General features: G+C 39.4%; 1 long non-coding RNA gene across 1 annotated transcript; it reads right to left on the minus strand.

Annotated features, from left to right (window-relative positions):
* Window positions 1-34107: 34107 nt before the first annotated feature.
* On the minus strand, window positions 34108-55876 carry LOC122123250. Its single transcript, XR_006150361.1, has 3 exons — window positions 55842-55876; window positions 54599-54643; window positions 34108-34130 (listed from the first exon to the last, which is right to left on the minus strand). It is a non-coding gene; the product is annotated as an uncharacterized LOC122123250 (long non-coding RNA).
* Between the last annotated feature and the right edge of the window lie 16213 nt (window positions 55877-72089).

Here is a 72089-nt window from a genome sequence, read left to right on the forward strand (position 1 = left end):
GGTTTGGCGTACAAATACACACTTTCAACTACTGATTTCCACATCATAATCAGTAGTAATGTATATTCTATCTAGACTGCAGATCCACCTCAATAATCATTCCAAGTCTGAGAAGTCAGTCTTTTATTAGTGGAACATAGTTTAGGATTTTTTTTCCAACTACTGATTTGCTTTCTTAAAGAGTGAGAATAAAATTAGCTCTTGAGTTACATATAATCAAGTTGAAGTTTCCCTTAGAAAGAAATGAAACTTCCAATGGACTGGAATCTTATCCCTAAATAACCTAAACAGTCTAATGTCTAATAAAATAAAAACACTTGATCTTCCAAGTAAAAATGACCTTTGCTCACCCAAGGACATGAGGTTGCTATAGGTCTCCAGCATCACATCTCTATGAAGGGTCCTCTGACCAGTATCCAGATCCTGCCACTCCTTCCAGGTGAAGTCCACAGCCACATCCTCAAATGATATCAAATTCTGTAATGGCACATGTCCATCAAGAAATCAGACCTGGGTTATGAGAACTCCAATCTGGAATTTCATTATGCTGCAGGTATGCTTTTGTCTTACATAAAATTTTTGTAGCTTGCTGTGTTATCTATTCACTGGGAGAATTAAATAGCAAATTAGAAATATTTGACAATATATAAACCTGGTCATTAAAATACACAGATTTGTAGGGCGATGGTGGCTTATGCGTGTAATCCATGCTACTCAGAAGCCTGAGTTCTGAGGATCATGGTTCAAGGCCAGTCCAGGCAGGAAAGTCTATGAGACACATCTCCAATAAAACACCAGAAAACTGAAAGTAGCACTGTGACTCAAGGGGTAGAGCACTCACCTTGACCCGAAGGGCTGATTGACAACAGCCAGGCCCAGAATTGAAGCCCAAGACCAATAAAAAATTACAGTTTCCCTAATGCATGCAAACACATTTCTGCTGCTAGCAATAGAGACAAGGTAAAAATTCTACAGATGGCTGGGAAGGTGGCTCAGTGGTAGAGCACTTCCCTTGCATGCATGAGGCCCTGGGTTCTACTCCTCAGCACCACATAAGCAAAAAGAAAAGAGCCAGAAGTGGCGCTATGGCACAGGTGGTAGAGCAATAGCCTTGAGCTGAAGAGTTGAGGGAGAGCGCCCAGGCCCAGAGTTCAGCCCCAGGACCAGACCCCCCACCAAAAAAAAAAAAAAATTCTAAGGAGACAATAATCTGCCATGACAACAATAAGTCTAAGGGGGTATCTTAAAAATTATATTATCAATTTTGATAAAATTTTAGTACATATCAGGGTAACAATGAATTACACAAATATTTTTCCTGCATTTACATGTACGACATCACCATACATCCTATTTAGATCTTCTATTAACAAGTACTATAATAAGCAAACAGAACATATTCAGAATATCACATGGAATACAGAACATAGAACATGACCAGATCTATGAAAAGCAGTGTCCACATGAATGTTAAAAAAAAGTAGCATGGGGCTGGGAAGGTGGCTCAGTGGTAGAGCGCTTGCCTTGCATGCCTGAGGCCCTGGGTTCGATTCCTCAGCACCACATAAGCAAAAAAAAAAAAAGCCAGAAGTGGCGCTGTGGCTCAAGTGGTAGAGCGCTAGCCTTGAGCTGAAGAGTGTAGGAACAGCGCTCAGGCCCAGAGCTCAGGCCCCACGACCGGACCCAAAAAAAAAAAAAAAAGTAGCAGTACTGCAGAAAGAAGCTAATGATTTTTTGGGCCCTTATAAGATTTGATTTAGTTCCCATATAAAAATATCCTAGGTTGGGCTGGAAAGGTGGCTCAGTGGTAGAGCGCTTGCCTTGCATGCATTAGGTCCTGGGTTTGATTCCTCAGCACCACATAAGCAAAAAGAAAAAGCCCGAAGTGGCACTGTGACTCAAGTGGTAGAGCGCTAGCCTTGAGCTGAAGAGCTGAGGGACAGTGCCCAGGCCTAGAGTTCAGGCCCCACGACTGGACCCCCCTCCCCCCAAAAAAGAAAAAAAATATCCTAGGTTAACCATGTTTGGTTTAAATACTAAATATTGAAATGTGGTCATAGATACCCTGATATTTCCTTCCTACATAAAAAGGAACTGCTACCATGAAGTTTTGTAAAGTTTGCCTACATTCTACAATACAAAATATAGGTAGGAGGGGAATAAAATGTTCCTTGACACGATTTTTATTTTAATATGCCTTCATGGAAGGTGGAGGCAAATTTATGCAGGCTCAAGGAACACTCAAGATGACAAAAATGATAAATATGACCAAATGCTCAAATGTGGCACATATTCCTGAGTCATTTCAACAGTAGATCGCTAAGGATATATTTCCACTTTTGTTAGTTAATAGTGAAATTCCTCAGAGATCAAAATAAATTCCTGAGCAAACATCTGTGAGATTTTGCAACAAGTGATATTTCTAATAGAGAAGACCTCAGCACTGTATTGTTTTTTTTTTTATCAAAAGTAGTTCAAATCTTAAACTGGCAGTGAATGAAAATATTCAAAAGTAGTGGGAAGGAAAAACAAAACTGAATACCACATCAAATGAAGTTAGACCAAAGATAACAGAAGCAGGAGAAATCCGATTTTCTTGTAGAGTATCAATTGGGGGAAGGAACTACTTTTCTGTATGGAACTCTGAAGTTGAGCTGAGGGGGAAAAAGGATGGAGAGGTTGGAATTCCAGCCTAACAGCATTGAGAGCACTGAGAGCTGGCTGCAGAAGGCTTAAAAGAGAGTTCTGGAGAGGGTTCAGAAACTGGAGTGCAGGCCTTTTCCTTAGTTTTGGAAAGATAGCAGCTGAAACTGAGGTGCTGTTGACCTTGAAGGCTAGGTAAGGTGAACCCCATGTCTGCATTTTCTCTGGGTACCAGTCTTCTGTCTCAGGAGAATAAGGAAATATGTTTCCCCCACAACCTGTTGTGGCTCTCATTGTAATATTAATATAGATACTTCATTTTTACATGTTATCAATAGTAATCTTCCCTATGTGCACTCAAGGAAATATTCTTGCTTGCTGGCACCCAGGGACCAAGTGCCAGAGAGCCTTCAAAACCCTAATTTCCCCTAAGTCTATCTGTTTATGTTTTTGTGTTTCTCTAATTGTCTTTGGTTATGGAATCCTGTAGAACTCTCTAGGAAACAATTTTCCTATACAATGAGTAAGAAAAATGCTAATCATAAGAGCCATGTCAACAAAGGAAAACTGATCACTAAGAAAAACTAGCTCCCAGATAAATCATTTGAAGAAAAGAAACAACTGAGACATATATGAAGGAAAGATGGAATGCAAAAAGTAAAAAAAAATGATTCAAAGATAGATACAAAGAGTGAGGAAGAGAAAAATAACCAACACTAGTGAGTAGAAAATCAAGAATGGAGGGAGAATATAGAGGAAAAGAATCTTGTGAGGATACTTTAGAAAACAAACAGGGTTTTGTAGAAAGACCATAAAGTTTAGCAACAAATATAGTTTCAAGTAAGACCAAGACCATGAAGTAGCTCAAAAAGTAGATATGGAGATTAATTTAAGGACATATAGGTTAATCATTCCTTAAGAACACATGAATTTGTGTGTGACCAGACTATTTCAGCAATTCTAGGAAAGTTTCATTGAGATAGTTTAATGTTACTCATGAGGATGTGATCTGGTTGCAATCTATCCTTCACCTTTCATGAGATATAACCTCATATAACCTCATATAACCTTGGTGTCATTACATCACATAACAAGTGTGAATCAACTTTATGACAACACAAAACATAGACATTCTGAAGCAAATCTGCATTCAACTTAGAAAGAATATAACCATTTAATCTGCTAAATCTACAAGCCATCTTTATCTGATTTAAGAATATGTTCCTGAGGCTGAATCTGTGTGGCTGGTATTGTTTTCAATTCTTTTTTTTTTTTTTTTTGGGTCCAATCAAAGGGCCTCAACCCTGGGTCTGGGCGCTGTCCCCCAGCTCTTCAGCTCAAGGCTAGCATTCTACCACTTGAGCCACAACTTCCGGCTTTTTTCTTTTTCCTTATGTGGTGCTGAGGAATGGAACCCAGGTTCTCATGCATGCAAGGCAAGCGCTCTACCACTGAGCCACCTTCCCACCCCCTTGTTTTTTAATTCTTGAACATCTTTAGGTTTATATAATGGAATGGAAAACAAATGAGAAATAAAAATTGAAAAAAAAAAACTCACCAGAGATCCTTTCATTCTTTCTTGCTGCTGACAATGAACAGAAGATTCTGGAAGAATGGCTGAGATATAAGGCAAATGACATATTCACAAAAGAATCTGTGAGTATTTTGTCCTAAAATTTCCTCTTGCAAACATGATACATGGTCTGGAAAAGCATAAAGCTTTCTAATAAGTGAAGAATCTTTAATGTCTCAAGAACATTAATGTCTCCTATAAACACAAATCCAGCCCATTTCCTGGTACATAGATATCATTAAAGCACTAATTTCCATGTTTATGTACTCACTAAATTTGTAAAAATGAAAGTTTCCCCCCCCCAAAAAATGAATAATTGAAAGCAAAAACATAACAGATTTCCACTAAAAGTAGTTATTACTGAATGTATTTCAAATGTATGAACTGCTTTCTTTTAATGCAAAGGTATCCTAGGAATCCATTGGAATTTATGTTCTACCTCATTGATGTACATATTTAAAGTCCATGGAATGCATGTCTGATGAAACTCAGCAGTTTTTTATCAAATGTTATAAAGGAAAATATATACAGAACATATTTCTGGTGTGATATTATTTCAATAATGATTGTCAAATGGCAAATTTCACTGTACCCACTGCACACCTATGCAATGACTTGTAATTTGACATTTAGCATGCTTTGGCCACAGAACATGAGTAAAGATGATGTAAACCCTGGTTTGAGAAGTTCCTACTGGTCACTTTCCTAAACAGTCATGGGAAGAACCTTGGCCATCCTACTGGAGATACAGGGCTAAAAAAATATACAACATAAAATACACAATATAGGAGTGACGCACCGGATGATAGGCAACATTTACAAAGCATACAACCTTGAGAAGACATATTACATCAAGGTTTCTTCGGTGATTTTTCTTATAAGACCAAAGGTCCCTGACCAACACTTTCTGAACTACCAGGCACAACCAAACTGATTAGAGCTAGCATTAGCAAATCCACAGATGGCACATTTAAGATAAGTTTCAATGATTACATACTAAAAGTCTTAGTGGAAAAAGGCTGCATAAATTAGCAAGAAGATTAGGGATTAGTACATAAATAAATACTTTCAGTCAAAATAATTGCCCCACCATCCCAAACCACTGCGTCAGCTACCCTGTGATAACTAAGCTCTGGTTTATTCCTCAATCCAGCACATCACAACTCCCAGAAATTAGTTTAAATGTTGCAACAGCAAAAAGTGATTGAGAGTGGTGTAGGAAAGAGTGCCACCTAAATCTGGTGCTCAAGGAAGTGGCAACAATTTTTGCATAAGGCAAAGGAAGCTAGCAACATCTTCCCCTTCCTGTGCTTTTCTGCTTCTGCTCTATATGGCTTCCCAGAACTGACAAGGTCTGTTCATTTAGGATGGAGATTCCTATTCATAGGGTGCTCTGCTTCAAACATTGCTAGGCTTCATTGCTAAATATACAGGCCCAGTACTCACTACTCCAATATCCCATGTAAAACTGTCTCTAGAAACAGGATCGTGTACAAACGCTTGGGAACTCAAGCCAGGAAAATAAAAACTCAAGCCAAACAGATTAAAACATCTCTAAGAGAAACAAAATAGAAGCCCCAAATACAACTGCAGTGTAAGAGGACTCAGTCAGGCACACACTTCACAATTTCACTAGAATTCTTCCTGTATTCCTCTTACACCTGGGCAAAGCAAATAAAGTCACATGAGTTAAGAGAAGAATCCCTTGGTCTTGGAGTCCAAATGCACAGCTCTCGGGCTCTCCTCATCTGGCCAATCACCCAGCTTCCTCTCCGACATTTGGGAATCAGGTTCTTGCATGTGAAGGCCCAGAGGCTAAAAGCAGCACAAACTCCTGACCTCAAGCAAATTATCAACCCCAGACTGGAGAAAAGCGTGGAGAGGGAAGTAGGCACTTTGGCTCAAGTATAAAGCTCTCCCTCTGAGCTGAGGAGCTCAGGAATGCTGCTTGCAGGCCCAGAGTTAAAACCCCAACAAACTGATATGAACAGAAAAAGAAACAGAAACCCATGGAGGATAGACTCCCCCAGCAATTACACAGTTACTACCTGACATAAGTTCCAAAGCCTGAAATTCCTTCTAGTTACAGCTCCCAAGCTCCAATGCACAGAGCTGGGCGCCGGCCTCCTGGCTTCCTAAGGCCAAACTGTACTTCAGGGCACTTCCAGCAGCAAGGCAAAGAAAAGAATCCGGAAGAGGCAGACCTAAAACGACCATGGTGGCGGGGAGACGCTTGCGCAAAAGCATCTTCTGCCCCACCTCCACCTTCCAGAAAACAAAAACAACCCAGGTCTTTCAAAGAAAATATCCTCCATGGAGACTACAATTCCCACAATGCTCGGTGCCACCCGGCTACATACCTGGGAACAAGTGTGCTTGTGTGAATTGGGACTTTTCTCTCCCTGCTGTGGGAGTTAAGCTCAGTTTCTTCTTGAAAACCCCTGTTTCCTCTTGAAATAATAAGACCACCCAGAAAAGGGATATATATGGGGAGAATTGGATACATTGGCTTTTTGATTCTTAGTTCTAAAAATGAAATTGAGGTTATGAGACTGCGTTGCTTATACCTTTCTGTTTATTCAATGCCTGCCTTCTGCTGAATGTAAATTATATCTCTGTTTTGTCTTAAAATTTTTAATACATCCCCTCTTACTTTACAAAGGTACTCGCAGCCACTAAACTTATACCTGGGTCATTTGCCATTGCTGTAATGTATACACTGGCATAAAATAGTGAGATTGTTATGTAAATATGCAGCATAATACTTCTGGTGATTTGGATTTCACAAAATCTAACAATTAATTTTCCAGAAACTTTCCAATTCTATCTATTTAATCAAATGAGTTTTTGTTTATTTCTGAATTTTGCATTTCATTTAAGGATTTTATGTTTTGTTTTGTTGTTGGTCCAATGGCTTGAACTCAGAGCTTGGGCACTATCTGTGAGCATTTGCTGTGCTCTATTTGCATTCCCTTTAATACTTTCTTCAGGTAACTAGTGAAAAGTTCCCACACAGGGATTCTTATGAACATGGCACATCACCTCCATTTCCCTTCAAAGAGATAGTGGTTAGGGGGGAAGGGATGAATGCAGGAGAGATAGAAGAGTGAAGTTTAGGCTAGGCTATGTTGATGTGAAGCTTAATCACTTGCAAACCAGTCTGCTTTTGTCTTTTCATTTTGCATGTGAAAATCTCTTTAGACTTCTTACCTCTTCTCTGATCCTAACAGTTCCTCTCAGTAGCTTTAGGCTACATATGTAAGGGCCCTCAGACTTGTCTTCTCAGACCTTATCCATTAAAGTGTGCAATAAATCTTTTTTCTCCTACCACAATCCCATCAGAGCACATGCAAGGCTCTGAGAGCCAATGGGATGATAATTAAGGAGACAGAGAGATGGCTGATGGCACAATTCTGCTATATTTCTCAAATACCTGTGTAATATTGGTCTAGACCCAGTTGGCCCAAAAGTGCAAATAGCACACACCTTTCCTCATTGTATTTCAATACATCTTTTCCACCCAAGCCTTTTGTCAGTTAAACCCCAGGCCAAAAAGCTAGAACACACACTTCCTCAAACCAAGAAAGGGCAAGGACTTGTAGTCCTGAGGGTGGGAGACAATGGCCCTGAAGCCTTTGCTCACATTTTGTCTGCTCCTGGCAGGCACCCCAGGGTCTACAACAGTCTCCCTTCTCTTATCAGAGAACCTACACTTGTCTCTGAGATGATTATTGTGATTTTTTGTAATCCCTTCCATAAAAAATAATTGGGAAAGATTGGATTGGAAACTTTCACGTTTGATTTTAGTTCTCCAATGTATGGGTTCTCCATGTCTCTTTTGTGGACCATGAAAATGGGAATCAAAGAGCATATTTGAATGTATAGACTTCAACTTAAAAGCACCTCTAACATTAGAAAGAAAAAATATTTCATTCTTTAAAACTAAATTCCAGGGAAGTGGCACTGCTCAAGTGGTAGATCGCTCTCCTTGAGCTGAAGAGCTGAGGGAAAAGTGCTCAGGCACAGAGTTCAAGCCCCAAGGCCAAAAAAAAAAAAAAAAATCCTCCCTAAAACTAAATTCCTGAGACACAAAGAGTTAAGGATCAGGTAAAAACTGGGGTGCCACCAAGAGTACCTGTGAAATGTAGTTTTCTTTTCTTTTTCTTTTTTTTGGGGGGAGGGGGTCCAGTCGTTGGGCCTCAATTGACCTTGGCGCTATCCCTCAGCTCTTCAGCTCAAGGCTGGCGCTCCACCACTTGAACCACAGCACCACTTCTGGCTTTTTTCTTTTTGTTTATGTGGAGCTGAGGAATCAAACCCAGGGCCCCATGCATGCAAGGAAAGTGCTCTACCACTGAGCCACATTCCCAGCCCTCTTTTTTTTTTTTTGTTAGTCATTGGGCCTGAATTCTGGGACTAGGTACTGGTCCTTGGCTCTTCAGCTCAAGGCTAGTGCTCTACCACTTGAGCCACAGTGCCACTTCTGGCTTATTCTGCTTATGTAGTGCTGAGGAATCGAACCCAGGGACTCATGTATGCAAGGCAAGCACTCTACCACTGAACCACCTTCCCATCCCTGAAATATAGTTTTCATTGTTCAAGCCTACATTTGTGATGAATTTCTTTATTCTTTTATCCTTTTGTTTTGTTTGTTTTTGTTTTTGGTCATGCCACTTGAACTGTGAGCCTAGGAACCATCCCTTAGTCCTTCAGCTCAAGCCAAGTGCTCTACATTGTGAGCTAAAGCACCAATTCTGGTTTTCTGGTTTTTATTGGAGATAAGTGTCTCACAGACATTGCTGCCCAGGCTGACTTTGGACTGCGATCCTCAGGTTTCAGCCTTTTGAATAGCTAGGATTAAAGACATGAGGTACCAGCACCCAGCTTGCATTTCTTTTCTTTTATGTCCCAGCCTTGGGGCTTGAACTCAGTGCATGGACACTGTCCCTAAATTTTTGCTCAAAACTAGCACCCTACTCCTGGAGCCACAATTCCACGTTTGACTTTTTCTATGTATGTGGTACTGAGGACTTGAACCAGAGCTTCATGCATGTTAGGTAAGCACTCTACCACTGTTGTGGGACAGCCACAACACCAACAGTGCTCTGGAAGGGCAATGGGATGATAATGGAACAGACTGAGAGAAGGCCAATGTTGAATCTCTCTTTATTCCAGCAATAACCTTAGCTATAGACACTTTCTAGATCGGTACAGTGCTTGCATCACATTGGTCTAGTACTCACTGAGTCAACAAGTGCAGACCATATGCATCTTTCCTCATTCGTGTTCAACCTTTGTCCAACAAACACCTAGAGGTAAGCCCCGAGGCCCAGAAGCTAAAAGGAACACACCATCCTACAAAAAGGGCAAGTAGTTATAGCCCTGAAGGTTGGAGTCCGTGGTTGTGGGGCTTTTGCTCACACCTTGCCAGCTCCTGGCACCTCAGGGTCTGCACCACTTCCCCCTTTTTCATTTTGTAAATTGAGCAAGTGTCTATCAGCCTGAACCTGGAAAATCAGCAGATCATCCATCTCAGGAAGAATGGAAGAAAAAAGAAATACCAAAACAAAAAAAAAGGAAAATGCCTAAGAAATAGCAAAAAGAGTGCTAATACCCCAGGTGAATCCCTGAAGGTAATTGAGAAGTGATACAGCTAAGTCTACATGGTGGAGTAACCAATACCAGATATCAGACCCTGAAGCTGCATAATGTCTAAGCTTAAATGATCACAGGGCGACATTCGTCAAATATGTCACTGGATACTGGTACAAGTCATATTTCCATCATATTTAAGAGGGGTAACACAGATGTACTGACAATTAGCATGACATATCATTTTTAACTGGCTCTTTAGCAGGTCTATGTGATCATCAACATACATCATTGCTGTTTCCAAATCATAAAACATATCACAATCATTTTATCTACTCCCACCTGAATATCAAGGGTACTAGAAACATTTCAAACTAAAGTATTAGCATGTTGTGTTTACAAGGATCACAGGAGAAGCAGTAGCCCTAGCAAGAAGAGTTGGGGAAGCAATAATGAGGGCAACCAATATTCCCCAAAATCTGCAGCAATGGCTAAGAGTCCTCTGAACCTCAATAGCAAATGGAGACCCAAACTTATTATACCATGGTTCTATCAACTGATCATGTAATGTAAATTATGGGGATTGCATAGTAAACTAGGAATACTCATGCAGTTAGTGAGAACACAATTGTTCCTGCAAGAGGCATAAAACACCACCCCATCCTTGAAAACCATACCCAGCCCAACTACTAGCATATATGGATACATAACACAAGCTTGCACAGTAAATGATACAAAACCATGTAACAGGACAGGTCTCTGAAACAGAGGTATGGGATGGTGAGAGGCACAAGGTCAAATAGGCCTCATGGCAGCAGCCAGGCTCAAGATGTCAGGGTGAGCTTGTCCACACAAACTGACAAACATGAGAGCCAGCAAGGTACAACTGATCATGTCACTCCTCTGAGACCAGTCCTGCCTTTCATACTGGGGGACTCCTACCACCAGAACTGTGGACAAGGTGTGAAATTCACAGGCCCTCCAGGACGATGGATCATCACAACCATGGGAATCGCTGGGCATAGCGGAAGCCAAGAGGGATGCATCACATCTCCTGCCAAAGGAATTCTACAAGTGTTATGCTTAAGTTCCATCTTTTTCCATTGGTTCACCTTTTCCTCCAGAGGAAGTCAGACCCATAATCTATTCCAGAATAACTTACCATACTTGTACCTTCTACCTCAGGATCTGCAATAGTCAATAACTGTAATCAATGAAATAAGAGAATATAATATTTGTATAATAATGAGACTTACATCTGTGAGCAATGAACAATTCAAAAATAATGTAGGAAGTAAATTGTATTTATACTAGTACAATAAACATAATACATAGAAATGAATGTTTGAAAAATGTAACCAAGAACAAGGACAACTATGGGACACAGCTAGTCTAGGAAGCACCAATTTTTACCTGATCCTTATGTCCTTGCCTCTCAGGAACTTACTTTTAACTTTTACAGAAATAAAGAATTATTTTTCCTTCATATTTTATAGGTGCTCCAGTGTTGCCATCTATACATCCAAATGTGCCTCACGATCTCCATTTTCATGAGGAATAGCTAAGGTCCACTAAAAGAGGGATGGAAAACCCTTACCCCAGAGGACTGAATATCAGGCATGAAACTTTCCTACACAATCCTTCCCAATCATGATGTGGAGAAAGGATCATCAACAATCACACCAAACCCTTAGGAGACAAGCTTAGGATGTCTGATATGAGGGAGGGAGGCAAAAGATTTATTCCACAGTGTAATGGATACAGTCTGAGAAGACAAGTCTGAGGACCCCTAGATATGAGGGTTAGACTTGCTGACAGGAACTTTTAGGTTCAGAGAAGAGGTAGAAAATCAAAACAAAATAGGATATGCAAAACAGAAAAGTAAAATCAGACTGGTTTGGAGCAAGTAATGAAGCTTCACATGAACCTGGACCTGCCCTGAACTCTACCTCCTCCCACATTCATCCTGATCTACCTAGACAACCATTATTTTTTTGAACAGTCTTGGAGGAGGAGTACCATTTTCTAAGAAACCCCTGGGAGGATCCTTTTCACTAGTGCCTGAAGCAATTAATAAAAGAAAGGCAAGTACAGCACAGCAAATGCTCACAGAAAGTGCTCAAGCTCTGAGTTCAAGCCTCAGGACCAACCAAAAAATGAGGGAAAATCTTTATAAGGAAAGGCAAATTTCAGACAGAAATAAGCAAAAACTCCTTAAAATTTCATAGATGGAATTTGGGAGTTTTTGGGAAATAATGAGTAGAATTTGACAAATCAATTTAATTCAAAGATTATGAAGTATATGTCTTTAAATTCTGTTATTTTATTCCAGTATATATATTAGAGCAGGGGAAGATGATGCCAGAATCAATCAGTTTACTGTCTGCAAGTACTTTTTTTTTTTTTTGGTCGATCTTGTGGCTTGAACCCAGCCTGAGCACTGTCCCTGCGTTTTTCAGCTCAAAGTGAGCTCTCTACCACTTGAGCCACAAGGCCACTTCCATTTTTTTGGTAGTTGGTTGGAGATAAGACTTATGAACTTTCCTGCCCAGGCTGGCTTTGAACTGGGATCCTCATATCGCAGCTTCCTGAGTACCTAGGATTACAGGCATGAGCCATTGGCACCCAGCTGCAAATACCTTTGTAAAGTGAGAGGGGAGATATTCAAAACTTTAAGGAAAAACAGAGACATAATTTACATTCAGCAGAACGTACTTTTTGAACAAAAACAAATATAAAAACTACGTAGTTTCATAACCTCAATTATATTAAAAGAACTAAGAATTAAAAAGCCAAATTATGCAATGCTCCTAATACATTTGTGTTTTTAATTGGTCTCACAATATTTCTGTTGGTTAACTGAATTTTCAAGAAGAAACTCACCTGAGTTTCTGCACCTGGGAGAGAAAGGTCCCCATGCATCTTTGCACACTTAGGACCAAGTGCCTTGTGCCAGTCAAAAACCCTGTAACAAGCCCACTTCCTCTAGGTGAATTGTGCATTGCATTCTGGGAATTGTAGTTTCTATTGGGGCATAGATACTTTGAAAGTGTGTGTGTGGAGGGGGGAGAGGATGGGGTGTGGAGGGAGGAAGAGGCACCAGTCCCTCCTTGCCCACTGTTGGTGTTTTTATTTTGCAAATTCAGGTTACTTTGCTTTTCCCTTGCTGCTGGAAGTGCTCTGAAGTACAGCTCTGCACTCTATAGTTAGCCATGGTTCCAGAATCTTTATTCATTTTCATCAGCAAGAAAGAATGAGAGGATCTCTAGTGAGATTCTTTTATTTCTCACTTTGTTTGACATTGCATTTTGTGAACCAAAGGGCGCCAAGATTGAAGGAAAGAAAAAAAAAAAAAGATTCAGTTTCAGGAACATGTTTCTAAAAATGCTAATGATGTATCCAGGCGCCTGTGGCTGACACCTGTAATCCTAGCTACTCAGGAGGTGAGAGCTGAGGATCAGGGTTCAGAGCCAGCCTGGGCAGGAAAGTCTGTGAGACTCTTATATCCAATAATCCACTAGAAAATGGGAAGTGGCGCTGTGGCTCAAGTGGTAGAGCACTCACCTTGAGCTGAAGAGCACAGGGACAGCGCCAAGCCCAGAGTTCAAGCCCCACGACTGACCAAAAAAAAAAAAAGCTAAAGATGGCTTGGAGATTTAGCAGATTATAAAATCTGACATTCCAAGTTAAGTGCAGATATGCTTGTTTGTTTCTACATTTTATAGTGTGAGAGAAAGTTGTCCCACTAATTATGTGATTCAGTGACACCTAGGAGATGACTTCTCATGGAGGGTGAAGGATGGCTAGCAACTGCTCAGACATCACATCCTCATATGGAATAGTAAATTATCCTAATGAAATTTTACTAGATTTGCTGAAATAGTGTGGTCAAACATAACTTCAAATATTCTACAGGACTGAGTGAGCTTTAAGTACTTCAATTAATCTCTGTAAATACTCTTGGACTGTTTTGTGGTCTTTGTTTTACTTGAAACTTAGGCTGAGTTTGATGGTATTCATAGAAATCTCTGTTTTTCTCTATGGTGCTCTCATAGGAGTTCTCTTACCTATTTTCCCAATTCATTCTATTTTTCATGTTTATAAGCTTTCTTTCTTTCTTTTGCATTACATTTATTTATTGTGAAAATAGCATACAGAGAGGTTACAATTACATGGTCAAGATAGTGAGTCCATTTCTTATCACACATTGTTGCCTCCTCCTTTGTTTCCCTTTACCATCCCTTCTTTCTTTTTTTTTTTTTTCAGTCGTAGGTCTGGAACTCTGGGCCTAGGTGCCATACTTAAACTCTGCAGCTCAAGGCTAGTACCCTACCGCTGGTGCCACATCACCACTTCCAGTTTTCTAGTGGTTAATTGGAGATAAGAGTCTCACAGATGGTTCTGCCTGGGCTGTCTTTGAACTTCTCTGCTCAGATCTCCGCCACCTGAGTAGCTAGGATTACATGCATGAGCCACAACCATGTGGCTTCACTAGCTTTGTTTCTCTCTTTCTTCTCACATAGTCTATTTTTCTCTCTGTTTCTTTTTCTCTTTCATTCTCTCAGCTTCTCTTTCCTCCATTTTTCTCTTAATTTTACTTTCCTTCAAATGGTTTATCTGGGAAGTAGATTTTCTTACTGATCAGTTTTCTTTTGGTGACGTGGCTCTTAAAATTGACATTTTTCTCACTCTTTATACAGGAAAATTGTTGCTAAACATAAAATAATTTGAGTTTCCCAGATTCTATTATCTTTCTCTGGCTTAACCTCATTTGATGTGGTTCCTGCAGTTTTCCTTTTTCTTCTTGCTCTGCTTGCATATTTGCATTCACTGACATTATAAGATAGAAGCTGGTTGTGAAAATAAACAATACACTGACTATAATTTTCATATTTGAAATATCACTAATGGAAAAATCTGACATACATTTGCTAAGTAGTAAACTTTAATCTCAGGAACATCAATACTAAATAGCATGTGTGGCGATGTATCCTTTGGAATCTAGTGGAAGAAATAGTTCAGGAATATGTGACACATTTGAAACAGTCAGTGAAATCATCTGCAAAACCTACACAAATTATAATAATTTGTATTTTTGTCCATGTGTGTTTGTTATTAATGCTATTTGTAGTGTGTATTTCCAACTAAACACTGTTTGAGCATGTGTTCAAACACTTTCAGTGTGTTTGTTATTTTAGTAGGTAAAATAGATATGTTTGTCACCCATATGTCTTCACAGAATCCAAAATTGATTTTTCCATGTGCCCTTTGATGACAGGTCTTGCTATGTAGTGCAGCAAGCTCTTTTTTGTTAAATAAGTTTATTTATTGTGAAAATACTATACAGAGGGGTTACACTTACATGAGCAAGATAATGAGTACATTTCTTATTAAGCATTGTTGCCTCCTCCTTTTTATTTTTCCCTTACCATCCCAGCCCACTCATCTCCTCAACTATACTCCCCCACCCACCTTCAGCAATCTCTTCATCTTCTAGGCTCGCAACTAATCTTTCTTGAGTTTCCCAAGTCTAGGGAGAATAGTTGTGTTTCAGACTGTGTGTGGCTACATTAGCCATTCTTATGTGTACAGTTCATTGATAAAACACTGGGTCACACTGTTGTGAGGCCATTCCATCCATTCATCTACAACACTTTTCATCTTCCATCTGTGAACTATTTGATCATTTAATAGGCAGCTCCTGTTCCTCTCTATCCCAGTCTCTGGAATCATCCTACATTTGGGCTCCACAAGTTTGTTGATCCTTGGAAGCTCAGTAAAGGAGATTATACTATGGCTGTTCCTTTATGACTGGTCTGTTTTATTTAGCTTATTTTACTTAAAGTTCATCCCTGCCATAAAATGTAGTAAAGTTTTCTCCTTTGAATATATTTATGGTTTTCCATGCTTCAATGTTTTGCTTATTGTGAGTAGATGTTGAGAAGTGATTCTCCAAGCATTTGTTGTACTCCCTGCTTTATCTGCTGTTGCACACAAGAATAGAAATGCTGGACCATATTCCTATATAATTCTATGTTTAGTTCTTTTTAGGACTCTTGAGGTGAAGAGCTGAGAGACAGAGCCCAGGCCCAGAGATCAAGCCCCGTAAATGATGAAAAGAAAAAACATACCACAAATAACATAGTGCATATAATAATATTTAAAGGTGCTGGACACAAGTGTCTCATGGTAGTAAACCTGAGACCTGAGGATTGAGATTTCATCCAGCCCTTTCAGAAAAGTCAATGAAACTCTTATCTACAATTAATCACCTAAAACTCCAGGGGTAGAAATTGATAGATGGCTCCAGTGATAGAGCCTTAAGATAAAATGGTCAGGGACAGCACCCAGACAATGAGATCAATACCTAATATTGGTATATTATACTGGGTTATATGGAAATAAATGCTATTTTCAAAAGTGGTTGGAATTGTGCAAAAATGCATATTGTTCAATAAGTAATGAAATCAATGAAATCAATCGAGTAATCAATCAAGTAATGAATTCAATACATGGTTTATGTAACTTTGACATACATATATACATCTATGTATATATAGATATATACAAACATATGTATATATACATAGATGTGTATATGTATATATATGTATATAGATGTATATATATACACATATGTATATATGTATGTATATACATATGTATATGTACATGTGTATGTATATAGAAACATACATATGTATGTATGTACAGATGTATATGTGTATATATCACCTTTACAATATTTTTTTTGGGGGGTTGTCTGGTCAGAGGGCTTGAACTCTGGGCCTGGGCACTGTCCTTCAGGTCTTAAGATCAAGGCTAGCATTCTACCACTTGAGCCACAGCGCCATTTTCCACCTTTTATTTTCTTTTTGCTTATGTGGTGCAGAGAAATCGAACCCAGGGCCTTAGGCATGCAAGGCAAGTGCTCTACCACTGAACCACGTTCCCAGCCCCCACAATAATTTTTTTAAGAATGCAAATACAACAGAAACATAGAATAAGTTCTCCTATGAATGTAGGTAGCATTTGGAGCCCGGTGGGTGAGCACACACAGTAAAGGAGGTGAATATGGTTTAAAAAAAATGTGTGTGTGTGTGTGTGTGTGTGTGTGTTGTGTGTGTGTGTGTGTGTGTGTGTGTGTGTGTGTGTGTGTGTGTGTGGTGTTTATCAATGAAACTTGCTCACAATGGGTTTTTTGTTTTCATTTGCTCATATGTTGTTGTTATTGTTTGACATTCCTGGGGCTTGAACTCATGGTGTGGGAATTGTTCCTGAATTTCATTATTCTGAAGGCTACCACTCTACCACTTGAGCTACAGCACCAGTGCTTCTAGGAGTGTTTGGTAGTTTTTCTTGTTTGTTAGGTAATGAGATATCAAGCTTAGTGCTCCATGCATGGTAGGCAAGCACTTTATCACTAAGCCACATTGCCAGCCCCATCCACACTATTTTAAGAATGGAGACAGGGCTGGGAGTGTGGCTCAGTGGTAGAGTGCTTGCCTTGCAACATGAGGCACTGGGTTCCACTGCTCAGCACCACATCAGCAGAAAATTCATTGTGACTTATCACCAATTAAATGCCAGAAAACTAGAAGTGACATTCTGGCGGGAAGTGGTAGCATGCCAGCCTTTAGTGAAAAGCTTAGGGAATATGGCAGGCCCTCCTTGAGTTTAAACCACACAGGTAACAAAAGAAAAAAGAAACAATTATGAACAAACAAAAACCTAAATGCTTGCTCATTGCCTTTGTTCTTCTATTTTTCTTTGTTCTTGTATCTGTATACTTCATATCATTCCATTTTCTACTTTCTTCCTTTCACTTTGGGGGATTGAACCTTGGGACTTGCACATGGAAGGTGGATACTCCATACCAACCTATTCTTTCTTCTTTTAACCTAAAAAGTCGGCTTATAGGACAGGCAAGGTAGCAAAACAGTACAGTGCTTGCATTGCAAGAATGAGGAGCTGGGTTCTATTCCTCAGTTCCACATGCACAGAAAAACCTGGAAGTGGTGCTGTGGCTCTAGTGGTAGAATTCTACCCTTTAGCAAAAGCAGCTCAGGGACAGCACCTGGCCTCTGAGGTCAAGCCTAAGGACCAGCAAAACAAAATGTCTGCTCATTTGGTCAATGCTTCCTCTGCAATTTTAAAGACAAACTTACAAGTAACTTTTGTTCCCTTTCAATACTACTGTCCTCCTTTCCAGTGAGTGCAGGGGCCGCACACAGAAGAGACTCTATGCCTCTGCTGTCCCTTGTAAACTACTGTTGTACAACAGTAAGCATCAACACACACATATCTGTTCTTATTATTTTGAACACAATGGGCTTTGCCAAGGTAGGTAAAAAAAAGTGAGGGAAACTTTTCCTTTTCATTTATTGGTTGTGATTGTAATGGATCTATCTTGGTGAGGACTTAAGTCTGACACTCCTGTCATTTTAGTTCTCTCTGACTACTTTTCAATTTGTTTTCTTCTTAGGACACACACACACACACACACACACACACACACAAATATCCTGAAGAATTTTAACTAGTTCATCAGACAATAGTTTTACTACCAATTCTTCTTGTCCACAGCAATTGTATCATGTACATAAGACAAGACAATTACATTAGGCCACTGGCTTAACTTGACTAACAGGTCCCTGTGTCAACAGTCAGCCCTCCTGAAACCTGGGCACACCATGTCCCATGCTAGATTTGCCATGTGGTGCTGGTGGTGTACTGATGGGTAGCACAGGCCCTGATCTGGGCTCCTTACTCCTGTCCCAAGGGGCTTGCCAGGTTCGCATATTGCTTGAAGACTTTGGCACTGTGCTCCTCTCCTCGGCTGGCTCCTCACCAATCTTTTCTTTCCTGTACCTTCCATTTTGAGATCTGGCTTAGTCTATGAGCCCAGCCAATTTCCAACACACCTGATGAAGTCTCCACATCAAATTTTGGTAACAAACATTTAAGTTAGAATGCACATATAAAGATTTGGCTTGGTTTTGCTCAGACCCCATTGACAAGTGAAAAAAAGATGGTTAGCTGTTAGTACTTCTCAAAGTACTGACAACTCTATAACAGGGACTTCATACAAGGATATTTCTGATCAAGAAACCTGAACAAAAAAATATTTAAAAGATCTTCACAATTCATTGAGGAAAGAGAAAAGAGAGGTTAAGGTAAGATGTTTCTCAAAGGAGCAAGAAAAATGTACACCTAATACTATGCTAATTATGGGAGGAAAAATGGCCTAGAGGTGGACAACAATAAAGATATAAGTGCTCAAGGTAATGGAAGGAGGCCTTGGGTGGTCCCTGAGGTTCTAATGAAAATCCTATGATAGCCTTGTTCAGTACCCACTGTGTTCAGTATCCCAGCTTCTGTCCTTTCCAGTCATTCTGAAGTGCATCATTCCAGGTTAACCTCAAGAAGAAACAAGGATTCATCTAACATCCTGCTCTCTCATTGGGGTCACGATTGCTTGGGAACTGGAGGGTTTTGGTTAAATACTTAGATCTCTGGAGAGCAGACTCTTCAGGGTCATGAATTTGGCTCGTATGAACTGCCCCTGCTGATGATATCACAATGTTCTGTAACATAGATATGACTATGTTTGTATACTTTATCCAGTAACATTCAATGAATGGTTATTGAAAATAATCTAATTAGAGTTGAAATCTTTGAACAAAGGCAGAATTTTCTAAAGCCTAACTTTGGTATTGCTACAGGATGAACCTTGTGGTAGGACCGTTGACATTCTGAAAAATTATGTAACTTAACCCACTCTTAGTGATTAGGTCTAAGGTGGATATGTAGCCAAGTCATGGTTCACCACTTCTCTTCTCAGGACATAGGAGCTTTTAGAATGAGCTGAAACTAAATATCCTGTCATTCACTCCTGGGAGTGGCCTTGAAATAAATTGCAGTCCATAAGGGAAGAACAGCAAAAGTGCTTCTGCACATCTCGACAGAACAGACTGAAAAGAGTATTTCTCTTACATTTGTGTGCACACAGTAGAACACCATTGTCTTCTCATTCAAATATATTGGTATTCTGGGATCTTATATGATCACTACTTGACCCCTTTTCTTATGATCCTGTTTCAAGTATACTGAAATATTTGGCCACAGTTTAGATGTTGAGATCTCTCTTCGAATGTCTAATTCCACACCTTACAGATGTGGACCACATTGTCCTACATAGTAACTTGAACCTCTGCAAGGAACTATGAACTAGTCAGAAACATAAAGGTATGTGCATGTGCATTCACATGACAAAAGGTATCAAATTATTTGTGACAATTTATCATTACCCACGCTTATAAGACATTTCAATATCAACTTCAATTGAGGGACAATGACTATATCCTATGGAGTATTTTAGGTTTCTATAGGATTGGAAACTTTCCTGCATGAAGGCCAAAGAACCCATTTTTACAAAATATCTTCCCTGGCCTTGGAGTTCTTTCTACTCAGGGTCTGGGTACTGTCCTTCAGATTTTGTAATAAAGGAACAAATGTGATGACAACCTATCAGCATGATTCACAGCACTAATTGTGGGAAATTTCATGATAATTGGCAATAACAGTCTCACAGCCTTTACTACCTAGTTGGCCTTTCAATTGTGATTTTAAACCTCATATTCTTGAGCAACTAAGAATTCTGATGTGAAGCACCAGTGCCCCGTTAGATCAGGAGATCTTAACTACTTGATCCAAGCAGGACTCATGGTTTCCACAGAATAGGATATAAAATTCATAACATCATATAGACATATGCAAAGGTCCTTTTGTAATCTCAGTAAAGGACTGTTTACCTATCATTCTGTAAACCACATTCAAATTCTTCCACTAAATATTTGGAAGAATGCATTGTTTTCACAGATCATATTAGTGGTCCTCAGGTTGAATTCAGAGGCAAAAATTTGTGAGGCTTCCTTTACCTTCTATACCAGATGCCCTTTTGTATCACTCATTTTGCACATTAGGGTCTTGTTTCTTTGTCTGGGCTTTTCAACACACTAATTGTAATAATTACATATCACAAGTAGCAAACAAGATAGGCACATATGACCAGATCCATCCTTTTCTTGGCTAAGATACCATTTTCATGAAGCTTTTGCATGGGATGGCCTACAAATACTACCTTTGTACTTTCAGCTTCCTGAGTAGCTAAGATTCCACACGAGGGACTGTAATTGCTCATTTTTAATTTCTGATTTTAAACTAAAAGAAGGAAAAGATATTTTACCAATTCAGTGAGCAGCAAGTCCCTTAAATTTTGAGCTCAAGGAAAACTATTAGCCAAATGATAATAACAAAAGTGATAAAATCAAAAATAAAATGTTATCATCAGGGCTACTTTGAATGTGGTATGTTGGTTCATGAGTTTTAATGACAGCTATATGACAGGCCTAGGTAGAAGGGACTCTGGTCCATGAACCATCCTTTATCGGAAAGCATCCAGTTTGTAAAAATGGGAGAATGAACTATATCCAAATAGCTGTGTTTGTGTATGTGTGTGTGTATGGTACAAGTAGAAAGGCCAAGGGCTTCCTAATTCCCCTATTTTTTCTTCTTTACTAGGCCTCAGTAGATAAGCAGATGGGTGAACAGTGTGAGGGGAGGGGGTAAGCTAGCAACCTAGCTAAATCTGGCAATGTGAAGTCCACCGTCCTTATCTTGTAAATGGAATCCTGGCCAGGATTTAAGGATTCTCTTTGAACAATTAAAATTGTTGAAGGCACAGGAAGCCTGAGGTGAAGCACTAAATGAAACCTCTTATTCGCAGAGAGAGATTTCTTCAGAACAGCCCACAGGGCTCATGCTTTGATTCCTAGCTTTTTAGATTCCTAGGAGCTCTCGTTGGCTTCAACTCAGTTCCTGAGTTGAAGACCTCATATTGGCACAAAAACATTTCTTCATGAAAGTGTGAAAATAGAGCCCTTCATGTAACAAAACAGCTGTGGACATGAAAGACCCTAGTATATGTTCTGCCACTAGGTCCCCCAGAGAACTTGCTGACCAACCCCCCCTTCTGCGAAACTAAGCCTCCACCAAAGAGGGCGAGGCAGGATGTTGTGGTTAAACCGATAAACCGGGAATAGGGAACAAAAAGTCTCTGAGTTAACAATTAAAGGGCGAGTACAGACATGCTAACTCGACTCCCTGTGGAAAGCCCCACCGCTAACCCCTAAGTGGACCTTGCCTAACCCGTTCGCCTGACTCAACCCTACCAATCCCCACCCTAAACATGACTCAAAATTAGCCAATCAACACCCTGTAACCATGCATCTCGCTTCTGTAACCCTGCTTCCAGCTGCCCATAAAAGAGGGTGCTCTCATGTGCCCCGGCGCGCAAGTCTCCCGATAGACTTTGTCGCCCCGGGTACCCGTGTATCCAAACAGGCCCCCAGCCACCGACCCGAACCTTGTGGATCTCGAGGTCGTGTGCACTGGGGAGCCTAGGCATGCCCAAATAAACCTCTTGCTGTTTGCATCCGCTCAAGTGGTCTCGTTGTTCCTTGGGAAAGGGTCTCTCTAGATTGAAAGGCACCCCACCCGGTCTGGGGGTCTTTCATCTGGGGGCTCGTCCGGGATAGAGACCCCCCCCACACCCAGGGACCACCGACCCATTTCCGGGAGGTAATGGCCAGCGTCTGTGTGTTGTCTGCGTGTTGTCTGTAACTAAGTTGTGTGGTCAATTGCTGTGCGCTTGCGATTTTGTGAGTCGGCCGTGCTCGTTTGACTTTGGCGGACCCGAGGAGGAGCTGACGGGCTCGTACTCCCGACCGCAGCCCCCAGGAGACGTCCTGGAGGTGTTTGGGGTCTGAAAAAGTAGCCCATTTGTTTTCTGGAACCCGGTCCTTTTGGACGCGTGGTTCATTTGGGAGACGAGAGATCCGGACTCTCAACACAGTCTCCATTTGATTTCTACTTTCGGTTTGCTGCCGAAACCGCGCAGCGAAAAATAAGTGTAGTCTGTGTTTGTTTTATTCTGTTTGTGTCTGCTTTGAGATTCACTATGGGACAAACTGTCACAACCCCCCCTTAGCCTTACTTTACAGCACTGGAAGGATATTCAAGTTACAGCCCGAGCCTAGATTGTCAGGTTTTAGGAACTTGCTTGTTTGTCAATTATGAAATTGCCACGACCACCTGTGAGTGGCCCCAGTTAGATCTCAGCCTTGGGCCTTGGCTCAGGGGGTCTGAGCGTGGGGGAGAACCTGCCAGTCTGAGGGGACGGCCGCTAGGGATTTTTCTTTTCCCTTGCCCCAGATGACTGGGAATTCTCCTCCGCCTTGGAAGGCCCCTGGGTCAACGTCTGAAAAAAAAAAAAATCCTCCGGAGGTAAATAGGGGGTTTGAGTCCCCTGGTAAGTGAATGGTGGTGAGATGTCGCCCCATTCACTGAGACTTGATTTTGTCTTTGTGGCCACTTGGTTGTATTGTTAACTTCAGTGTGTGTGTTTTATGTTTTCTGGGGTAGGGAAGTTCTGGGTGAGTGTGGCCGGCTCAATCAGCAGACTCTGGATTCAGCTTGCTGAGTGAGAACAGCACAGAGTTCCAGTAGGGATAAACTGGGGCTCATTAGTCCCCAACTCAGCCTTCAGTTCTTGTCTAGTTCTGTTTTAGAATTGGTACCAGTTTTAAATGTGGATCCTTGGTTTTTGTGTTTATCTGTGTTTTTGTTATTTAGTTAAACATCTCTGGGGGAATAAAAGTTCCAGCTGGGCTGGGTCACAGACCTGCTACGCCCACCCTCCCTGTGAGGCATGGAAGGTTACTGGGCTAGTTTGGTTCCCTTCAAGCCTCAGGCTGCATTTTCTCCTTGTGCAGGCTGCCAGCAGGGAGGGTGTAAAAGGCTGTGTGCCTGGTTTGGACTTTTTCAGCTAGTCCTGACAATGTAACAATTTGTAAAGTGCTCTTGTCTAAAATTGGATTAAAAAAAAAAAATCTGGACAGTTTAGTTTTAGGTGATCCCCTCCCCCAGCCCTCCTCCTACAGAAGGGATTCAAAAGACTAATTAGTGAATTGCCTTGCTAGATAAGCAAGCTCTGGGAAAATAAAGCCCAACAAAGGTACCTAGTTAAAAAGAAATACTGTCTTAAATTTTTGTTTAAAAACTTTAAAAGGTGTATGTATGGCTGATTGTGATTTTTGCGCGCTTTAAGATCTGTGTGATTGCTTTGTGTGTGTCTGTGAACATGTTCAAAGATAAAAATTGTCAGCATGCTGTAACAATTGGGTGAGTTTAAGTTTACAAATTCAAAAGGTTATGAGGTTTGGACATTACCAAAAATTTAAAAAAAAAATGTTCACATTGTTTTAAATGGCTGTATTTTAAAAGACTGTTTTAAAATGCATAAGACTGTTTATACTGTAATCAAATTATCTGGCTTAACAAAATGCATTGGCAGTTTGGGATCTAATTCCCTTGGTTAAAATTTGGAGATAAATATTAAAAATTTAAATGTAAAGGTTAGTTTAACACTGTCAAAGATGTGACCTGTTCTGTCTGTCTAAAACTGTATTTCATTCGAGAACCAAGAGAAGAGATGGAAAAAAACTTAGAAACCAACAGAAGACCTATCTTTAGGGGTAAGGGGTAAACAAGCAGAAGTGCAGTTCAGCTGGCCATGCATGGTGGACAAGCCCTGGGAGGAGTCCACGCAGGGTGAAAGAGGGTAAGCTGGCACAAGCGCAGTTCATCTAACCCTAAAGAGTCAGATTGGGTGTGCCCATTCCATAGAAGGGGCCGAACGGCCCATCTTTGTTCTCTCTTTTCTCTGCAGTCAGACACTGAAAACATGATGGTTAAAATTGTCATTTAAGTTTAAAAGTTTTAATGTGTAAAAACAAGCAGCCAAGAGACAATGAGTGACACTTGGCCTCAAGATTTTAAGAGGTTTTTTTAAATGCAAATAAAAACTAAAGTATATTAAAAAAAACAAAAAAGATTAGTGGGAGATTTAAAAAAAAATGGATTTTGAGATATAAAGTTTAAATGTAAAATTGTTCTTAATATTGGCCTCAATGTGCACAAAGGAAAAAATTAAAATTACCAAAATAATTGCTATTCTAGCTTGCTCTTATAGGTTTTTTAAGTTTCCAGCAAGCCCAGAGCAAAGCACAGAGGATTCTTACAAGTTTGTCAGATGTAACTTTGACTCTTAATAAGTTTCAGGTAAGAGCATGCTTAAAAGCTACTTCTATGTTGACCACCTTGTTGCTTTTAATTGGAGTAAAGCGGCCTTTTATAAGACTCATTGATCTGCAAACTGGTTCGAAGCCAGCCCGGGCAGAAAAAGGTCCCTGTGAGACTGTCACCTCTATTCAGCCAGCAGAGTACTAGCCCTGGACTAAAGAGTCAGGGGACAGTACTCAAGCCCCAAGCTCGAGACTCATAGTGGCAGAGTACTAGCCCTGGACTGAAGAGTTAGGGGACAGCATTCAAGCCCCGAGTCTGGGACTCAAAGTGGCAGAGTGCTAGCCTTGAGCTGTAGAGCTGAGGGACAGTGCTCGGCCCTGAGTTCGAGTTCAGCAACCAGCTAAAGGGAAATGCCAATGAGGCATTTATCCCAATGTGGAGAAGACACTCCTGGGACAAAAGCAATGGAGGAGCATCCAGAGGCAGTAAGCCACTGCTTGGATGGCAGAAATGTCAGATCCTAGTGTCATTTGTGCGTGGCCCTTCAAAACTGGTCAGAGCCGGGAGGTCATAGGAAGATAGTTTGGAAGCATGCCTAATGTTCATGACTACCTTGTAAGGGACAGGAACTTGCCAGTCCTCTGTGATAGTAAAAAGCTAATGTTATAAAATGTGGGGGATAGTTTAAATCTCAACCCCTTCATGTGCCAAAAAGCTCTAATTGGCAGCTCTAATTGAGCTGACACTAGTTACATGAAGTTCATCTGCTCAGGAAAAAGTTTGCAAACCTGAGTGTGTTTCTATTGATATCTGTCTAAAGGCCTGCAAAGGTAACTTAGGCATCTTAGGCATTGTTGAGATCACATTCCTAAGCCATCTAGGAAGATGCTTTTGCAAACCAGAGTGCTAAACAAGCTACACTGCTGTAGCCGGAGAAAAGGTCTGTACAGTTGTCAAATGTTAAATATTGTTCTTAATGACATCTAACCCTGATGGCCTCTTTATAAAATAGGCTAAGGTTATAGGTTCCTGGCTAGGTAAGATCAACGTCCCTGAAGTCAGCTTGAAGAAGTTACAGAAGATTGACCTTCGCCCTTCTACCCCCATTTTAAAATCAAGGGTCCAGAGTCAGTTTTGGAAAAATGAGGCAAAATAGATAAAATAATTTTTTTTTAAAGGCATAAAAAAATAGTGCTAACAGTTGTTGATATGCAAGGTGTGGAGACTGCATCTGTCAGAGATGGTTACAAGACTAAGCCTTCTGAGCCTTCTGTGTCTACAAAAATCTGTGTAGGAATTCACAGCCCAGCATGAGGTGTGACAGTCCCTTGGAGCCACTGAGAGACCCGGCTGCTGCTGCTGCTGCTGCTGCATACCCTAATGGGCAAAGTTCAATGACAGCCTGACAGCCACCTGGAGAAACTCCTGCCTGATTCTATCACCTGAGTCTGCTTCCTGGTTGACTGCTGCTAAATCTAAAATCTTGTGGGACATTCTTTTGGGTGATATCCAGAAACCCTCTCTTCCCACAGTGGATATTGGGGACAAGGATATCACTGGCTTACTTGTCTTAGGCACTTCAGTGCATAGTGACTGGAAATCCACTCTATGGTCACAGCCTAGTTTGGCTCTGGTACGGTAATAACCTGAGTGTGTTATCAATGGAGGTAATACTCTTAGCCTTAAAATCTAGCAAGCTTCTGCATCACGGTGGTGCCTTAAGGCTGTTCTACGTACTCCTGCAAATTTGGCCCCGTATCACCTACCACCCTGATGACAGTGAGAATTGACATCCCAACAGAGCTGGTACGAAGGATTATGGAACAAGTCCCCATGGTTCACTACCCTGTTATCCTCCCTGATGGGACCACTAATACTGTTAGTACTAATTCTTACCTTAGGCCCTTGCATTGTAAGCCGCTTGATACAATTTATAAAAGACCGCCTATCAGTGGTACAGGCCCTGGTGCTAACCCAACAATACCATCAACATAAAACAACAGAGGAAGCCCCGGTTGAATGAAGGATTTCATTCAGGCAAAAAGAAAATGGGGGAATGAAAGACTCTAGTATATGTTCTGCCACTAGGTCCCCCAGAGAACTTGCTGACCAACCCCCCCTTCCGCGAAACTAAGCCTCCACCAAAGAGGGCGAGGCAGGATGTTGTGGTTAAACCATTAAACCAGGAATAGGGAACAAAAAGTCTCTGAGTTAACAATTAAAGGGCGAGTACAGACACGCTAACTCAACTGCCTGTGGAAAGCCCCACCGCTAACCCCTAAGTGGACCTTGCCTAACCCGTTCGCCTGACTCAACCCTACCAATCCCCACCCTAAACATGACTCAAAATTAGCCAATCAACACCCTGTAACCATGCATCTCGCTTCTGTAACCCTGCTTCCAGCTGCCCATAAAAGAGGGTGCTCTCATGTGCCCCGGCGCGCAAGTCTCCCGATAGACTTTGTCGCCCCGGGTACCCGTGTATCCAAACAGGCCCCCAGCCACCGACCCGAACCTTGTGGATCTCGAGGTCGTGTGCACTGGGGAGCCTAGGCATGCCCAAATAAACCTCTTGCTGTTTGCATCCGCTCAAGTGGTCTCGTTGTTCCTTGGGAAAGGGTCTCTCTAGATTGAAAGGCACCCCACCCGGTCTGGGGGTCTTTCAGACATATGTAGAATGACTGGCTTATATAGGATCTGGAGTCTTGGTCTTGGTTTACTAATTAAGCACTTTCTGATGTAACAGACATTTTTTCTGAATGCCTCATGGATATCTTTAATTACATAACTATACAGTGGCATCTATCTTGGCTCTAGAAATTCTAAATTTAGGTCAACCTGTGTGTTTCTGTAAAAGAAGACAGTACATTTGTTGGAAGCCACATTATGGAAGATGGAATACTGCAGTGTTTATTACACAGCTAGCAGTCTGCAAGCAGCCTGTTGTAACAAGGACTTGCAGTCCAAAAATAGACAGCTTGCTAACAGGACAGAAAGGAAAAAAAAAAAAAAATTAAAACAACACCCAGAAACCAATCAGCAGGAAAAGAGTGCTGAATTGGCACACTATGATGACCAGAGACAAGCCAGGAGACAGGACACAGGACATGATCACAGAGACATGTACCATAGCATCTAGTGCCACTGCTGGTCCAGCCTAAATAGGGCCTAAGCAGGAGGCAGGTCCACAGGAAATTCCAGTCCCAGTCAGTGGACTAAGAGATTGAGTAACATATCAACCAAATTCTCACCCCTGCTTCCAGGGAATCAGCCACACTTATCAGTTGTGTGGCAAGTGATGAAGGAGGTATTCCTTGCCCCTGCATGAAGACAAGATGCCAGATCCCACCATCCACCATGTGCCCAATAGGGCACCAGCCACACCTGACCTCCTTACTTAATATTCTTGAAATATTAAGTCAATTTATAAAATGTTACAGCCTCCTTATAATTTTGTAAACAGTTCAAGAATTAACTTTTGTAAAAGCCATTTTGCTTGAGCCCCACCTCTGAAACAATAATTCTCACATTCACCAAAAATTAAACCTTCTTCTTTTGAATAGTTTATTTCTTCCTTCTTCTTCATTCCTTCCCTTCCTCTTTCCCTCTCTCACATCACTCCTTCCTGCCTTCCTTCCTTCCTTCTTTCTTTCCTTCTTTCTATCCTTCCTTCTTTCCTTCCTTCCTCTCAGGGCCTAGAAGTGATGCTGTAACTCAAGTGGCAGATTGCCATGCCGACTCCAGTGGAGTCTGCTTAGCATGGGAAACCATCTATCAGACCAAGATAGGGGCTTCAGAGACCTATCTCTGAGTTCTGGGACTTCACCGAAGTCTACCTCAGAGAATGGGGCTTTACAGAAACCTATCTCCAAGTTTTGGGACTTCACCGAAGTCTACCTTGGAGAATCGGGCTTCTAAGAGGCCTACTCCTGGAAAAAGGCTGGCAAGCCCCTGGGAAAGATGTGTTTCTGCCTTTCTTTTCCTCATAAGAGTGCCTATTAATCTTTTACTGTTTCTGCTGTTCATTGTACTTACTCATTGTCAAAGTTCCCTTATTCAAAGCTCTTTCTTAAGAGTGTTGACGACTCCAATATCTGATAAGTGCCTTAAAAAATATGACTAACTCACCAGAGTTAAGTGCTACCCTGAAACCCCTCTTATGGAGGCTAGTAGACAAGTCATAAGCAAATATAAAAGTATTGGGGGTTTCACAAAGTCACTTCAGCAGAAGGAATTGTTTGTAAGAGATTTACAAGAAGCTGTAGGCGCGGCTAGAACAGAAGGAATGTATGGCAATTGCTGAGGTAACTACTTAGGAGAAAGAACTTCCTGTTACTCTCTTTCATTTACTAAGAGACTTGCTAGATCTAGGCCTCGGTGACCTTGCTATTGAGGAAAGAACAGGAAAGATCTTATGGGACAGTTAAGGCCTCTATAGAAATAAGGTAATGGTTAGTTGAAGACAAAACATCGAAACCCATTATATTTCTTAGAGATAAGCCGGAAACAAGTGCCTTTCAGGCAACCAGCTGGTGACCACCCAAGAAAGAAGCCCTACAGCAAGGTTGTGTAACCTTTTGCCCTTTCAGGCGACCAGCTGGTGACCGCACAAGAATGAAGCCCTGCAGCAAGATTATGTAACCTTTTGCCCTTTCTTATGGAGACTTTTTGCTATAAAAGTTTGTTATCCTCTGCATTAAATCGCACTCAGCACTCAGCATTCACTCCTAATGTGTGTGAGTTGTCTGTTTGCCATCTCCCCATCCTATTCCAGGTTCCTCCCCAAGGTATCCTCCGTCGTCCCGACAGAATCCGGTCCGCGGCAGCAGATGGTTTTATTTTTTTGTTAACTTCAATTTTTGTGAGAGGTTGATCAATATCTTTGTGTGCTCAATTATTTCCCCTAATATCCTATCCACTTTGGCCCTCTATGAGATAACACAGGTGCGACACATCATCCACACTGGTGTTTTGTAATAGCTTGCTCAGCAGAACAACTAAATATTCTAAGAGTGAATCAATCACAAGTTGCTCATCACCAATGATTAATTAAAGAAAAGAGCAAGCACTGAAGACACTTTGGGGTTCTCCCCCAAGGCACAATGCAGATTCTCGTCTTTATTAATCTATCATATTTTTAAATATATATTTTATTGTAAACATACTGTACAGATTGGTTATACCATTATGAGTTAGGTCATGAATACATTTCCTTTTGAGCATTGTTACCCCTCTGAGAAAGACATTACTACTATTTATGTACTGCAATAAGGACTAATATCTTCCTTTAGATATTCCATTCAAAAACTGAACTGAGCCAGGCGCTGGTGGCTCACGCCTGTAATCCTAGCTACTCAGGAGGCTGAGATCTGAGGATCATGGTTCAAAGCCACCCCAGGCAGGAGAGACCATGTGACTCCTATCTCCAATAAACCACCACAAAACCAGAAGTGGCACTGTAGCTCAAGTGGTAGAGCGCTCGCCTTGAGCTGAAGAGCTGAGGGACAGCGCCCAAGCCCAGAGTTCAAGCCCCACTACCGACAAAAAAAAAAAAAATTGTACTATAACGCATGGATCACACATACAGAGGGAGATTTAAGGGAGCAGTAGAAATATGGTTGTTCTCATGTTCATAACAGTATTTACTCATCTATTGTTCCCATAAGCATGTTGGAGATAATCTGAACCCAGTCCCAAAGGGCTAGAACTCATATTTCTAAGAAGAGTTTATCAAATTACATTGACACACCATTCCTTAATATAAAAGACACAAGTGAATTATTTCAATTTCTTAATTATTTGTCAAGACTGGTTGTTTCTACATGCTTTGGATAATATGGAAGGACACCATCCCCACTCAACATAATGACAAATGTTGGCTCAAAGAGAGCTGAAGAGTGAAGAATGGCTTCCCATCACCCCTAACTTAACTCTGCCATGAAGAATTTCTCTGTATAATTTACAGAGATTTTCTGACAAAGATTTTCCTACATTGGGTTTCTTTCCTGGGTGAATATTTTAATAATTGCTGAAGGTTGGCTTCTGATTGAAAGACTTCCTCTCATGTTTATATTTACAGAAATTCTGTCATGTGTCCAGGTCTCTGATACCTGTACAGATAAGACTTCTGGCAAAATGTTTTCTATACTCATAATTTCTCTCCTGTGTATGATCTCACATATGATGAGGACTCAGTTCTGATTGAAAGTCATTTCATATATGTTCTATGCACTACTTTCTTTTCTCCTATGTGAGTCAGTTCTCTCATGAACACTGAGATATTCCTTTCAGGTCAAAGACCTTCCACATTTGTAATATTTTTAAGATTTCTCTGCTGGGTGTTATATGAACTTGGATCTATGAATACTTAGTAAAGGACTTTCCACATTTGATATATTTGTATTTTCTCATCTGTGTCTGTTCTCTGATGGAAACTGAATTAGGACTTTTTCTTGAAAAACTTTCCATTTTTTCCTACATATGATTTCTCTCCTCTTTGTGTGTGAGAGTATGTGTCTGTGTTTCTGTGTGTTTTGGGTGTTCTGTGATATACTCTGAGCTGTGTCTTGTAGTTGGAGGACTCCACATCAGCTGTATCATAAGGTCTCTATCCCGTATTGGTTCTGTATTGCAATTTCAATTTTCTTAAAGATCTAAGACTTTCCCCATTTGGTACAATCCTAAGTTATTTCATTTGTGTGAATCAACTTATGTGTGTTAAGCTGTGAACTCCAGGTCTTTCCACACTGGTTGCATTCATAAGGTTTCTCTCCTTGTGTTCTGTGATGGATGTTAAGTTTTGCCTTCCAGATGAAAGAATTTCCATGCCTACTACATACATAACATTTCTCTCTGGTGGGTTTTATTCTGATGGACAGAAAGGTGTATGTTCTGGGTGAAAGAATTTCCACATAGGTTACATTCATAAAATTTCTCTCCTGTGTGTGCTCTCTGGTGGACAGTAAGGTGTAGCTTCTAGCTGAAAATCTTTCCACACATATGACATTCATAAGGTTTCTTTCATGTGTGTTTTCTGATGGACAGTGAAGTTTTACTTCCAGGTGAAAGCCTTTCCACACATGTTACATTAATAAGGTTTCTCTCTTGTGTGTGTTGTCTGGTGGCAAGTAAGGTATGACTTCTTGGTGAAAGACTTTCCATACGTGTTACATTTATAAGGTTTCTCTCCAGTGTGTGTGTTCTCTGGTGGCAAGTAAGCTTTGATTTCTGGATGAAACACTTTCCACACAGGTTGCATTCATAAGGTCTCTCTCCTGTGTGTGTTCTGTGGTGGGCAGTAAGGTTACCCTTTTGGGTGAAAGATTTTCCACACACATTACATTCATGAAGTTTCTCTCCTGTGTGTATTCTCTGGTGGCAAGTAAGATATGCCTTGCAGGTGAAAGAATTTCCACAAATGTTACATTCAAAAGGATACTCTTTTGTGTGTGTACTCTGGTGAACAGTAAGCTTTGATTTCTTGGTGAAAGACTTTCCACACACATTACATTCATAAGGTTTCTTTCCTGTGTGTGTTATCTGATGGACAGTGAGGGTTGACTTCCAGGTAAAGGACTTTCCACACAAGTTACATTCATAAATTTTCTCTCCTGTGTGTGTTCTCTGGTGGGTAGAAAGATATTCCTTGTGGGTGAAAAACTCTGCAAATCTTACATTCAAAAGGTTTCTCTTTTGTGTGTGTTCTCTGGTGGACAGTAAGATTTGATTTCTGGGTGAAACACTTTCCACACAGGTTACATTCATAAGGTCTCTCTCCTGTGTGTGTTCTGTAGTGGACAGTAAGCTTTGATTTCTTGGTAAAAGACTTTCCACACACGTTACATTCAAAAGGTTTCTTTCCTGTGTGTGTTATCTGATGGACAGTGAGAGTTGACTTCCAGGAGAAGGACTTTCCACATAAGTTACATTCATAAATTTTCTTTCCAGTGTGTGTTCTCTGGTGTCTAGTAAGATATGCCTTGCAGGTGAAAGATTTTCCACAAATGTTGCATTGAAAAGGTTTCTCTTTTGTGTGTGTTCTCTGGTGGACAGTAAGCTTTGATTTCTTGGTGAAAGACTTTCGACACATGTTACATTCATGAGGTTTCTCTCTTGTGTGTGTTCTCTGAGGGACAAGAGTGTGTGTCTTCTCAGTGAAAGACTTTTCACAGTGTTTATATTCTTCAATTACAGAAGACACATGAGGACTATAGGCAGCACACATCTTACCAGGTTCACTGAAAACACCCATTTTCTGACAGCCAGTGACCTTTTCTATCCTCATCCCTAAGGAGTTCCCATTATTCTTAATCAGTTCTGACTTCTGTATGGAGCTCAAATGAAAACTTCTTATAAGTCTCACTTTTTCCTCCCCTGGGTTACTATTCATGACTGCTACTTCAGAGAGATATTTATTGTGACTTTCCTGACAGGTGCTATTCACATCCTCCATTTCTGGGACATCTAAAATGAATAATAGAAAAATAGACAAAAACATAAATGAGACCCACAAATTCCTTACGATAACGATATTTCCTCACATTTTGTTACTAGATTTTCAAATATCAAATCATTGCTTTATGCAGAATATATACATTTCTCTGCAATGTAGTAATTAAGAAAGTAGTACTGACATTGTACAGTGCAAAATAATGTTTTTCTGTATTTTAGATTATTATATGTTTTCCCAGGAAATATTTCCTGAAATTATTCATCTCCATACTCTTAATGCTTCCATTCTGAATCGCCCTCTATGCCCAGCACCACTGATAAGAAATTGTCCCCATCAGAGGATAGCAGCCCTAGCATACTCCTATTTTCCTCCTACCTGCATAATACTAGTTTAAAAGAAAATGAGATCTCCTTTCTACATTTCTTATTCTCTTTTTCTCTTTATGAATGACTTCTCTACAGAAAAAGGGAATTGCTAACACTGCCTACACTGGCACACCAAATTCAGTGTGTCTCCATGTGAATTCTGGATTGACAATTCCTTGAGACAAAGGATCACCTAGTTCTCTGCCACACATGACTCAGGGGCACTAGGAATACTATTGCTCCGTACCGCTCAATATAAACAGACCCACTGGGCTCTGGATCCATCATCACCATTCAAGATGCTTTAACCAACCTGTAAAATTCTTGTCTGAGGTTTCTCTTATCCATGGTTCTGCACCTTGCTCCAGCTTCACAATCAATTCAGGTTTAGGAACACAGGGCCCTGTGAATAAGAAATAGTGGAGTACAATTGCTCTTGCTGGGTCATCATTAATGGAAGGTCGCAGACATCCTGTTCACAAGGTTGCTCCTAAATCTGGTTTCTCAATTGTTTTTGTGGGGGGCCGTCAAGTTGTGGGGTGTGAACTCTCGGCCTGGGAGCTGTCTCTCAGCTCTTAAGCACAAGTCTAGCACTCTATCACTTGAGCCACAACACCAATTCTAGCTTTATTTCCCTGCTTATGTGGTGCTGAGATATCGAACACAGGGCCTCAAGCATGCAAGGGAATTGGTCTACCCCTGAGCCATCTTCCCAGACCATGGTTTCTCTATTCTTAATAACTCCATGGTGGAGTTTCCCCCAGCTTTGAGTTTATTGTGTCCATTGTGTGGCTTGAACTCAGCTCTTTTGCTCAAAGCTAGCATTCTCCTAGTTTGCCTACGATTCTAGTTTTTGAATGGTTAATTAGAGATAAGAGTTTCATGGTCACTTTTCCAAAGTTGCTGGCTTCAAAACAAAATCTTCAGATTTCAGCCTCCAGAGTATCTAGAATTCCAATCTTGATGCACTAAACTCTGTGTCAAGTTTGGCTTACAAATACACACTTTCACCTACTGATTTCCAGATCATACTGTCAGTAGTAATGTATATTTTATCTAGACTGTAGATCCACCTATAATAATTATCCCAAGTCTGAGAAGTCAGTCTCCTATTATTGGATCATAGTTTAGAACTTTTGTCCAAAATTGATTAGAAATCTTAAAGACTGAAAATAAAATTAGCTCTTGAGTTACATATAATGAAGTTGAAGTTTCCCTTACAAAGAAATGACACTTCCCATGGACTGGAATCTTTTTTTAGTGGTTTTTTTTTTGTTTGTTTGTTTTTAGAAAATGTTATAGTTCAAAGGCTTACAACTTTAATCCTTCTTTGACGAGATGAGATCTGAAGTGGCAGGCTTGAAACCAACCTGGGCATGGAAACCCAGAATATACCCCAAAACAAAAGCCAAAATGGAGTTGTGGTTCATGCAGTAGTGCAAAGGCAAACAACACCAAGCTCCCAGACCTGAATTTGGCTGGCTTTTATACTAGCAGTTTTTTAGCTGGGAATGGACTGGAATCTTATACCTAGATAACATAAACAGTCAAATGTCTACTAAAATAAAAGCACTTGATCTTCCAAGAAAAAGTGACCTTTGCTCACCCAAGGACATTAGGTTGCTATAGGTCTCCAGCATTACATCTCTGTGAAGGGTCCGCTGACCAGGATCCAGATCCTGCCACTCCTTCCATGTGAAGTACACAGCCACATCATCAAATGACATCAGCTTCTGTAATGACACATTTCCATCAAGAAATTAGACCTGGGTCATGAGAATTCCAATCAGGAATTTCATTATGCTGCAGGTATGCTTTTGTCTTACATTAAATGTTTGCAGCTTGCTGTGTTATCTATTCACTGGGAAAATTAAATAGCAAATTAGAAATATTGGACAATATATAAATCTGGTCATTAAAACACACAGATTGGCAGGGCACTGGTGGCTTATCCTCCTAGCTATTGAGGAGGCTGAGGTCTGCGGATCTAGTTTCAAGGCCAGCCCAGGCAGGAAAGTCCATGAGACACTTATCTCCAATAAACCATCAGAAAACTGAAAGTAGCACTGTGACTCAAGTGGTAGAGCACTCACTTTGACCTGAAGAGCTGAGGGACAAGAACCAGGCCCAGAATTCAAGCCCCAAGACCAATAAAAATTACAGTTTCCCTAATGCATGCAAACACATTTCTGCTGCTAGCAATAGAGACAAGATAAGAACTCTAAGGAGACAATAATCTGGCATGACAACAATAAGTCTAAGGAGGTGTCTGAAAAATTATATTATCATTTTTTGATAAAATTTTAGTACATATAAGGGTAACAATGAATTAAACAAATATTTTTTCTGCATTTACATATACTGCTTCACCCTAAATCCTATTTTGACTTTCTATTAACAGGTACTCTCATAAGCAAGTAGAACACATTCAGGATATGACATGGAATACAGAACATAGAATATTACTAGACCTATGAGAAGCAGTGTCCACATGAATATTCAAAAATACTAACAGTACTCCAGAAAGTAGCTAATGATTTATTTTGCCCATATAAGATTTAATTGAGTTCACACATAAAAATACCCTAGGTTAACCATGTTTGGTTTAAATACTAAATATTGAAAAGTGGTCACAGATACCCTGATATTTCCATCCTATGTAAAAAAGAACTGCTACCATGAAGTTTTGTAAACTTTGCCTACTTTCTACAATACAAAATATATGTGGGAGGGGAATAAAATATTCTTTACAATATTTTCATTTTAATAGATTTCATGGAAGGTGGAGGAAAATGTATACAAGCTCAAGGAATACTCAATATGACAAAAATGATGAATATGAACAAATGCTCCAATGTGTCACATATTTCTGAGTCATTTCTCCAGTAGATCCCTAAGGATATATTTCCACTTGTGTTAGTTAATCGCAAAATTCCTCAGAGATCCAAATCATTTCCTGAGAAATCCGAGAGATTTTGCAACAAGTGATATTTCTAATAAAGAACACCTTGTCACTGTATTTTTTTTTTTTTTATCAAAACCAGTTCCTATCGTATACTGGCAGTGAATTTAAATATTCAAAAGTAGTGGTAAGGAAAGACAAAACAAATACCACATCAAATGAAGTTAGACCAAAGATAACAGAATCAGGATTTTCTTGTAGTTTATAAGTTGGGCGAAGGAAATACTTTTCTGTGGGAACTCTGAAGTTGAGCTGAAGGGGGAAAAGGTTTGAGAGGTTGGAATTCCAGCCTGACCGCAATGAGAACACTGAGAGCTGGCCGCAGAAGGGTTAAAAGAGAATTCTGGAGAGGGTTAAGAGACTGGAGGGCAGGCCTTTTCCTTACTGTTGGAAAGATAGAAAGATAGCATCTGAAACTGAGCTGCTGTTCACCTTCAAGGCTAGGTAAGGTGAACTTCATGTCTGCATTTTATCTGGGAGCCAGTCTTCTGTCTCAGGAGATTAGGAAACATGTTTTCCTCACAACCTGTTGTGGCTCTGATTGTACTACTAATATAGATACTTCATTTTTGCATGTTATCAATGGTAATCTTCCCTGTGTGCACTCAAGGAACTATGCTTGCTTGCTGGCACCAAGGGACCAAGTGCCAGAGAGCCTTCCGAACCCTGGTTTTCCCTAAGTCTATCTGTTTATGTGTTTGTGATTTTCTAATTTTGTTTCTGGAATCCTGTAGAACTCTCTAGGGAACAATTTTCCTATACAATGGGTAAGAAAAATGTCAAACCTAAGAGCCATGTCAGCAAAGTAAAACTGATCACTAAGAAAAAATAGTTCCCAGATAGATCATTTGAAGAAAAGAAACAACTGAGACACATATGGAGGAAAGAGGGAATGAGAAAAGTAAGAAAAAAATGATAGAAAGATAGATACAAAGAGAGAGAAAGAGAAAAATAACCAACACTAGTGAGTAGAAAATCAAAAATAGAGAGAGAAAATAGAGGAAAGAAATTTTGTGAGGATACTTTAGAAAACAAACACGAATTTGTAGAAAGACCATAAAGGCTCTGCAACCTTATACAATCCCATTTGTCCAGCCTTTCTTTGATTTGTTGTGTTTCCGGGTCTCTATTCAGAAAATTTCGGCCTGAGCCAAGGAGACCCAGGGTTTCTCCTATTCCATCCTGTAATGTTTTCAGAGTGTCTGCTTTGAGTTCAAGGTCTTTGATCCATTTGGAGTTGATTCTGGTGCAGGGTGATATATAAGGATCTAGGTTTAGTTTTCTACATGTAGTTAACCAGTTTTGCCAGCACCATTTACTGAAGAGGCTGTCTGTCTTCCATTCTATTGTTTTAGCTCCCTTATCGAAGATTAGATGGCTATAGGTCTGTAGGTTCATTTCTGGGTTTTCAATTCTATTCCATTGGTCCTGAGGTCTGTTCTTATGCCAATACCAAGCTGTTTTGATTACTATGGCTTTATAGTAGAGTTTGAAATTTGGTATTGATATTCCTCCGGAATATCAACCCGGAAACACAACAAATCAAAGAAAGGCTGGACAAATGGGATTGCATAAGGTTGCAGAGCTTCTGCAGGGCAAATGACATAGCTAGCAAGATCAATAGAAAGCCCACGGACTGGGAGAAGATCTTTACTAGCCATACAACGGACAAGGGTCTCATATCTAAAATATACTTGGAACTCAAAAAATTAAACCACCCAACAACAAATCCTCAAAGAAACAACTGCCCAATAAGTAAGTGGGCGAAAGACTTAAAGAGAAGCTTCTCTGAAGAAGAAAGAAGGATGGCCAATAGACACATGAAGAAATGTTCAACATCCCTAGCCATAAAAGAAATGCAAATCAAAACAACATTGAGATATCACCTCACTCCAGTTAGAACAGCAAAAATCAAGAACTCTAACAACAACAGATGCTGGAGGGGATGTGGACAGAAAGGAACCTTACTTCATTGTTGGTGGGAATGTAAACTTGTTCAACCACTTTGGAAAGCAGTATGGAGGTTCCTCAAAAGACTCCACATAGAGCTCCCCAACGACCCAGCAATCCCACTTTTGGGCATTTACCCAAATGATCACAAACAAGGCCACACTAAAGCTACCAGCACAACTATGTTTATTGCAGCATTATTTACCATAGCTAAGACATGGAACCAACCCAGATGCCCCTCAGTAGATGAATGGATCAAGAAGATGTGGTATATATACACAATGGAATTCTATACCTCCATCAGAAAGAATGACACTTCCCCATTTGTTAGGAAATGGAAAGGCTTGGAAAAAATTATATTAAGTGAAGTAAGCCAGGCCCAAAGAAACATAGGTCCCATGGTTTCCCTTATTTGCAATATCTAGTATAGGTATGAGTCAAGCAGAAAAAGTCAGATAATGTGATGTTAGGAAAACAAAACCTCAAATATGTATTTTAATGTTTTTGTTTCTTTCATGCATGTGTTTCTAATGCATTTATAAGATTATTTCTTTGTTGCTTTGTATGTCCCTCCCCCACAGTGTAACCCCTGCTTTCACTATATTTGATGTCAGTATAACATGTGGAGGAGACGGGGACAAACAAGTCGTTTAAGGATTCAGGTGGACCTGTTGCAACAATGAGAAGTACAAAATGTCATGTCAAAACCAGCTTTACAATGTCGGTGGGGGGGGGGAGGGGGGGTATGATTGGGTGGGAGGGAGGGGGGAGGCTGGGAAGGGAGGTGAAGGGTAAACAAAGGAGGAGGATGCAATGCTTGGTAAGAAATGTATGCATTATCCTGCCCATGTAATTGTAACCCCTCTGTACAGTATGTTCTCAAATAAAATAAAATAAAATTTAAAAAAAAAAAAAGAAATAAAAAAAAAAAAAAAAAAAAAAAAAAAAAAAAAAGAAAGACCATAAAGGTTAGCAACAAATATATCCTAAGTTTCAAGTAAGACGAAGAACATGAAGTCGACCAAGTACTATATATGGAGAGTAATTTAAGTACATATAGGTTAATCATTCCATAACAACACATGAATGTGTGTCTGTCCATAACACTATTTCAGCAATTCCAAGAAAATTTCATTGAAATAGTTTTAATGTTGCTCATGAGGATGTGATCTGTTTGCAAGCTATCCTTCACCTTCCATGAGAAGAAACCTGCTCAGTGTCATTACATCAAATAACAGATTTGATTACATTTTATGAGAAGATGAAACCTAGACGTTCTGAAGCCAATCTGCATTCAACTTAGAAAGAATATAACCATTTAATCTGCTAAACCTACAAGCAATCTTAATCTGATAATCTATAAGCCATATGAATATGTTCCTGAGGCTGAATCTGTGTGGTTGGAATTGTTTTAAATTCTTGAACATCTTTAGGTTCATATAATGGAATAAAACCAAATGAGAAATAAAAAAAACAACTCACCAGAGATCCATTCATTCTGTCTTGCTGCTGACAATGAGCAGAAGATTCTGGAAGCATGGCTGGGATACAAGACAAATGACGTATTCAGAAATGAATCTGTGAGACTTTCGGACCAGAATTTCCTCTTGCAACATAATACATGGGCTGGAAAATGGCAAAGACTTCTTACAAGAGAAGAATCTTTAATGTCTCAAGCAGAGGATTAAAGTCTACAATAAATACAAATCCAGTCCATTTCCTGGGAGATAGATATTATTAAACCAACTAATTTCTATGTTTATGTACATACTACATTTATAAAAGTGAATGTTCCTACAAAAAATATTGAATAACTGAAAGCAAAAACATATCACATTTCCACTGAAACTATTTATTACTGAATATACTTCCGGATGTATGAACTGCTTTTTTTAATGCAAAGGTATCCTAGGAATCCATTGGAATTTGTTTTCTACCTCATTCATTTACATATTTAAACATCATGGAAAGCATGTATGATGTAACTCAGTAGTTTTCACCCAAAGTTAGAGAGGAAACTATGTACAGAATATATTTCTTGTGTTATACTATTTCAATAATGGTTGTCCAATGTTACATTTCACTGTATCCATTGCAAACATATGCGATGATTTGTAATTTGCCATTTAACATGCTTTGGCCAAAGGAACATGAGTAAAGATGAGGTAAACCCAGGTTTGAGAAGTCCCTAATGTTCATTTTCCTAAACAGTAATGCGAAGATCCGTGGTCATCATAAAGATACAACATAAAATACTCCATATAGGAGTGACACACTTGAAGATAAGCATCACCTACAAAGCATACAACCTTGAGTAAGACATATTACCTCAAGTTTTCTTCTGTGATTTTTCATTTAAGGCCAAATGTCCCCGACCAACACTTTCTGAACTACGAGGAAGATAAGTTTCAATGAGTACATAGTAAAAATGATAGTGGTAACCCAGGCTGAATAAATTAGCAAGAAGAGGATTAGGCATTAGTACATGAATAGATATTTCAGTCATAACAATTACCCCACCTTCCCAAACCACAGCCTCAGGTCCCCTCTGATAACTAGCCTCTGGGTTATTGCTCAAGCCAGCTCATCACGACTCCTAGAAATTAGCTCAAATCTTGTAACAACACAAAGTGAGAGTGGTGTAGGAAAGAGTACCACGTGAATCTGGTGCTTAGGGAAGTAGCAACAATTTTTGCATAAGGCAAGGGAAGCTAGCAGCATCTTCCCCTTCCTGTGCTTTTCTGCTTCTTCCCTTTTGGGCTTCTCAGAATTGAAAAGGTCTGTCTATTTAGGATGGAGATTCTTATTCATAGGGTGCTCTGCTTCAAACATTGCTAGGCTTCATTCCTAAAAATACAGGACCAGCACTCACTACTCCAATATCCCATGTACAACTGTCTCTCGAAACAGGATGGTGAACAAACATCTGTCAACTCAAGCCAGGAGATTAAAACCTCAAGCCAAAAGATTAAAATATCTCTAGGAGAAACAACACAGAAGCCCTAAATACAACTTCCATGTAAGAGGACTCAAGGCAGGCACACACCTCACAATTTTACTAGAATTCTTCCACCTGGGCAAAGCAAATAAAGTCACATGCATTAATAGAAGAATCCCTTGGTCTTGGAGTACAAATGCATAGCTCTTGGGCTCTCCTTATCTGCAGAATCACCCAGCTTGCTCTCAGACATTTTTTTTTTTGGTCAATTCTGGGGCCTGAACTCTGGGCCTGGGTGCTATCCCTCAGCTATTCAGCTCAAGGCTAGCACTCTATCACTTAAGCCACAGCACCCACTTCCGACTTTTTCTACTTATGTGGTGCTGAGCAATGGAACCCAGGGCCACCATCCCAACCCTTATTCATTAATTTATTTATTGTCAGTCATGGGGCTTGAAATCTTGGTCTGAGCTTGTGCCTCAGCTTATCAGTTCAAGCCTAGCACTCTACCACAAGGGCCACTGCACCACTTCTGGCTTTCTGGTGTTTCATTGGAGATAAGATTTCACAGGTTTTCCTGCCCAGGCAGGCTTTGAACCATGATCCTCAGATCTGGTTCTCCTGAGTAGTTAGGATTCTAGGTGTGAGCCACCAGAGCCTGGCATTTGTTTGTCTCTTTGTTGCATGAGTCACTTTTGGTGTCTTATTTAAGATTTACTGTCAAATCTAATGCCATAAGGCTTTCTTCCTCTCCTGTCTTCTCCTCCTCCTTTCCCTTTCCCTCTTTTTCCTTTCTCTCCGCTACTCTCTTGTCTCCTCTTCTTCCATCTTTTTCCTGACCTTTGGCTTCCCTTCTCTCCCTCCTCCACTCATTTTCTTTTCTCTTTATGTCTGAGGTGAAGACTTGCCAGTTTTCACAACAATTAGGTTTCTAATTTAGAAACACATGTAATACACATACCTCAGACTCCACCATGGCTTTCTAGAGCTACTATTGGAGCTTGAACTGCAGGTCTCACAGACAGTCAGCTTCTTCACTCACTGTTGGCACTATCACTTGAGCCTTACCTCTAACCTGTTCATTAGCTTCTTAATTTGAATTGTCTATCTAGGCTGACTTCCAGACCTCAGTTTCCTCCTTAATAGTTAGGGTAAAATGACAGTCTTGAGCCAGAAGTGCTTGTCTTGTTTTTTTATTACCTCAACATTTAACATTAACACTTAATTGGATACCACAATGAAAGGATTATTGCTACTGGTTTATGTAGAGTTAATATTCAACCTAAACTGAAATAGTTTATCTTGCAAATTGAGTGCTGTGTTAGATTTCTAAAAATTGCAACTGTTCTTCTAACTGTGGTAGATTTTCATCACCAAGCAAATCATTTATGCTGCAGGTATTGTTTTATTATTAATGTAATTTAATATTATTATGGAGATGATGCATACAGAAATTAATAAATTCTTTTCATACAGTATCTTCCATTCCTTCACTCTCTCCCAATCCCTCCCTCCTGTCTCTACTCCTGAGTTGTATACTATATTCTCATCACCCTATTTCCCTCAAATTCTATGGCTCTACCACACCCTCCAGAAGATATTCAAGTGAATACACCATACATAATTCAAAGCACTTTTTATGATTTTACAACTGACCTAAGACAGTTGCTCCCTTTAATATTCTATACATTATAGTAATAGCATACATTTGATACAGATCTATTCTAGTTTCCATCTGTTTTACTGCAAGCTTATGAGAAATATATTATTGAATTTTATTGTGTTTATAACAGATTCCTTTCTCATACTGATTTCTCGACAATTTATCTTCAGATCTATTATCAGTGTGTCTGTCTTGGTAAATATAACACCATTGTGCTTTATAAAGAGCATTTAGGTAAAGATAATGCCTTCCACATCTTGTCTGTTTGTTTAGTCATTAAGAGGAGTATTAGAGGCCGGGCACCAATGGCTACCACCTGTAATCCTAGCTACTCAGGAGGCTGAGATATGAGGATCACACTTCAAAGCCAGCATGGGCAGGAAGTCCATGAGACACTTGTTTCCAATAAAGCACTAGAAAACCGGAGGTGTCGCTGTGTCTTAGGGGGTAGATCACTCGCCTTGATCTCAAGAGCTGAGGGATAGTACCCAAGCCCCAAGTTCAAGCCCCACGGCTGACAAAATAAAAGTGGAGTACCAGTTCTCCAATCATAATGATAGATTAAAGAAATCATCATTCTTTGGCCTTTTAACCATGTCTTTGTAGACTTTACTTTTCAGCATAAAATTTTTATTATACAGATTTATGATATACCTGTTATTACCAATGCTCTGTATCTGTTGTAACACAGTTTGTGCTGATGTTTATTTCCTCTCATATTATCAGTATTTGTATTTTTCATTATTGATTTTTGCTTAGGGTATCCTTATATTGATTCATTTTGATTCTTGATTATTAATGTATAAGCTCCTTGAATAGCTTATTGAGATTTATGAGTGTATTTTCTTCTGTTCAAATCAGACAGAACCTGATATATTTACTATTTTTACATTACAATATAAACATGGTTTCATTTTAGTAATTACTTTGCTATTTTTTTGTTTGTCTCATCTGATACTTCTTTCTCAGTTTGCTTTCATGTAACCTGCACACAGCCTACGATGCAGTGCAAATCACCTGTTATATAATCTCCAGGCAATCTTCTATACACTCTAAATCACTTCTGATACCTACTACAATTTAAATCCTACTAAATAGTTGTTATACTGCATTGTTATTAGGATAATGCCAGTTTTTTCAAAGACTGCATGTTTACTATAGGTGGCATATTTTTCAAGTATTTTGGTTCTATGGTTTGTTGAATCTGTGAAACAAACAAATAGGTAAGGCCTAATAAACTCCTATGAAAATGCTAGTACAGGGGCTGCAAGGTGGCTCAGTGGTACATTGCTTGCCTTGCATACATGAGGCACTGAGTTCCATTCCTCAGCAACACTTCAGCAGAAAATGCATTGTGACTTATCACCAATTAAATGGCAGAAAACTAAAAGTGACATTCTGGCTGGAAGTGGTAGCATGCTAGCCTTTAGTGAAAAGCTTAGGGAATATGCCAGGCCCTCCCTGAGTTCAAACCCCACAGCCAACAATTAAAAGGAAAAAGAAACAATCCCAAACAAATAAAAACCTCATTACTTACTCATGGCCTTTGTTCCTCTTTTTCTTTCTATTTGTAACTGAATACTTCATGTCATTCCATTTTCAACTTTCTTTCACATTGGGGGTTGAACCTTGGGACTTGCACATGGAAGGTGGATGCTACATACCAACCTATTGTTTCTTCTTTTAACATAATAAAAGTCTGCTTATAGGACAGGGAAGTTGGCTAAGTGGTACAGTGCTTGCATCGCAGGAATGAGGAGCTGGGTTCTATTCCTTAGGTCCACATACACAGAAAAAGCCAGAAGTAGTGGGTGGCTCAAGTTGTAGAGTGCTACCCTTAAGCAAAAGCAACTCAGGGACAGCACCTGAGCCCTGAGATCCAGCCCAAAGACCTGCAAAACAAAAAGTCTGCACATATAAATTAGTCAATGCTTCCTTTGCAATCTAAAAGATATTATTTCCAATCACTTTAGATCACTTTCAACAGTATTGTCTTCCTTTCCAGTGAGTGCAGGGGCCACACACAGAACAGACCTTATGCCTCTGCTGTCACTTATAAACTAGCTGTTGTACAACAGTAAGAATCAAAAGATACATTTCTGCCCTTATTATTTTGAACATAATGGAATTTGTAAGGTTAGGTAAAAATTAGTGAAGGAAACCCTTCCTTTTCACTTATTTGTTGTGATTCTCATGGATATATCTTGTTGTACACTCAAGTTCCACACTTGTCATTTGAGTTCTCTCTGAACTACTTTTCAAATTGTTTTCTTCTTAGGACATACACATACACACATATGCTCAAGAATTTTTACTAGGTCATCTAACAATTGTTTTATTACCAATTCTTCTTATCCACAAGCAATTGTATCATCTACCTAGGACAAGACTATTACATTAGGCCACTGACTTCTCTTACAGGTCTCTGTGTCAACAGTCACCCTGCAGGAAACACCTGCACACCTTGGCCCATGGTGCAGGTGCCATGCTGTGTTGGTGGTGGACTGATGGGGAGCACATACCCTGCTCTGGGCAGCTCACTCCTGTCCCATGGTTTGCTGTTGCATAAAGATTTTGGCACTGCCCTCCTCTCCTCAGCTGGCTTCTTACCAAACTTTTCTTTTGTGTACCTTCCATTTTGAGTTCTGGCATAGACCATGAGCCCAACCAACTTTCACTACACCAGATGAAGTCTCCACATCAAACTTTTGGTAACAAATATTTAAGTTAAAATATACATATAAAGTTTTGGCTGGTTTTGTTCAGACTCCATATACAAGTGAGGCAAAAGATGGTTGGCTGTGGATGCTCCAGGTAGTCATCTACTCAAAGTACTGAGACCTCTACAACAGGGACTTCATACAAGGGTTTAGGTGATCCAGAAAAATGAAAGACAATTTTCAAAGAACTTCTCAATTCATTGAGGGAACAGAAAAAATGTACACTTAATGTTAAGCTAATTATGGGAGGAAAAATGACCTAGAGCTGGACAAACTTAAAGATATAAGTGCTCAAGGTAATGCAAGGGGGCATTGGCTGGTCCCTGAGGGTCTAGTGAAAATCCTATGATAGCCTTGTTCAGTACCCCGTGTGTTCTGTATCCCAGCTTCTGTCCCTTCCAGTCACTCTGAGGAGCATCATTCCAGGTTAACCTGAGGAAGAAACAAGGGCTCTCCTAACATCTTGTTCTCTCATTGGGATCAAGATTGATTGGGAATTGGAGGTTCTTGCTTAAATACTTAGAACTCTGGAGACCAGACTCTTCAGGGTCCTGACTTTGAATCATATTACCTGCCCCTGCTGATGATATCAGAATTTTCTGTAAAATAAATATGACTTTATTTGTATATTTTATCCAGTAACATTCACTGAATGGGTATTGAAAATATTCTAATTTAGAGCTGAAATCTTCATACAAAAGCAGAACTCTTCTAAAGCCTAGTTTTGAAAAGGGCTACAGGATGAACCGTGTGGTAGGACCCTTGACATTCTGAAAACTTATGTAAGTTAACCCACTCTTCGTGATTGTGTCTAGGGTGAATATGTACCTAAGTCATGGTTCACCACTTCTCTTCTGAGGACATAGCTTTTAGAATGAGCTGAAACTAAATATCCTGTCATTCACCCCTGAGAGTGGCCTTGAAATAAAGTGCAATCAGAAAGGGAAAAACAACAAAAATGCTTAAACACATCTGAAGAGCTCAGATTGAAAAGAGGTTTTCTCCTACATCTATGTGCACACAGCACAAGATCACAGTCTTCTCATTCAAATATATTGGTATTCTGGGACCTTAAATCATCACTACTTGATACTTCTTTTCTTATGATACTGTTTCAAGTATACTGAAATATTTGGCCACGTTTTATATGTTGAGATCTCTCTTTGAAGGTCTCATTCCCCACTTTACTGACGTGGACCACATTGTCCTGCATAGTATCTTGAACCTCTACAAGGACTTATGAACTAGTCAGAAACATAAAGGTATGTGCATGTGGATTCACTTGACAAAAGAAACCAAAATATTCGTACAATCTATCATTCCCCTGGCTTATAAGACATTTCAATATCAACCTCAATTGAGGACAATGACTATACCCTATCGAGGACTTTAGGCTTAAACAAGAATGGTAACTTTTCTGCACGAGGGCCAAAAACCCATTTTCCAAAATATCTTCCCTGGCCTTGGAGTGCTTTCTACTCAGGGCCTGGGTACTGTCCCTAGGCTTTGGCAATAAAGGAATAAAAGTGTTGACAGTCTATCAACTTCATTCACAGCATTACTTGTGGGAAATTTGGTGATAATTGGCCATAACACTTTTACAGCTATTGCTACCTAGTTTGCCTTTCAATTGTGATCTTTAAACCTCATACTCTTGAGCAAGTAAGAATCCCGATGTGAAGCAACAGTGCCCTGTTAGATCAGGAGATCTTAATTACTTCATCCAAACAGGACTCATGGTGTCCACATAACAGGATATAAAATTCATAACATCATATAGCCATATGCAAAGGTCCTTTTGCAATCACTTGGTAAAGGACTGTTTACCTATCATTGGCTAAACCACACCCAAATTCTTCTACTAAATATTTGGAAGAGTGTATTGGTTACACGTATCTTATTATTGGTCCTCAGGTTGAATTCAGGGGCAAAAATTTGTGAGGCTTCCTTTACCTTCTATAGAAGATGACCATTTGTATCACTGATTTTTCACCTTAGGGTCTTGCATCTCTGCCTGGGCCTTTCAACACACTAATTTTATAATTACATATCACAAGTAGCAAAAAAGATAGGCACATATAACCAGAGCCATGCTTTTATTGGCTAAGATACCATTTGCATGGAGCTTTTGCACGGGATGGCCTACAAAGCTATCTAATTTCAGCTTCCTGAGTAGTTAGGATTCCACACATGAGGGAGTGTAATAGCTCATTTTTAATTGCTGGTCTGAAATTAAAAGAGGAAAGGGTACTTTACCAAGTCAGTGAACATTAAGTCCCTTAAATTCTGAATTCAAGCAAAGTTTTGGCCAAATGATAATAACAAAAATAATTCAAAACATTAATAAAATGTGTTATCGTCAGGCATACTTTTAATGAATGTGGTATGTTGGTTCATAATTTGAGGTATATAACAGGCCTAGGTAGGACTCCAGTCTGTGAACCATCCCTTCTCAGAAAGCATACAGTTTGTAAACATGGGAGTTGAGAGATTTCCAAATGGATAGTGTGTGTGTGGGGGGGGGAGGGTACAAATATGAAGGCCAAGGGCACCGGTGCCTTCCAATGCCATTTTTTTTAGTAGGCCTCTGTAGATAAGCAGAAGGGTTGGGCTTGGAAGGTCGCTCAGTGTTAGAGCACTTGCCATGCATGCATGAGGTCCTGGGTTCGATTCCCCAGCACCACATAAGCAAAAAGAAAAAAAAAGCTGGAAGTGGCACTGTGGCTCAAGTGGTAGAGTGCAAGCCTTGAGCTGAAGAGCTGAGGGACAGCACCCAGGCCCAGAGTTCAGGCCACAAGACCAGACCTCCCACCCCAAAAAAGAAGAATGGTGAACAGTGTGATGGAAGGGGTTAAGCGAGCAACTAGCTAAATCTTGCAATGTGAACTCCACTGTCCTTATCTTGTAAATGGAATCATAGGCAGGATTTAAGGACTCCTTATTTTATTATGAAAATACTGTAAAGAAGAGTTATTATTTTTAAACAATTGAAATAAATACTGAAATTCTTGAAGCCACAGGAAGCCTGAGCTGAAGCACTGAAGGAAACCTCCTGTTCACAGAGAGAGCTTTCATCAGAACAGCCCACAGGGCTCATGCTTTGATTCCTAGCTTTTATGGAGGCCAAGATGAGAGAATCTCCTTTGAAGCCAGCTCTGGCTGGCTTCAACTCAGTTCCTGAGTTCAAAACCTCATATTGGCACAAAAACATTCCTTCATGAATGTGTGAAAGTATTGCTCTTCATGTAACCAAACAGCTCTGGACATATCTAGAATGACTGGCTTATATAGGATCAGGAGCCTTGGTCTTGGTTTATTAATTAAGCACTTTCTGATGTAACAGAAATTTCTTCTAAATGCCTCCAGGATATCTTTAATTACATAAATATACAGTGGCATCTATCTTGGCTCTAGAAATTCTAATGTTAGGTCAACTTTTATGTTTCTGTAAAAGAAGACAGTATATTTGTTGGAAGCTACATTATGGTAGATGGAATATTGGAGTCTATTACACAGCTAGCAGTCTGCAAGCAGCCTGTTGTAACAAAGACTTGCAGTCCAAAAATACACTTAGACAGCTTGGAAATAGGACAGAAGGTTGGGGGAGGAGAATAAAAACAGCAACGAGAAACCAATCAGCACCAAGAGAGTGCTGAATTGGGACACTATGATGACCAGAGACAAGCCAGGAGACAGCACACAGGACATGATTACAGAGATATGTGGCATGGCATCTGGTGCCACTGCTGGACCAGCCTAAGTAGGGCCTAAGCAGGAGGCAGGTCTACAGGAAATTCCCAGTACCAGGCACTGGACTATCAGTTTGAGTAACATATCAGCCAAATGCCCATGCCTGCTTGCAGGGATCCAGCCACACCTATCAGTTGGGTGGTAAGTGATGTATGGGGCATTTCTTTCCCCCTGCATGAAAACAAGATGCCAGACCCCACCATCCACCATCTGGCCAATAGGGCACCAGCCACACCTGACCTCCTTACTAAATATTACTGTATTATTAAATCAATTTATAAAATGTTACATCCTCTTTATCTTTTTGTAACATTCAAAAATTTGCTTTTTTAAAAGCCATTTTTCTTGAGGCCCACCTCTGAAAGAATAATTCTCACATTCACCAAAAATTAAACATTCTTCTTTTGAATAGTTCATTTCTTCCTTCTTCCTCACTCCTTCGCTTCCTCTTTCCCTCTCTCACTTCCCTACTCCTTCCTTCCTTCCTCTCAGGGCCTAGAAGTGATGCTGTAGCTCAAATGGCAGATGATTTTATTATTTTGTTAACTTCAATTTTTGTGAGAGATTGATCAATATATTTGTGTGCTTGATTATTTCTCCTAATGTCATATCTACTTTGGCCTTCTATGAGATAACACAGATATGACACATCTTCCACACTGGTGTTTTATTATAGCTCACTCAGCAGAACAACTAAATGGGCTAAGAGTGAATCAATCACAAGTTGTTCATCAACAGTGATTAAAGAAATGTGCAAGCACTGAAGACACTTTGGGGTTCTCCCCTAAGACAAAATGCAGAGATTCTAGTCTTTATTAATCCATCATATTTTTTAAATATATATTTTATTGTAAAGCTACTGTATCGATTGGTTATACCATTATATGAGTTAGGTCATGAATACATTTTCTATCGAGCATTGTTACCCCTCCAAGAAAGACCTTATTATTGTTATTACTTTTTCTAGAAAAGTTTTCCATTTTTTCTACATATGCTTTTTCTCCTCTTTGTGTGTGAGGGTGTGTGTGTGTGTGTTTGTGTGTGTTTTGTGTGTTCTGTGATGAACCCTGAGCTGTGTCTTGTAGTTTGAGGACTCCACATCTGCTATATCATAAGGTCTCTATCCTGTATTGGTTCTGTATTGCAATTTCAATTTTCTTACAGATCAAAGACTTTCCCATTTGGTACAATCCTAAGTTATTTCATTTGTGTGAGTGAACTTACGTGTGTTAAGCTGTGACCTCCAGGTCTTTCCACATTGGTCGCATTCATAAGGTTTCTCTCCTTGTGTTCTGTGATGGATGTTAAGTTGTGCCTTCCAGGAGAAAGAATTTCCATGCCTGCTACATATATAACATTTCTCTCTGGTGGTTTTTTTTCTGATGGACAGAAAGGTGTATGTTCTGGATGAAAGACTTTCCACATAGGTTACATTCATAAAATTTCTCTCCTGTGTGTGCTCTCTGGTGGATAGTAAGTTGGAGCTTCTGGCTGAAAATCTTTCTGCAAATACGACATTTGTAAGGTTTCTTTCCTGTGTGTTTTCTGATGGACAGTGAGGTTTGACTTCCAGGTGAAAGTCATTCCACACATATTACATTCATAAGGTTTCTTTCCTGTGTGTATTATCTGATGGACATTGATGCTTGACTTCCAAGACAAGGACTTTCCACACATGTTACATTAATAAGGTCTCTCTAATGTGTGTGTTTTCTGGTGCACAGTAAGGTTTCTTTTATGGGTGAAAGACTTTCAACACAAGTTAAATTCATAAGGTTTTTCTCTAGTATGTGTTCTCTGGTGGCGAGTAAGCATTGATTTCTGGGTGAAAGATTTTCCACACATCTTACATTCATAAGGTTTCTCTCCTGTGTGTGTTCTCTGGTGCAGAGGAAGATATTCCTTGCAGGAGAAGGACTTTCCACAAATGTTACATTCAAAAGGTTTCTCTTTTGTGTGTGTTCTCTGGTGGCGAGTAAGCTTTGATTTCTCAGTGAAAGACTTTCGACACATGTTACATTCATAAGGTTTCTCTCTAGTATGTGTTCTCTGGTGGCGAGTAAGCATTGATTTCTGGGTGAAAGACTTTCCACACATCTTACATTCATAAGGTTTCTCTCCTGTGTGTGTTCTCTGGTGCAGAATAAGATATTCCTTGCAGGAGAAAGACATTCCACAAATGTTACATTCAAAAGGTTTCTCTTTTGTGTGTGTTCTCTGGTGACGAGTAAGCTTTGATTTCTCAGTGAAAGACTTTTGACACATGTTACATTCATAAGGTTTCTCTCTTGTGTGTATTCTCTGGTGGCGAGTAAGCTTTGATTTCTGGGTGAAAGAATTTCCACACTTGTTACATTCATAAAGTTTCTCTCCTGTGTGTGTTCTCTGGTGGAGAGTAAGATATGCCTTCCAGGAGAAAGACTTTCCACAAATGTTACATTCAAAAGGTTTCTCTTTTGTGTGTAGTCTCTGGTGGACAGTAAGGTGTGTCTTCCAGGTGAAAGACTTTCCACACATGTTACATTCATAAGGTTTCTCTCCTGTGTGTGTTCTCTGGTGTCTAGTAAGATATGCCTTGCATATGAAAGATTTTCCACAAATGTTACATTCAAAAGGTTTCTCTTTTGTGTGTGTTCTCTGGTGGACAGTAAGCTTTGATTTCTTGGTGAAAGACTTTTGACACATGTTACATTCATAAGGTTTCTCTCCTGTGTGTGTCCTCTGAGGGACAACAGGGTGTTTCTTCTCAGTGAAAGACTTTTCACACTGTTTTCGTTCATCAACTACAGAAGACACATGAGAACTATATGCAGCACACATCTTACCAGGCTCACTGAAAACACCCATGCTCTGACAGCCAGTGACCTTTTCTATCCTCATCCCTAAGGAGTTCCCATTATTCTTAATCAGTTCTGACTTCTGTATGGAGCTCAAATGAAAACTTCTTATAAGTCTCACTTTTTCCTCCCCTGGGTTACAATTCATGACTGCTACTTCAGAGAGATATTTATTGTGACGTTCCTGGCAGGTGCTAATCACATCCTCCATTTCTGGGACATCTAAAATGAATAATAGAAATATAGACAAAAACATAAATGAGATCCATAAATTCCTTAATGTAAAGATATTTCCTCACATTCTGTTACAATATTTTCAAATATCAAAGCATTGCTTTATGCAGAATATATATATTTCTCTGCAATTTAGTAATTAAGAAAGTAGTACTGACATTTTACAATGGAAAATAATGTTTTTCTGTATTTCAGATTTTTATATTTTTCTTAAGGAAATATTTACTCAAATTATTCATCTCCATACTCTTAATGCTTCCATTCTGAATCTCCCTCTATGCCCAGCACCACTGATAAGAAATTGTCCTGATCCTATTTTCCTCCTACCTGCAAAATACTAGTTTAAAATAAAATGAGATCTCCTTACTATATTTCTTATTGTCTTTTTCTCTCTATGAATGACTTCTCTACTGCTGCGGACCGGCTTCTGTCGGGACGACGGAGGATACCTAGGGGAGGAACCTGGAATAGGATGGGGAGACGGCAAACAGACAACTCACACACATTAGGAGTGGATGCTGAGTGCTGAGTGCGATTTAATGCAGAGGATAACAAACTTTTATAACAGAAGTCTTCATAAGAAAGGGGCAAAAGGTTACACAATCTTGCTGCAAGGCTTCGTTCTTGGATGGTCACCAGCTGGTCGGCTGGAAGGACAAAAGTTTACACAATCTTGCTGCAGGGCTTCATTCTTAGGTGGTCACCAGCTGGTGGCCTGAAAGGCACTTGTTTCCGGCTTATCTCTAAGAAATATAATGGGTTTCGACGTTTGTCACCAACTAACCATTACCTTATTTCTATAGAGGCCTTAATTATCCCATAAGATTTTTCCTGTTCCTTCTTTAATAGTAAGGTCACGGAGGCCTAGATCTAGCAAGTCTCAGTAAATGAGAGTACCAGGAAGTTCTTTCTCCTAAGTAGTTATCTCAGCAATTGCCATACATTCCTTCTGTTCTAGCCGCGCCTACAGCTTCTTGTAAATTTCTTACAATTCCTTCTGCTGGAGTGACTTTGTGAAACCCCCAATACTTTTATATTTGCTTATAACTTGTCTACTAGCCTTCATAAGAGGGGTTGCAGGGTAGCACTTAACTCTGGTGAGTTAGTCATATTTTTGAGACATTCATCAGATATTGGAGTCGTCAACACTCTTAAGAAAGAGCTTTGAATAAGGGAACGTTGACAATGAGTAAACACAATGAGCAGCAGAAAGAGTAAAAGATTAATAGGCACTCTTATACAGTGAGGAAAAGAAAGGCAGAAACACATCTTTCCCAGGGGCTTGCCAGCCTTTTTCCAGGAGTAGGCCTTTTAGAAGCCCTATTCTCCGAGGTAGACTTCAGTGAAGTCCCAAAACTTGGAGATAGGTTTCTGTAAAGCCCCATTCTCTGAGGTAGACTTCAGTGAAGTCCCAAAACTCAGAGATAGGTCTCTGAAGCCCGTATCTTGGTCTGATAGATGGTTTCCCATGCTAAGCAGACTCCACTGGAGTCGGCGTGGCACTCTACAGACAAAAAGAATTGCTAACATTAACTACACTGGAACATCAAATTCAGTTTGTCTCCACGAGAATTCTGGATTGACAATTCCTTGAGACAAAGGATCACCTAGTTCTCTGCCACATATGACTCCAGGGCACTAGGAATACCATTGCTCTGTACAGCTCAAGATAAACAGACCAACTGGGCTCTGGACCCAACATCACTATTCAAGATGCTTTAACTCACCTGTGAAATTCTCTTCTGAGCCTTCTCTCATCCATGGTTCTGCACCTTGCTCCAGCTTCACAATCAATATAGGTTTAGGAACACAGTGCCCTGTGAATAAGAAATAGTGGAGAACTATTGCTCTTGCTGGGTCATCATTAATGTAATGTTGCAGACATCCTGTTCACTGGGTTGCTCCTAAATCTAGTATCTCAATTGTTTTATTTTTGGAAAGGTAGGATTGGTTGTGGGGCCTGAACTCTGAGCCTGGGAGCTGTATCACAGCTCCTAAGCTCAAGGCTATCACTCTACCACTTGAGCCACAACGCCAATTCTGGCTTTTTTTTCTGCTTTTTTTCATGCTGAGGAATCGAACACAGGGCCACAAGCATGCAAGGCAAGGGCTCTACCACTGAACCACCTTCCCAACCCATGGTGTCTCAATTCTTAACATCTCCATGGTGTACTTTCCCTCAGCTTTGGGTTTATTTTGCCAATGTGTGGCTTGAACTCAGCACTTTTGCTCAAATCTAGCATTCTACTAGTTTGTGTCTTGGCTACATTTCTAGTTTTTAAATGGTTAATTTGAGATAAGAGTCTCGTGTTCATTTTTCTACAGTTGCTTGCTTCAAACCAAAATCTTCAGATTTCAGCCTACAGAGTATCTAGGATTCCAAGCTTGAAGCAATGCAACCTATGTCAGGTTTGGCTTACAAATACACACTTTCACACTTTCACCTACTGATTTCTAGATCATACTGACAGTAGTAATGTATATTCTATCTAGACTGTAGATCCACCTATCATAATCACCCCAAGTCTGGGAAGTCAGTTTCCTGTTAGTGGATCATAGTTTAGAACTTTTGTCCAACTACTAATTTGCCTTCTTAATGAATAAGAATAAAATTAGCTCTTGAGTTACATATAATGAAGTTGAAGTTTCCCTTAGAAAGAAATGACACTTGCATTGGACTGGAATCTTTTTTTTTTTTTAACAAAATGTAATGGTCCAAAGGCTTACACTTGTAACACTACATTTAGGAGGTAAGATCAGAAGAGGCAGGCTTGAAACCAACCTGGGCACAGAAACACAGAATATACCCCAAAACAAAATCCAAAATGGAGTTGTGGCTCAAGCAGTAGTGTGAAAGGCAAACAACATCAAGCTCCCAGACCTGAATTTGCCTGGATTTTATACTAGCAGTTCTTTACCTGGGAATGGACTGGAATCTTGTACCTAAATAACATAGTCAAATGTCTACTAAAATAAAAGCACTTGACTTTCCAAATAAAAGTGACCTTTGCTCACCCAAGGACATTAGGTTGTTATAAGTCTCCAGCATCACTTCTCTATGTAGGGTCCTCTGACCAGGATCCAGATCCTGCCACTCCTTCCAGGTGAAGTCCACAGCCACATCATCAAATGATATCAGCTTCTGTAATGGCACATTTCCATCAAGAAATTAGACCTGGGTCATGAGAATTCCAATCTGGAATTTCATTATGCTGCAAGTATGCTTTTGTCTTACATAAAATGATTGCAGCTGGCTATGTTATTTTTTCACAGGAAAATTAAATAGCAAATTAGAAATATTTGACAATACGTAAACCTGGTCATTAAAATACACAGATTTGCAGGGCACTGGTAGCTTATGCCTGTACTCCTAGCTATTGAGGAAGCTGAGGTCTGAGGATCAAGGTTCAAGGCCAGCCCAGGCAGGAAAGTCCATGAGACACTTATCTCCAGTAAACCACCAGAAAACTGAAAGTAGCACTATGACTCAAGTGATAGTAGAGCACTCACCTTGACCTGAAGAGCTGAGGGACAATAACCAGGCCCAGAATTCAAGCCCCAAGACCAATAAAAAGTTACAGATTCCCTAATGAATGCAAATACATTTCTGCTGCTAGCAATAGAGACAAGATGAAAATTCTAAGGAGATAACAATGTGGCAGGATGACATTAAGTCTAAGGTGGTGTCTAAAAATTATATTATTATTTTTGATAAAATTTTAGTACATATAAGGGTAACAATGAATTAAACAAATATTTTCTCTGCATTTACATTTACTGCTTCACCATAAATTCTATTTAGACCTTCTATTAACAAGTACTCTCATAAGCAAGCAGAACACATTCAGGATATCACATGGTATACAGAACATAGAACATTACTAGATCAAAGAAAAGCAGTGTCCACATGAATGCTCAAAAAACAGTAACAGTACTCCAGAAAGTAGCTAATGATTTATTGGGCCCTTATAAGATTTGATTTAGTTCCCACATAAAAATATCCTAGGTTAACCATGTTTGGTTTAAATACTAAATATTGAAATGTGGTCATAGACATCCTGATATTTCCTTCCTATGTAAATAAGAACTGCTACCATGAAGTTTTGTAAACTTTCTCTACATTCTACAATACAAAATATAGGTGGGAGGGGAATAAAATGTTCCTTGAGAAGATTTTCATTTTAATAGACCTTCATGGAAGGTGGAGGCAAATTGATAGAGACTCAAGGAACACTCAAGGTGACAAAAATGATAAATATGACCAAATGCTCAAATTTGTTAAATATTCCTGAGTCATTTCTCCAGTAGATCCCTAAAGATATATTTCCACTTTTATTAGTTAATAGTGAAATTCCTCAGAGATCAAAATCAATTCCTGAGCAAACTTCTGTGAGATTTTGCAACAAATGTTATTTCTAATAGAGAAATCCTCATCACTGTATTAATTTTTTTTTAATCAAAACTACCTATCTCATACTGGCAGTGAATGAAAATATTTAAAAGTAGTGGTATGGAAAAACCAAACTGAGTACCATGACAAATGAAGTTAGAGCAAAGATAACAGAATCAGGTGAAATCAAATTTTCTTGTAGTTTACAATTGGATGAAGCACGTCCTTTTCTGTATGGAACTCTGAAGTTGAGCTGAAGGGGGAAAAAGGTTTGAGAGGTTGGAATTCCAGCCTGACAGCACTGAGAGAACTGAGAGCTGGCCGCAGAAGGGTTAAAAGAGAATTCTGGAGATGGTTAAGAGACTGGAGTGCAGGCCTTTACCTTACTGTTGGAAAGATAGCATCTGAAACTGAGCTGCTGTTCACCTTGAAGGCTAGGTAAGGTGAACTTCATGTCTGCATTTTCTCTGGGCAAGAGTCTTCTGTCTCAGGAGAATAAGGAAACATGTTTGCCTCACAATCTGTTGTGGCTCAGATTGTAATATTAATATAGATACTTAGATTTTGCATGTTATCAATGGTAATCTTCCCTGTGTGAACTCAAGGAACTATGCTTGCTTGCTGGCAACCAGAGACCAAGTGCCAGAGAGGCTTCAGAACCCTGGTTTCCCCTAAGTCTATCTGTTTATGTTTTTGTGCTTCTCTAATTTTCTTTGTTTCTGGAATCCTGTAGAACTCTCTAGGCAACAATTTTCCTATACAGTGGGTAAGAAAAATGTCAATCCTAAGAGCCATGTCAGCAACATAAAGCTGATCACTAAGAAAAACTAGTTCCCAGATAGATCATGGAAGAAAAGAAAAAACTGAGAGACATATGGAGGAAAGACAGAAGGAGAAAAGTAAGAAAAAATGATTCAAAGATACATACAAAGAGACAGAAACAGAAAAATAACCAACACAAGTGAGTAGAAAACCAATAGTAGAGAGAGATTATAGAGGAAAGGAATCTTGTGAGGATACATTAGAAAACAAACAAGATTTTGTAAAAAGACCATAAAGTTTAGCAACAAATATAGCCTCAGCTTCAAGTAAGACCAAGACCATGAAGTAGTCCAAGAAGTATATATGGAGAGTAATTTAAGTACATATACGTTAATCATTCCTTAAGAACACACGAAGGTACGTATGACCACACTATTTCAGCAATTCCAGCAAAATTTCATTGAGATAGTTTAATGTTACTCATGAGGATGAGACCTGGTTGCAATCTACCCTTCACCTTCCATGAGATGTAACCTGCTCGGTGTCACTACGTCATATAACAGGTATGACTACATGTTATGACAAGATGAAACCTAGACATTCTGAAGCCAATCTGAATTCAACTTAGAAAGAATATAACCATTTAATCTGCTAAACCTACAAGCAATCTTAATCTGATAATCTACAAGCCATCTTTATCTGATTTATGAATATGTTCTTGAGGCTAAATCTGTGTGGTTTGTAGTATTTTTAATTCTTGCACATCTTTAGGTTCATATAATGGAATGGAAAACAAATGAGAAATAATAAAATAAAAAACTCACCAGAGATCCATTCATTCTGTCTTGCTGCTGACAATGAACAGAAGACTCTGGAAGCATGGCTGGGATATAAGGCAAATGACGTATTCAGAAATGAATCTGTGAGATTTTGGGTCCAGAATTTTCTCTTGCAAACATAATACATGGGCTGCAAAACCATAAAGGTGTCTTAAATGAATCTTTAATATCTCAGACAAAGCATTAAAGTCTACAAGAAACACAAATCCAGTCCATTTCCTGGTAGATAGATATTATTAAACCAACTAATTTCTATGTTTATGTACACATTAAATTTGAAAAAATGAATGTTCCCACAAATATTATTGAATACTTGAAAGCAAAAACATATCACATTTCCATGAAAAGTATTTATTACTGAATATACTTCGGGTTGTAGGAACTGCTTTTTTTAATGCTAAGGTATCCTAGGAATCCAATGGAAATTGTGTTCTACATCAATCATTTACATATTTAAACACCAGGGAAAGCATGTATGATGTAACTCAGTAGTTTTCACCCAAAGTTAGAGAAAAAATGTATACAGAATATATTTCTTGTGTTATAATATTTCAACAACGGATGTCAAATGGCACATTTCACTGTACCCATTGCACACCTATGCAATGACTTGCAATTTCCATTTAACATGCTTTGGCCAAAGGGACATGAGTAAAGATGAGGTAAACCCAGGTTTGAAGAGTCCCTAATGTTCATTTCCCTAAACAGTCTTGGGAAGAACCTTGACCTTCCTAAAGATACAACATAAAATACTTCATATAGGAGTGACACACCTGAAGATAAGCATCACCTACAAAGCATACAACCTTGAGTAAGACATATTACCTCAAGTTTTCTTCTGTGATTTTTCTTTTAAGGCCAAATGTCCCTGACCAATATTTTCTGTATTACCAGGCACAACCAACCAATAAGTGCTAGCATTAGCAAATCCTTAGAGGGGACATTTAACATGAGTTTGCATGATGACATACTAAAAATCATAGTGGTAACAGGCTGAATAAACTATCAAGAAGAGGATTAGGGATTACTACATGAATAGATACTTTCAGTCATAACAATTACCCCACCATCACAAACCACAGCCTCAGGTACCCTCTCATAACTATGCACTGGCTTATTCCTCAATCCAGTGCATCACAATTCCTGGAAATTAGTTTAAATCTTGCAACAACACAAAGTGATTGAGAGTGGTGTAGGAAAGAGTACCAGGTGAATTTGGTGCTCAGGGAAGTAGCAACAATTTTTGCATAAGGCAATGGAAGCTAGCAACATCTTCCTCTTCCTGTGCTTTTCTGCTTCTTCCCTTTAGGGCTTCTCAGAATTGACAAGGTCTGTCCATTTAGGATGGAGATTCCTATTCATAGGGTGCTCTGCTTCAAACATTGCTAGGCTTCAATCCTAAAAATACAGGACCAGCACTCACTACTCCAATATCCCATGTACAACTGTCTCTAGAAACAGGGTCGTGTACAAACGCTTGTGAACTCAAGCCAAGAGATTAAAAACTCAAGAAAAACAGATTAACTTATCCCTAGGAGAAACAACACAGAAGCCCCAAATACAAGTGCAATGTAAGAGGACTCAAGGCAGGCATATTTGTCACAATTTCAATAGAATTCTTCCTGTACTCCTCTTATACCTGGGGCAAAGCAAATAAAGTCACATGGGTTAATAGAAGAATCCCTTAGTCTTGGAGTACAAATGCATGGCTCTTGGGCTCTCCTGGTCTGGACAATCACCCAGCTTGCTCTCAGACATTTGGGACCAGGTTCTTGATCTGAAGGCCCAGAAGCTAATGACAGCAAAAACTCCTGAACCTCAAGCAAATTATCAAACCCCAGACTGGAGAAAAGCGTGGAGAGAGAAGTAGCAAGGAGTGTCACGGTAGCAATAATGAGGGCAACCAATATTCCCCAAAATCTGCAGCAATGGCTAAGAGTCCTCTGAACCTCAATAGCAAACAGAGACCCAATCTTATTATACCATGGTTCTATCAACTGAACATGCAATGTAAGTTATGGGGATTGCATAGTAAGCTAGGATTACTCATGCAGTTAGTGAGAACACAATTGCTCCTGCAAGAGGCAGGAAACACCACCCCACCCTTGAAAACCATGCCCAACCCAACTACTAGCATGTATGGATACATAACCCAAGCTTGCACAGTAAATGAAACCAAACCATGTAACAGGACAGGTCTCTGAAACAGAGGTATGGGATGATGAGAGGCATTAGTTCAAATAGGCCTCATGGCAGCAGTCAGGCTCAAGATGTCACGGTGAGCTTGTCCTCACAAACTGACAAACATCGGAGCCAGCAAGCTACCACTGATCACATCACTCCTCTGAGACCATTCCTGCCTTACATATTGGGAGACTCCTACCACCAAAATTGTGGATAAGGTGTGAAATTCACAGTCCATCCAGGGCTATGGATTATCACAACCATGGGAATCGCTGGGCATAGTGGAACCCAAGAGGGATGCACCACATCTCGTGCCTAAGGAATTCTACAAGTGTTATGCATAAGCTCCATCTTTTTCCATTGGTTCACCTTTTTTTCCAAAGGAAGTCAGACCCATTATCTATCCCTGAATACCTTACCACACTTGTACCTCCTACCTCAGGATCTGCAATAGTCAATAACTGTGATCAATGAAATAAAAGGATATAATATTTGTATAACAAAGAGACTTACATCTGTGAGAAATGAACAATTCAAAAATAATGTACAAAGTAAATTCTATTTAAACTAGTATAATAAACATAACACTTAGAAATAAATGTTTGAAAAATGTAACCAAGAACAATGACAACTATGGGACACAGCTCGTCCAGGAAGCATCAATTTTTACCTGATCCTTATGTCTTGCTTCTCAGTAACTTACTTTTAACTTTTACAGAAAGAAAGAATTATTTTTCCTTCATATTTTATAGGTGCTCCAGTGTTGCCATCTATACATCCAAATGTGCCTCACGATCTCCATTTTCATAAGGAATAGCTCAGGTCCACTAAAAGAGGGATGGAAAACCCTTACACTGGAGGACTGAATATCAGGCATGAAAATTTCCTACACAATCCTTCCAAATCATGATGTGGGGAAAGGATCATCATCAACCACAACAAACCCTTAAGAGACAAGCTTAGAATGTCTGATATGAGGAAGGGAGGCAAAAGATATATTCCATGGTGTAATGGATACAGTCTGGGAAGACAAGTCTGAAGACCCCTAGATATGTGGCCTAGAGTTGCTGACAGGAGCTTCTAGGTTTCAAGAAGAGGTAGAAAATCAAAACAAAATAGGATATGCAAAACAGAAAAGTAAAAACAGACTGGTTTGGAGCAAGTAATCAAACTTCACATGAACATGGACCTGCCTTGAACTCTACCTCCTCCCACATTCATCCTGATCTATCTAGACAACCATTTTTTTTGAAGAGTCTTGGAGGAGGAGTACCATTTTCTAAGAAAGCCTTGGGAGGAAAGTTTTTACTAGTCCCCTGAATCAATTAATAAAAGAAAGGCAAGTACAGCACAGCAAATGCTCACAGACAGTGCCCAATCTCTGAGTTCAAGCCACAGGACCAACAACAAAAGGGGGGAAAAACTTTATAAGGAAAGACAAATTTCAGACACAAATAACCAAAAACTCCTTAAAATTTCATAGATGGAATTTGGGAGTTTGGGGGAAAGTAATGAGTAGAATTTGACAAATCAATTTAATTCAAAAATTATAAAGTATATCTGTCTTTAAATTCTGTTATTTTATTCCAGTATATATATTAGCGCAGGGGAAGTTGGTGCCAGAATCAATCAGTTTACTGTCCGCAAGTACCTCATTTTTTTTTTTTTGGTCGATCTTCTGGCTTGAACCCAGCCTGAGCACTGTCCCTGCATTTTTAGCTCAAAGTGAGCTCTCTACCACTTGAGCCACAAGGCCACTTCCATTTTTTTTTTTTTTGGTAGTTAGTTGGAGATAGGGCTTATGAACTTTCCAGGCTGGCTTTGAACTGGGATCCTCATATCTCAGGTTCCTGAGACCTAAGATTACAGGCATGAGGCACTGGCACCCAGCTGCAAATACCTTTGTAAAATGAGAGGGGAGATATTCAAAACTTTAAGGAAAAACAGAGACATAATTTACATTCAGCAGAACGTACTTTTTGAACAAAACAAAAATGAAAACTACGTAGTTTCATAACCTCAATTATATTAAAAGAACTAAGAATTAAAAAGCCAAATTATGCAGTGTTCCTTATATATTTGTGTTTTTAATTGGTCTCACAATATTTATGTTGGTAAACTGAATTTTCAAGAAGAAACTCACCTAAGATTCTGCAGCTGGGAGAGAAAGGTCCCCATGCATCCTTGCACACTTAGGACCAAGTGCCTTGTGCCAATCAAAACCCTGTAACAAGCCCACTTCCTCTAGGTGAATTGTGCATGCATTCTGGGAATTGTAGTTTCTATGGGGGTATAGCTCCTTTGAAAGTGTGTGGAGGGGAAGGTCGGAGAGGGGGAAATCAGGGAGGCAGGGGTGGGGGGGAAGAGGCACCAGTCCCTCCTTGCCCACTGTTGGTGTTTTTAGTTTGCAAATTCGGGTTACTTTGCTTTTCCCTTGCTGCTGGAAGTGCTCTGAAGTAGAGCTTTGCACTCCATAGTCAGAGCCAAGAGGTAGAAGCCCAGCTTCTCTTTTTCAAGGGAACTTTGGAGCTGTAACATGAAGTGATCTGAGGCTCCTAGCCAGAGTCTGCCCTTCACATTTTTCTCCAGTCTAGGGTGGATGATATTTTATGGGCTCATAGGTTTGTGCTGCCATTAGCACTTGTTCCTCCAGGTGCCAGAAAGTGGCTACGAACCTCTGATTTTTGAGACAAGGAGAGTCAGGAGTTGTGCGTTTATACTCATGAACCTAGAGATTCTGGTACGCACACATGTGACTTTATGAACTTGCTTTTTTGAATTGAAGCCAATGAATGGTAAACATTCCTTGAAAATGTCTTATATAAACATATTGATCCTCTTTTCATCCTCTGCACTTTCTAAGGCTTTTGAAACTTTCAAAATGCTGCTGGCACCAATATACTCCAATTAATGTGTCTGTTCTTGACAAATTACAATTTCTCCACTAATTTAATTAGCCTATATTACATCACTTAAAATGAGAGAGACTGGCTGGGCAGGTGGTTCAGTGGTAGAGTGCTTGCCTTCTGTGAATGAAGTCCTGAGTTTGATTCCTCAGAACCACATAAGCAGAAAAAGCCAGCAGTGTACTGTGGCTCAAGTAGTAGAGTGCTAGCTTTGAGCTGAAGGTCAGAGGGACAGTGCCCAGGCTCAGAGTTCAGACCCTACACCAACAAAAAAAAAAAAAAATAAGAGAGATTTCCTATACATGTACACCAAAAACAATTGTTAAAACATAATTTGAATACAATACAATGCCCTTGATATGTGTGTGCCTGTTCTGACTCTTGAACTCAGGGTCTGAAAATGACCTTGAATTATTTGGTTCCATGATAATGTTCTACAACTTAAGCCACATTCCCACTTCCCACTACTTTGGCAGAGTATTGGAGATAAGTCTCTCAGACTTTCATATCCCCCTGGCTTCAATCTGTGATCCTTGTAGGATTCCTTCATGTCCATCCCAGGGAACCACAAGCAGGCACAGGAGAAAAATTATTATAAGGTTTATTATAAGGACCATATTTCCCAGGACAGGGAGCACAAGCATTTGTCCCTCTTCTGGTTGCAACAGGATCTGGAGGGCAGGAAGTGAGTTAAGTACTTGCTCAGGTGAGTCTGAGATGAGAGAGGGAGTGGCCAGCTGTGTGGAGGGAACTTTAGGTCTGGGAGGAGCTCAGGTCTGGGTGGAGCTGAGGACTAAAGGTGAGGATAATACTAACTTTCCTCAGATCTCAGCCTTCTGAATACCTAAGATTACAGCTATTAGACATGATAGCCGAGTTACAATGCTCTTTTTTAAATTCAGATTATATTCTAATGAAATAGAAAACTTGATATTTTCAAGGCAGGATGATCAGTCACTAAGGTGTATGACGACAGTCCAAATCCCAAAACACACAGAAAATGCCCCCACCTTGAAATCTGTAACACTCCTGATCTTAAGAATTGTGAATGTGAACACTTAGTCTATAATAAATTCTTTTAAGCCTTTCACAGTAAGAAAACATTCTTGTGACAGAAAAACCCAGTAGTAATGTGCAAATATTGCTTTTAAAGGATTCATAGTGTCTTTCTGAGCAAAAACAACCTCAATGATGTATACAGAATAGATTTTCACTTTTTGTATATGTCACTGTAAAGATCATGTATTTTATATTAACAATTACCTTTCTAAGTAATTGTAAAAAGTACATCACTACTCGATAACAGAATATCCTGTGTAATCAACCAATAAGTACAAGCAAAAGCACATTGTGATATAATTTGTTGGTTTTAATTTTGACGGATGTACATTTTGGGGTGTATTTTCTGTTAAGATTGTTTAGTAACACATAAGACTTCAATCTACTGGGGCCTTGGCTGGGGATGGTTGACTGGGATTTTGTCACTCCTCTGACCAGCATTTTAGCTTGCATCTTTATTAGGCCCTGTATCTCCAGCAGAATGGACATGGATCTTAATATGACTACTTAGGAAAGTGAGGGACTTCTCAATCTGTGTTTATATCATCAGTACTGATGTACCTTTGGCCAAAGCAGGTTCAAACTCAAATTGCAAGTCATTGTACCAAGGTATGCTAATTATTTGCATAAAGGGTAATGTGCCATATGACAACCATTACTGAAATATTATAAAACAAAAATATGGGTTGTATACATTTTATCTCTATAAATTTGTGTGAAAATACTGTTCATAACATACATGTATTTGAAGATGTAAATAAATGAGGTAGAGTACAAATAATCAATGGAATCCTAAGATATCTTTACAATAATAGAAAAATAGTTTATATATCCCTAGGTGTATTTCAGTGATAATTACTTTTAGTGAACAAGTGACATGTTTTCCTTTTTTGGGTTCAATTTTTCAACAATCTTTTGTAGGAGCTTTAGTTTTTTTTTTCTGTTCTTTTTTTGGGGGAAGGGTCTGGTCTTGGGGCCTGAACTCTGGGCCTGGGCCCTGTACCTTAGCTCTTCAGTTCAAGGCTAGCGCTCTACTACTTGAGCCACAGTGCCACTTGCAGCTTTTTTCTTTTTTCTTATGTGGTGCTCAGGAATCGAACCCAGGGCCTCAGGCATGCAAGGCAAGTGCTCTACCACTGAGCCACCTTCCCAGCCCCCATGCATATGTTTTCAGTGGACACTTTAATGCTCTTCTTAAGACAGGAATGATTCTTCTCCCATAGGAAGGCTCTTCCAGCCCACATATCATGTTTTGAACAGGAACATCTAGGGTAAAATCACACAGGTTCTTTTCTGACTCCCTTATTTGCCTTCGTTCATAGACATGGTTCCAGAATCTTTATTCATTGTCAACAGCAAGAAAGCATGAAAGGATCTCTAGTGAGATTCTTTTATTTTTCACTTTGTTTGACATTCCATTATGAACCTAAGGGTGTCCAAGATGGATGAAGAGAAAAAAAAAAGATTCAGCTTCAGGAACATGTTTCTAAAAATGCTAAAGATGTAGCCAGGCACGGGTGGCTCACACCTGTAATCCAAGCTACTCAGGAGGTGAGAGCTGAAGACCAGGGTTCAGAGCCAGCCGGAGCAGGAAAGTCTGTGAGACTCTTTATCCAATAAACCACTATAAAAAGGGAAGTGGCGCTGTGGCTCAAGCTGTAGAGCGCTCACCTTGAGCTGAAGAGCACAGGGAGAGCACCCAAGCCCAGAGTTCAAGCCCCACAATGGACAAAAAAAAAAACAACAACAACTAAAGATGGCTTGGAGATTTAGCAGATTATAAAATCTGACATTCCAAGTTAAGTGCAGATATGCTTGTTTGTTTCTACATTTTCTAGTGTGAGAGAAAGTTGTCCTACTAGTTATGTGATTCAGTGACACCTAGGAGGTGACTTCTCATGGAAGGTGAAGGATGGCTAGCAACTGCTCAGACATTACATCCTCATATGGAATATTAAACTATCCTAATGAAATTTTACTGGATTTGCTGAAATAGTGTGGTCAAACATAACTTCAAATATTCTACAGGACTGAGTGAGCTTTAAGTACTTCAATTAATCTCTGTAAATACTCTTGGACTGCTTTGTGGTCTTTGTTTTACTTGAAACTTAGGCTGAGTTTGATGGTATTTATAGAAATCTCTGTTTTTCTCTATGGTGCTCTCATAGGAGTTCTCTTACCTATTTTCCCAATTCATTCTATTTTTCATGTTTTTAGCTTTCTTTCTTTTGCATTACATTTATTTATTGTGAAAATACCATACAGAGAGGTTACAATTACATGGGAAGATAGTGAGTACATTTCTTATCACACATTGTTGCCTCCTCCTTTGTTTCCCTTTACCATCCCTTCTTTCTTTTTTTTTTTTTTCAGTCGTGGTTCTGGAACTCTGGGCCTAGGTGCTATACTTAAACTCTGTAGCTCAAGGCTAGTACTCTACCACTGGTGCCACATCACCACTTCCAATTTTCTAGTGGTTAATTGGAGATAAGAGTCTCACAGATGGTCCTGCCTGGGCTGGCTTTGAACTTCTATGCACAGATCTCAGCCACCTGAGTAGCTAGGATTGTAGGCATGAGCCACCACCATGTGGCTTCACTAGTTTTATTTCTCTCTTTCTTCTCTCATTGTCTATTTCTCTCTCTGTCTCTTTTTCTCTTTCATTCTCTCTGCTTCTCTTTCCTCCATTTTTCTCTTAATTTTACTTTTCTTCAAATGGTTTATCTGGGAAGTAGATTTTCTTACTGATCAGTTTTCATTTGGTGACATGGCTCTTAAAATTGACACTTTTCTCACTCATTTTAAAGGAAAATTGTTGCTAAACATAAAATAATTTGAGTTTCCCAGATTCTATTATCTTTCTCTGGTTTAACCTCATTTGATGTGGTTCCTGCAGTTTTCCTTTTTCTTCTTGTTCTGCTTGCATATTTGCATTCACTGACATTATAAGATAGAAGCTGCTTGTGAAAATAAACAATAGTTACTATGGTTTTCATATTTGAAATATCACTAATGGCAAAATCTGACATACATTTGCTAAGTAGTAAACTTTAACCTTTGGAACGTCAATACTAAATAGCATGTGTGGCAATGTATCCTTTGGAATCTAGTGGAAGAAATGGTTCAGGAATATGTGACACATTTGAGCAATAATCAGTGAAATCATCTGCAAAACCTAAACAGATTATAATAATTTGTACTTTTTGTTCATGTGTGTTTGTTATTAGTGCTATTTGTAGTGTGTATTTCCAACTAAACACTGTTTTAGCATGTGCTCAAACACTTTCAGTTTGTTTGTTATTTTAGTAGGTAAAATAGATATGTCTGTCACCCATATGTCCTCACACAATCCAAAATATGATTTTTCTATGTTCCTTTTGATGATAAGTCTTGCTATGTAGTGCAGCAAGCTCTTTTTTTTTTTAAATAATTTAGTTATTGTGAAAATACCATACAGAGGGGTTACACTTACATGAGCAAGGTAATGAGTACATTTCTTACTAAACATTGTTGCCTCCTCCTTCTTTGATTTTCCCCTACCATCCCAGCCCTCCCATCTCCTGGACTACACTCCCCCACCCACCTCCAGCCAGCCCTTCATCTTCTTATGTAGCCTAGGCTGGCAACTAACCTTTCTTGAGTTTCCCAAGTCCAGGGAGAATAGTTGTGTTTCAGACTGTGTGTGGCTACATTAGCCATTCTTATGTGTACAGTTCATTGATAAAACACTGGGCCACACTGTTGTGAGGCCATTCCATCCATCCATCTACAACACTTTTCATCTTCCATCTGTGAAGCTGTTTAATCATTGAATAGGCAGCTCCTGTTCCTCTCTATCCCAGTGTCTGGAATCATCCTATATTTGGGCTCTACAAGTTTGTCGGTCCTTGAAAGGTCAGTAAGGGAAATTATACCATGGCTGTTCCTTTATGACTGGTGTGTTTTATTTAGCTTATTTTACTTAAAGTTCATCCCTGCATTTGAACACATTTATTGTTTTACATGCTTCGATGTTTAGCTTACTGTGAGTAGAGTTTGAGAAGTGATTCTCTGGTGTTGCATACAAGTGTAGAAATGCTGGACCATATTCCTATATAATTCTATATTCAGTTCTTTTTAGGACTCTTCGTACCATCTTTGATAGTTTGTTTGTTTGTTTGTTTGTTTGTTTGGTCGATCAAGGGGCTTGAACTCCAGGCCTGAGTGTAGTCGCTCAGCTCTTTAGTTCAAGGCTAGCACTCTACCACTAGAGCTACCGCACCACTTCTGATTTTCTGGTGGTTGTATTGGAGATAAGAGTTTCACGGATTTTCCTGCCCATGCTGGCTTTGAACCGTGATCCTCAAATCTCAGCCATCTGAGTAGCTATGATTACAGGCATGAGCCCTGGGCACCTGGCTTCATCTTTGATAGTTTTACATACCTGAGAGAAATGAGCCAAGGTTCACATTCTTTTCACATCTTTCCTAGTTTTTTTTAGACTTTGGGAGTATTTTTGTTTTTTTTTTTTATTTAAAACTATGTCCATACTAGCATGTGTAAAATAGTTATTTTAATGGAATTTTGATTTGAATTTTTCTCATGACTACTGATATTAAACTACTTTTATATTTTAATGTACTACATGTGTATGTCCTTTTTAGAAAAGTCTCTTCAATCTTTTTCCCATTTTAAAATTAGATTTTGTTGTGTGTGGATTACTTGAAGAATTTTCGTTATATTTTATAATTCATATTGGTTAGCAATCTATTTAGAGTTATGCAAGTTCTCTCATACCATGCTATTTTTTCTTTGTTGGTAGTGTTTTTCAATATACACAGTTTTCATTTGTTTTATTTATATATTTATTTATGTATTTATTCATTCATTCATTCATTGTAGGTCATGGGGCTTGAACTCTGGGCCTGAACACTGTCCCTCAGCTCTTAACTTCAAGACTAGCACTCTACCACTTTGGCCACAGCACCGCTTCCGGTTTTCTGGTGATTTACTGGAAGTAGGAGTTTCACAGCTATACCTGCCCAGGGTGACTTTGAGACCCAATCTTCAGATCTCACCCTCTTCAGTACCTAAGATTACAGGTTTGATCCACCAGAGACTCACATTGTTTGTTTGTTTCTTTGTTTTTTCCAGGAGGTACTTTTGGAGTTGAATTTCTGGGGTTACAGTCAAATCTTTCTTTCGTTTTTTTTCTTTTTCTTTTTTGCTCACACGTGGGTCCTGAACTGTGGGACTGGGCACTGTTGCTCAGCTCTTCAGTTCAAGGTGAGTACATTACAAATTGAACCAAAGGAACACTTCCAACTTTTTGCTTATGTGGTGCTGAGGAATCGAACCCAGGGTCTCATGCATGCAAAGCAAGTACTCTACCACTGAGCAATCTTCCCAGACCAGTTACTGTCAAATCTGATGCCATGAAGCTTTCCTCCCCTCCTCCCTCCTTCTCCTCATTTCCTTTTCCCTCTTTTCCCTTCCTCTCCACTACTCTCTTGTTCTCTCTTCTTCCTTCTTTTCCCTAACCTTTTGCTTCCCTTCTTTCCCTCCTCCACTCATCTTCTTTTCCCTTTATATCTGAGATGAAAACGTGCTAGTATCACTACAGTTAGGTTTCTAACTTAGAAACACATGTAATACACATACCTCATGGTTTTCATGAGCTACTATTGGAGCTTGAACTACAGGTCTCACAGTCAGTCAACTTCCTCACTCACTGTTGGCACTATCACTTGAGCCATACCTCTAACCTGTTCATTAGCTGCTTAGTTTGAGTTGTCTATCCAGGCTGACTTCCAGACCTCAGTCTCCTCCTTAGTAGCTAGGCTAAAATGACAGTCTTGAGCCAGAAGTACTTGCCTTGGTTTTTCTTACCTCAACATTTAACATTAACACTTAATTGGATACTACAGTGAAACTGTTCATTATTACTGGTTTATGTAGAATTAATATGCAACCTAAACTGAAATAGTTTATCTTTCAAATTAAGTGTTGTATTGTGTTTTTAACAATTGTAACTGTTCTAACTGTGGTAGATTTTCTTCACTAAGCAAATCGTTTATGCTGGAGGTATTGTTTTATAATTAGTGTAATTCGATGTTATTATGGAAGTCATGGATACAGAGATTATAATGACATGAGTCAGGTAATAAATACCTTTCCTTTCATACAGTGTCTTCCATGTTTTCACTCTCTCCCAATCCCTCCCTCCTATCTCTACTCTTGAGTTGTATACTTCACTTTCATCACCCTCTTTCCCTCACATTCTATGGCTCTGCCACACCGCCAGAAGATACACATGTGAAAACACCATACATAATTGAAAGCAATTGTTTTTATTTCACAAGTGAAGAAAGTGGCTCCCTTTAATATTGAATAAATCACAATGATAGCATGCATTTTTTACAGATCCATACTAGTTTCCATCTGTTTGTTTTACTGTTAGATTATTAGAAACATATTGTTGGATTTTATTGTATTTACAACATAGATTTATTTGTCATACTGATTTCTAGACAATTTGTCTTCATATCTATTCTCAGTGTGTCTGTCTTGGTAAATATGACAGCATAGTGCTTTATAAACAGCATTTAGTAAAGATAACACCATCCATGTGTGTGTTTCTACTGACCGTTTGTCTAGTTATTCTGTCATTAAGAGGAGTATTAGTTCTCCAATCATAATGATAGATTAAAAAAATTATCATTCTTTGGCCTTTAAATCATGTCTTTGTTGACTTTACTTTTCAGCATAGAACTTTTGTTATACAGATTTATAATTTGCCTGTTATTATCAATGCTCTGTATCTGTGGTAACACAATTTGTGCTGAGGTTCTTTTCCTTTCATATTATAACTATTTGTATTTTTCAGTATTCATTGTTGCTTATGGTATTTTTATATTGATTTATTTTAATTTCTTGAAAATTAATGTATGTCTTTTTGGCTTATTGATTTTCTTGAGTATGTTTTCTTCTGTTCAAATCAGACAGTAATAAATAAATATATTTATTATTTTTATATTACAATATTAATATGGTTTCATTTTAGTGATTACTTTACTATTTATTATATTTGTCTCATCTGATATGTATTTCTTAGTTTGCTTTCATGTAACCTGCACACATCCTT

The sequence above is a fragment of the Dipodomys spectabilis genome, unplaced genomic scaffold (genome assembly GCF_019054845.1).
Source record: "Dipodomys spectabilis isolate Male_0828 unplaced genomic scaffold, ASM1905484v1 ptg000227l, whole genome shotgun sequence".
Lineage (NCBI taxonomy): Eukaryota > Metazoa > Chordata > Mammalia > Rodentia > Heteromyidae > Dipodomys > Dipodomys spectabilis.